General features: G+C 44.7%; 1 protein-coding gene and 1 long non-coding RNA gene across 2 annotated transcripts; both read left to right on the top strand.

Annotated features, from left to right (window-relative positions):
* The first annotated feature begins 19,827 nt into the window (after positions 1-19,827).
* Positions 19,828-42,252, top strand: XRCC2 (X-ray repair cross complementing 2). Its single transcript, XM_032767819.2, has 3 exons — positions 19,828-19,939; positions 25,459-25,540; positions 39,153-42,252. The coding sequence occupies exons 1-3, from the start codon at positions 19,901-19,903 to the stop codon at positions 39,866-39,868; spliced, it is 837 nt and encodes a 278-aa protein (XP_032623710.1). The 5' UTR covers positions 19,828-19,900; the 3' UTR covers positions 39,869-42,252.
* A 5,645-nt stretch (positions 42,253-47,897) lies between these two features.
* LOC142046301 (uncharacterized) lies at positions 47,898-54,423 on the top strand. Its single transcript, XR_012655176.1, has 3 exons — positions 47,898-47,962; positions 48,599-48,702; positions 49,299-54,423. It is a non-coding gene; the product is annotated as an uncharacterized LOC142046301 (long non-coding RNA).
* The last annotated feature ends 5,557 nt before the right edge of the window (positions 54,424-59,980 follow it).

The following is a 59,980-nucleotide window of genomic DNA, read 5'->3' as shown; positions in this document are numbered from 1 at the left end:
AGGAAGCGTTGTTCCAGGTCAGCCATAAAAATATTGGCGTATTGTGGGGCCATGCGGGTGCCCATAGCAGTGCCACTGATCTGGAGATATATATTGTCATCAAACTTGAAATAGTTGTGTGTGAGTATAAAGGCACAGAGCTCAGCAGCCAGTTGTGCTTTGGCATCATCAGGGATACTGTTCCTGACAGCTTGTATTCTTACTTGTATGGACCCCATTACCACAGTATCTGAGTGCCTCATGATCTTTAATGTATTTATCCTTACAGCACTCCTGTGTGCTAAAAAAGTAGCATTATCCCCATTTTACAGAGGGCAATTGAAGTACAGAGAGGGTAAGGCCTAAATCCACAAAATGGATTCAGCATCACAATGCCTAACTTTTAGGTGCATAGAAAATCATAGGAACAACACTACCATCCACAACACCCAAGTTAGGTACTAGAATCCCTATACAGTGAATGGGGAGAAATAGGCACCTTAGAATGGGATTCACATAGCCAGCATGCTAGGCGAGGAGCTGCCTAAACTAGCCCATTGAAGATGCCAACTCGCTCTGGACCCCTGGGGCCTCCACACCCAGAGGGAGCAATGCAATCCCGATCTGTAGACTGTAGTGACTCTGAGTCAGCGTAAAACAGAAGGGTTTACTGAACTTCTGAACGCAGCACAGGAGGTTCTCAAGACCCTCGAGCCTAGAAAGTCTCAGCACTGTCCATCTAGGTCTGTCCCAGTCCAGGTGGCTCAGGCGGCCCTTTGTCCACAGTCCAGCACCCCCCTCCTTTCAGTCGATCATCTTATATCACCTTCCTGAAAGACCCTCCCCCATCCTTTGTCTTCGGTCCCAGGCAAAAAGGTTACCTAGGCCCTCTCTCTTCCATCCTTTGTTCCCCCACTGGTTGGAACTGGCTGGTCAGGTCACTGGGGTCCTCTCTCCTCAGCCCTTTGTCCTCCCACTGCCCAGAACTGACTGACTTCCAAGATGGGTTGGGCCTCCAGGTCACCAGTTGCTACAGTACCCAATTTCCAGGCCATTGTCTGGGGTCCAGTGTGGTAAGCAAGGTCACACCTGGTCCTCTGCAACAACAAACACCCTGTCCCACCACCTCATTAAATACACAGCACACAGGGGAAACTGAGACACCAATAGTATTCACACAAAACACTAAGAAAATCCCCCACTTTGTCACAGTGGGTAACCTCCTGTAATGGTGAGCAAGCAATACACTAAACATTTTCCAGCAAGCTCATCTCCTGCTAACAGAATAGGGGTTTCAGGCAAACACTGCCAGCCTGCTACTAAAGTATATTTCCCTTTGGGTCTTTGTGTGTGTCTGATTTTGTCTCCGGGCATTAGACAGATTCTCACTTAAAGCAATATTGCAGTCAGGCATGTCATAGAATACAGATTTCACACAGCCTACAGCACAATCACAGAACCTGAGAACAACTCAGATATATTTAGAATCTACATTGTCATTACTTTCATCCTACAAAAAAAAAAGATTATAAACTCACAGCTGGAGAATATTAGCAGTCTTCTCAATGCAGGCTAGGCCTGATTCACCTGTTGTTTGTTTAACTGGAAGGGATTGGATAACCTATGCAGAAAAAATCAAAGAAATCTATTTTTTGTACTGTGGTCACCATGTGGTTGTTACTGTGAAGGCAGTTTTATAATAATCACCCAGCAAGGGCTTTCTGGGCCAAGCCACTGATGCCATCAAGAGTCCAACATGCCAGTGGGAAAGTGCATCCTACCACAGGAATGAAGTAAAATAATGCTTATGAAGAGGGGAGAATGTAGAAGCCACCTGCCTTGAAGAACACCCACATGCAGAGTGCAGCGTGCAAACCTCAGTATACAAAGAAGAGAGGCATGTCATCAAATAATGGAGGGGTTGTCAGAGCAAGAGGCACATCAATCTTTGCAAAGGCCAAGGCACACACACCCAAGAGTGAATTCTTGAAATCAATGGCTTAGATCAAATTGTTGGCTGAATGACTTAGATTGTGCAATATGAAATCCCACGGTTCATCTTCAGTACTACATGCTGCCAAGAGAGAGTGAGAGAAGAAAATACTGAAGATTCAGATGAATAATCAACAAAAATTTACCTTGAAGGAACACTGTCAATGTTTACTGATTCAAAATTGTTACCATTTCATCCAGTTTTACAGCCTTTTTAAAGACATATGCAGCACTACTTACAATGAAATCAAGCTACCCTGTTTGTGTTCCTCTGTCCCCTTGTCTGTTTGTCCTTAGAGTATGAGCTCCTCCGAGCAGGGACCAATCCTTCTGGAAAGTCTGGAAAGCATTTTAGCACTTTGTAGCCACTCCTGTAAATAAATAAGAAGAAGAAAAATCCTCCAGATTATAAAGCTTGAGCTTTGTGCTATATTTAAAACTTAAAACTCCTTTGTGGATAATTTTTTTTTAAATGGCTCCTATTTTTGAAGGAGCTAAATAACTCAGAGCTAAATTCTGTAGTCCTTAATTAAGCAAAACTTCCACTAACTTCAGTTGTATGCAGTGTTGTTGTTGCCATGTTGATCCAAGGATATTAGAGAGACAAGGTGGGTGAGGTAATTAATATATTTTACTGAACCAACTGCTATTGGTGAAAGAGACAAGTCCTCAAGCTTAAACAGAGCTCTTCTTCAGGTACACAGTGTGCCACAGCTAAATGCGATGTGGAACAGATTCTTTTAGCATAAGGAGTTAACATGTTGTAAGAGACAATTCAAGGTGAAGTGGGCAGTTAACACCTCTGCAGTTGTAGGGACAAAGGAGGGTTGTTGGGTTATATATTTAAGGCTATGTCTACACTACACAGCTTATAGTGACATGGCTGTGTCGCTACAGCTGTGCCACTAAAAGTCACGCAGTGTAGCCACTGTGTGTCGGCCCTCCTACCTACAAAAAACTTCCACCCCCAATGAGCTGGGTTAGCTTTGTCAGCAGGAAAACTCTTCTAAAGTGCTGCTCACACCGGCACTTGTTCTGGGTAAAACTTGTCTTTCAGGAGGGTGTTTTTTTAACACCTCTGAAAGACAAAAGTTTTATCATTCAACTACCAGTGTAGACAATGCCATGGTAATGAGCCATAAATCCAGTGTTTTTACTGAATCAATTATTTTAATGCCTAACAAAGTTATGAATTTGAGGTTCCAGGCTCAGCTTTTGAAGGTGGTTTGCTGGTTTCTTGTGAGGACAAGGACTGGGTGATCAGATATGAAATTATTGTTTTGTAAAAAATGTTCACACACAGATGATATGGTTTTTTTTGTCTTTTATCATTTTTCTATGTGAGTTCATCTAAGAGCATAGTGATTGTCTCTTTTCACACACATAGTTGTTATTAGGGCATTTAGGACACTGGATGAGCTGGACCACATGTTGTAATAGGCATATGTAGGACCCATGGATCTTGAAAGATGTGTTGTGGAGGATGTTGATCATCATAGCAGTAGAGGTATGTCTGCAGCATTTGCATCTTTTGTTATGGCAAGGTCTGGTGCTGCTTTGAGGCGCTGGGTCCTGGTCTGCAGGGAGCTTGCTTCTGATGATGAGCATTGCAAGGTTGGGAGGTTGTTTAAAGGGCAGAAGAGGAAGTTCAGGAAAGATTTATTTCATAATGTGGTCCCCTTCGAGTATGGATTGGAATTGTTTAATGCTACTCCATATGAATTCCAATGCAAGGTGGGTAGGTGACAACAAGGAGTGTGACATCAGAGGGGTTTTTGTGCGTTTGTGTATTGAAGCAGGTTCTCTCAGGGGTATTATGGCCCATTCCATGATGCTATCTACTCTGGTGGAGGATCCTTGTTTGACATATCTGAGATACTGCTCATAGCCAAGACTTTGTTAAGGCATGTATCAAATGCTTCAGTACAGGCTGATGTATTCTGCCAATCTCATTTCTGGTGCAACTCCATTGACTTCAATGGACTTACATCAAGGATGAGTTTGCCCACATACCTCCTGCATTTCCTTCATACTTTATGGGGCTGAAACTGCCCCCAGTGAAATAATGGTAAAATTCTCAACAATGATCAGAGTAGGAGCAGGCTCAGGCTACGGATTGTAACTATTGAATGGGCATGTCAGATTTATTAATACCTTTCTTCCATAGAACTAACCTCTTTTTTAGCACAAATAACTATTTATTATTGTTAGGTGAACTTTAAAAGATTAACCAGGCTAAATTGACTTTTGTTTCACTACAGGATATGCAAACATAGAGTCAGATCATAAAGCTTGGTCTACACTAAAAAGTTAAGTTGACTCAGCTACATCTCTCAAGGGTGATGTCGTTAAGCCGACCTAAGCCCCAGCATAGACAGTGCTAGTTCAAGAATAGAATTCTTCCATTGAGCTGGCTATCACCTCTCAGTAGGTGATTACCTAGACTGACAAGAGAACCTCTTCCATTGGTGTAGGTAGGGTCTACATAGAAGCACTGCAGTAGAGCTGCTGTAGCTTTTCAAGCATAGACAATCCCTAAAAAGGCTGTTTTGTGCTGCTCTACCTTAATAGAATTCTTGGAGAGCTACACCATCTCTTTGCTAAAGTAGGGCAGGAAACAATCTTCCCATCAGTAATGGAGCCCTTGGAGGGCCAGGTGGTCTAGTGGAAAATGCACTCAGTAATGTCTCTCAGCAGGAGGCCCTTTCAGTCCAGTTCCTCAGCCAAGGATGGGCTTAGCTTCACCCCAGCAGGCTCTGAGTCGGGGCTCTGTGAGGGTTAACAGTGTCTGGTACCTTCGGGTGCCCTCCGAGTTACGTTCCCTGGGTCACTTCCTACCATCTCTCTCTCCCCATGGCTTCAAGTCCAATAAAAGGTAACAAAAGAAAAAGAAAACACAACTAAACCTTCAGCCCCAACTAGGATCAGCATGTAGTCTGTTCCTCACACACGAAGACTTCTTTGGCACCTGTGTTCAGGAACCCTCAGGGTAGGTCTGCCTTCCTCCTGAGCCCCATCTTCTGAGCTAAGTTGCTCCCTTTTAAGTTTTCTTTCCAGTTGGAGCATGCACTGCAGGTCTGGAGGGGTGGGGCTATCAAGCCAATATTGTCCTTTAACCCCTTCGGTACCAGTGTGGGGTCTGTACTTTCTATCACACCATCCAAGCTTTACCAGCCTAAAGCAGAGGAAAAGTCAAAATCTCAACAAATTTTTGCAGACTGACAGCACAAATAAGAATTGGTTTGCATGTTAGAAACCATTAAAAAAGTGATAGAGAATAAGATGGAGAATATTTTATTGCCCTTATATACATCCATGGTACGCCCACATCTTGAACACTGCGTACAGATGTGGTCTCTTCATCTCAAAAAAGATATACTGTACTGGCATTAGAAAAGGTTCAGAGAAGAGCAACTAAAATGATTAAGGGTTTGGAACGGGTCCCATATGAGGAGAGATTAAAGAGGCTGGGATTTTTCAGCTTGGAAAAGAGGAGACTATGCAGAGATATGATAGAGGTATATAAAATCATGAATGGTTTGGGGAAAGTGAATAAGGAGAAGTTATTTACTTGCTCCCATAAGAACTAGGGGCCACCAAATGAAATTAATGGGAAGCAGGTTTAAAACAAATAAAAGGAAGTTCTTCACACAGTGCACAATCAACCTGTGGAACTCCTTGTCTGAGGAGATTGTGAAGGCTAGGACTATAACAGGGTTTAAAAGAGAACTAGATAAATTAATGCAATCCAGAGTGCTATCACTGGGTTGAAAGTGTGGTTTAGCTTGAATAAAAGTTAATATCCCTCTATAGATTCCTATTTTTACTGGTAGTAGATCTGACAGCTATTATCCTTCTATTATATTTCATGCCTCCTAATTCTAACATATGGTGACACTTCACTTCCCAATATCCAACTGACATTCTTTTGATGTATCTTTTGGGCTGCTGCCTAAGTACATTTGTAAATAGTTTAGTACTCAATTTAAGCTGAATATATTCCCAGAATTCCTTCGGCAATCAATTATTTATTACTTACAAATGTTAAGATAAAAAAGAAAAGAAATAGATGTATATTTTATTCTGACAGGAGGTCTATGGGGATTACAATAAACAGAAACTTTAAGGCTAAATTTGTGTAAAAAAGGGAAAAATGGGGATTCCCTAGTCAGTTTTTTTCTCTTTAAGGGAGCAAATGGCCTGGATTAATCAGTTATTCTTCTTGTTTTTATTCAGTGGTTAGACATGAACATTGGACATTATTTCTCAGTATTATTTGACTGTATTTCTCAGTATTTTCAAAGGACAATCAGGGGCAAATTCTGTTCTGCTACATCTATGTAACACCATTAGGCCCAAATCTCACCCTCAGCTACATGGATGCATCGCTGATTACCCTCCTTGTGGAACAATTAAATGTAAATCTGCAGGAGAGCTTGTGCCAATTGCTTGGGAAGATCATACTGGATGAATAGCTCTGTTACATTTATAAAAGTTGCTTTTTATAAGGGGCCTGGGCTGTGACTATGTAGCATACATTCCAGTAGGGTGGTGGGGGGCACAACAGGTGGACTTTAGGAAGATCATTTCTACTTCACTCAATAGCTGGGCAGCCATAGCAGAGGACTGAGGAACACTTTCAGAAGTGCGTTTAATTAAGGCATGATCCTGTGCCATTGACTTTAATGGGTGCAGGATCAGGCCCTTCATGAGTATCCAAACAGCTATGGAGGGATACAGGCCTGCCCAGTGGATTCAAAGGGATTTGGATCAGGCCCAAAATGTCCGAAATGAAATTTGACAGAGACCCATCACTGGCTATTGAGCGTTTTTGATAAAGCATTCACTCACTCTTGACCACTGAGAATCTTAAGGATTCTAAACTAAATCCATGAAACCAGATTATATCCCAAATAAAGGCAACTTCTCTAGAAGTAACAAAAACCATTCTCCCAACATAACCTCATGTAATGTACACAAAACCAGTATTGACTCATACTAGTTAATCACTGTGGCAAGGAGCACCTATCTGTTCCACCATGAGCTGGGACAGAGCTGCTCTAGAGGAAAGAAGAGGAGTATAGGATACAGCCTGGCATGAACAACAAAAGGATCATTCCAATCAATAATGCAAAATGGTGAAAAGTGTCCTTTAGGAACAGGAAATATTTTCAAGGTATGAATTGGCACATAGGCCTGATTCACCCTGAGGTAACTCCATGATCTGCAATATTAAGAATACTATTAGCAAAGAAATAGAAAAGTGTCAAGTGTCCAACTATGAATCTTTCACATAGTAAATGACAGAACTCAGTCAAGGCCACAGATCCATTTCACTAGAAGTGGCATGTATCAATGCACTAAATTTTCTTCTCAGTTGATGTTTTCCATTTTATACAGCGAACTCATCATACTATTGCTAAAATCCATGAGGTTGCACCAATGTAATTCAGTCTGTCATGAATGGAAAAATGTCAGTCTCCTCACAGGTGAAAAGTGTCAGGAAAGATCCTGCTCAGGAAAGATCTAATGAAACCTATTGACAGATCATGTCAGTGATCAACATAATTTTTGGAACACTGAGGCAGAGAATTACCATGAGATTGGAAACAGAAGAGTTGCACCAAAAAATGAGTAGTAGTTCCCTGTTTGTTCTGCTACAGGTGGATTCAGTGTATGCCTGAAGGCATCCTTTTTTATTCATTCCTATTGCATCTTACTTACAGCTCTGAGATAGGCTTTACTTAGAAAGCCTGGTATTTTCTGATAGATGGGTAGATTACACACACACAGAAAATTAAACTTTTTTATTGTCTCTCTCGGGGTAGTTCTGCTGCCTAATGAATTTGGGGCTTTCAATTTGTCATGTTTGGAGTAAATGTATTTAATAATCTAGAGGTTAATTAGAAAAATAGCAACTGACTTTATTAAAAGAGTTTAATTCAACAATATAAATGGAGAAAGAATCCTCTCCAAGCAGGAGAATTCAAGCCCAAACCAGTGCCAAATGAATGTCACCCATACAGTTCCATCAAATGAACATTAAGTGACAATACACATAACAAAACTCCTGTTGGAAGAAACTCGGCAGAATGAACACTGAAGACAGGAAGCTCTTACTTAGCTCACTTTAATTCCAGTTTCTAACTCAGCTGTTACCTAACTTCTGAGGGTTGATGTCTTTTATAGACTGAGCCTTTCACAGATGTCTTTATGACATATTATTAGATTCTTAGTGTGTTTTTGCTTCCTTAATGCTTTTGTTTCTTTCTTTTAAATGCTTAGACTATATCTTTGTTCAAGGAATTTATAGGCAAATGTAAAATTTGGAACAGAACGGTAATAATTCTTCAATGACGAATTGTTGATATAAAATTCATAGATTCATAGATTCATAGACTCTAGGACTGGAAGGGACCTCGAGAGGTCATCGAGTCCAGTCCCCTGCCCTCATGGCAGTACCAAATACTGTAAAGACCATCCCTGATAGACATTTATCTAATCTACTCTTAAATATCTCCAGAGATGGAGATTCCACAACCTCCCTAGGCAATTTATTCCAATGTTTAACTACCCTGACAGTTAGGAACTTTTTCCTAATGTCCAACCTAAATCCCCCTGTTCTGCTAGTTTAAGCCCATATTGCTTCTTGTGTTCTATCATAGAAGCTCAGGTGAACAAGGTTTCTCCCCTTCCTGATGACCACCTCTTTAGATACTGAAACCTGCTAATCATGTCCCCGCTTCTCAGTCTCCTTTTCCAAACTAAATAAACCCAATTGTCAGGCTCCTTCATCAGGTCATGTCTCAAAGACCTTTAATCATTTCTTGTTGCTCTTTACTCTGGACCCCTCCAATTTCTCCACATCTTCTTGAAATGCGGCGCCGAACTTGGAACACCAATACCCAGTTGAGCGCTATACCAGCGCACAGTAGAGCGGAAGAATGACTCTTGTGTCTTGTTTACAAGACACCTGTAATGCATACCAGAATCACGTTGCTTTTTTTTGCAACAGTATACACTGTGACTCATATTTAGCATTGGTGGTCCACTAGGAACCACCATAATCCCTTTCTGCCATACTCCTTCCTAGACAGGCCTTCCCATTTCTGTATGTGTGAAACTGATTGTTCCTCCTGTGAGCACTTTGCATTCTTTATTGAACTTCATCCGGTTTACCGCGACCATTTCCACGAGTTGTCTCTAGACATTTATGTCAATCATTTGATTACCCTGTCTCCCAAAGCATGCATCCTCCAGTTTGGTATTGTCTGCAAACTTAATAAGCGTACTTTCTATGCCACACATTTAAGGCCTGAGCTCAGAAGGAATTTGGAAAGCTGAAGCGCTTGTAATTGGCTGGCCTTAACCATGGGCGGGCGCATTTGCACCTCAGGCTGGGCTTTAACTAGCTTCACAGATAGACGAGGAGCTTGGGAACAGAGGCGTATACAGGGAGTTCTGAAAGGAGTTCTCAGGTGAAGGAGAGCAAATACAGCATCGGTGGCGGTAAGTGGACTGTCGTGCAGTGTGTGTGTTTTGGGGTTACTGGCTGGTGTGTGAGCTTGTGTTTTCAGTCCTGTTTGTTAAATGTTTTGGCTTGTTTGAAGGGACCGTATGCTGTAAGCGGGCAGTTGAGCTGAGCGACAAGAAGGGTTTTGGAGCTAAGAAGCCTCTGGTATTGGACTGAGCGTTAACAGTGGGGGGCATTCTCCAGGCCCGGGCTTTATTAAAGCCCCGACAAAACTGACCAGAGGCTTTTGGATATAGGGGCTGCTACAGGCAGTTTTGCAAGGGAGTTGGAAGGGGAGCAAGGAAGGAAGCGGGGGCCCATTGTCGGTCCATCCGTGACCCGTTAGTCCCTTATATCTATAAACCAAACTACAGCCAAAACCTCTCTCTTTAAAGCAGAGCAGAGCAGACAGGGAGCTGCAGACAGGGGAGTTTGAGAGGGAGTTTGACAGAGGGAGGCTTACGATGGTTAGGAAGACCCACAACACCAGCACTGCTTCTGTCTCCTCCACCTGAGCCTGTAGCCAGACAGAGCACCAGAGCATGGATGCTTCTACCCAGATTCTGGTGTGGTTTTGCAAAGACTGTAACTTGCAATTTCCACTTACTGATATCCAGGCTGGGGGGGGCATCCAATGTGAAAGGTACCTACAGGTGGAATCTCTCGGGCAGCAGGTGGGAGAGCTACAGGAAGAGGTGGCTAGGTTGAGGAGCATCCGTGTCTACGCGCAATTCCTGGACAGTGTCCATGTGAAGACAGCTGAGGTAGCTGTCCCAGTTCACAGGACTGCTGACACAACACTGGTGGAGGAGGAGATGGCTCAGGGTGGACACTGGCAGCTGGTTCCTTCTGGCAGCGGGAAGTGCTCCACCCCTGCTGCAGACCCTCCCACTGTGGTAATAGGTAACCGTTATGCTCTTCTTCATACAGGAAAGAAGGAATCACACCCTACAGTAAAGGAGGAGAAGCCTCGTACCCCTAAGGCTGGGAGGTCTGCTGCCACCACTGAAAATAGGAAACGTAGGGTAGTGGTGGTCGGAGACTCTCTGCTGAGGGGGCGCCCATCTGTCGCCCTGACATTTCATCTCGGGAGGTATGCTGCCTGCCAGGGGCCCATATCCGAAATGTTACAGAGGCATTGTTAAGCTTTCTATTAAGAAAAGAACTTTTGCTGTACTGAAGATTAAATTCTGATGGTTCAAGAGCACTCAGAGAGCTGTGCTGGCCTTTTCCTCCCCAGGATCCATGCTAACCACATGACCCACACTAACTAGCCTCCTTCTGTTGGATTAAACTAGTTGTGACTGACATATAATCTTCAGTAGGAAAAGAGCAGAAACCAACAAACTCATTTTGCCTAGGGCTGCAATTCAACTTTAAACTCTTTCTTCTCAAGCACTGATCTAGCACAGTGAGTATCTTAAACATGTGCAACGGGAAACACAGAAACTCACACTGCAGGATGCTCACTCTGTTTTCCAAACCTGTAAAATCCACATAGAGTGGAAGGGAGATACTCCAGTAGACAAGTTCAGAAAGAAAGGCCTGGTCTACACTACGCTTTTAAACCAATTTTAGCAGCGTTAAACCAATTTAACGCTTTACCCATCCACACAACGAGGCCCTTTATATAGATATAAAGGGCTCTTTAAATTGGTTTCTGTACTCCTCCCCAACGAGAGGAGTAGTGCTAAAATCGGTATTACCATATCGGATTAGGGTTAGTGTGGCCGCAAATCAACAGTATTGGCCTCCGTGCGGTATCCCACAGTGCACTACTGTGACCGCTCTGGACAGCAATCTGAACTCGGATGAACTGGCCAGGTATACAGGAAAAGCCCCACGAACTTTTGAATTTCATTTCCTGTTTGGCCAGCGTGGAGCTCTGATCAGCACAGCTGACCACACAGAGCTCAGCAGCACAGGTAACAATGCAGTCTCCTGAGAATCGAAAAGGCGTCTGCCATGACACCATCGGAGGTACTGGATCTATCGCTATATGGGAGAGAGGTTTGTGGTACGAACTCGTGCAGAGAATTGAAAAATTTTGAAAAAAATTTCAAGCTCAAAGATATGAGGAGAAGGGCACAGGGACTAGTGCGTTGCGATTGAAATTAGGTGCAGCACGCCTACCCATAAAACGATAAGAGCAACGGAGGTCCAGGAGGCGCCGAAACATCCTGCTTTCCGTGGTGCATGCATTCTAGGGGGTCTCCACATACCCCTACTTCATGTCAGTGGATTCAAGGTGGGGGTGTAATCTCGCCTGCTTGAGGTTTCTGTGGACAGGGAAGGTTGTGAGGCAGGACGAGGATTACGAGTGAGAGATCCGGTTAGCCAGCCAGGAGTTTTTCTCACACGGACGGAGTTAACTCAGCCTCCCAGAGAGCCGCAATGAGCCATAGAAGGGACCTCTGGTGAGTGTACTGTTTTTGTTGAATATAAACTTAATGTCAGTTTAAAAGCAGGTGGTTTTAATGATTGATTCCTGGGACTTGAGTTGCATTCCGGCCAGTTACAGTTATTGAGAGTTGTACATGTTGGGATGGAGCGGATCTCCAGGAGACCTCCATGATTAGCCTTGGAGGTTACTCCAGCCGTTGCAGAGGTTTCTGGAGAGCAGCTTATTTCCTCCTCCCATGGGGGGATCTTGACCACGCCCCATTGCACTGTAGAAGTATTGGTATCATTGCATGACAGCTAGCTGTGGTATGGTCCAGGATTGCTGAATGTCAAGCACTCGTTCTTTATTTCGCCTGTTTATTCCTTACAGGGAAGGATCTTGTTCATGGGTACTGGTGAAATTCCAGAATTTAAGTAGGGCGATGATGGCCTTCTATGGGCTGTTTGCTGTTGCTTTAAATAGAACTCCTTCCTTGCGGGTAGTCACGTGGGGGGATGGGGGGGGGGGGGGGGGGGGGTAGCCTGGGTGAGGAGGACTAGCGCTGAAGCTTTTGCGTTTGGCTAGCATGGTCTCCCTTGGCTACAGCACGCGCGTGGGGAGGGGGATGGGGTGCTTTAGGGTGATTCTTCATGGTACACCATGCGTGGCGGGAGGGTTAAGCATCATCCAGGATTGGATGGTGGGGGATGTTTTGCTGCTGGCATCTGTAACGGACGCAGCTGCGCTCTGGAATGGGGATTTTGCCTTGTATTGGGGAAAGGGAGAGCACTGGTTTTTGACAGGCTGGCAGAAAGCGAAAGACAATTGGTTACATGGGCCGATGCAGTGAATGCTGTATGTGCCGTCCTGCGTGTGAGATCTGTAACCCAGAGGCCGAAGGCACTCATATTAGATGCCAAATGCGACCTTGTAGTGGAATCCATGTGCTATGTAAGGTGAATGTGTTCACTGTGAAGGAGTATAACCATTGTTTTCTGTTAAATGTATCTTTTAATATTTTTCCTTTTTACTCTCATGCAGGCTTGCAAATGTTTTCCGCTCCCTACTCAATCGAAGACACTCTCAGAATAAGGCGGAGAAAAGAGAAGCAGAGAGCACTTTCTCGGAAAACATGAAAGTAACCCAATGAAAGAGCTCATCTGAATTGGAGTGGAAGGCGTGAGTATCAAATTACGAAAATGCCACGTGAAATGAGGACAGGAGGGACCAAACGTGATGGTATAGAAGACGCGTCGGAGAAATGAGGTGCAAGCAGGAAGATCAGAGGTTGGTGTAGGCAGGAAGGTATCACGCGGTGGTGTGGATGCACGGCTGGGCTGACTGCGGTGATCAAAACTGATATCCTCGAACATCTGGTGTGTGATTCAGGAAGGCACCGGGTAGAATTGCGCTCACCAAGCCTGTGTACCCCCTCACACTCACCATGTTCCATATCTTCCTCACCAGGCATGACCGAACGCTAATGGAGGAAAGCTTTGCACTGCCCCACCCCGCTGGATAGCACCAACCAAAATGCTGTCTTTTACATTGAAATGTTTTTAGTGGCCTTTTCCTTCCCTACTATCCTCCTCCCAACCACACCCAGGATACCTTGTCAGTTCTCTCCCTCTTTTTATAATGACTTTTTATAAGCAAATACATGATGTTTTACGATAGTGACTTTTCTTTCCTTAACGCAACTGTAATGAAGGGGGGGATGGTTGTGTACAAGGGATAGTACAAAGGCGAGGGGTCTCATCAGGGAAACAAAAACAGTTCATGTATCCTAGCCCGTGATGAACTTCATTGTTTCCAAAACTTCTTTCATTGCACCGCTTCATGGTGCGCTCTTCTAATCGCCCTGGTGTCTTGGTCTGCGCGTAATCGCGCCTAGCTGATTTGCTCGCTTTCCCACCACCATAAAGTTCCCCTTACTCTCCAAGGATTGGAGCTACAGCAAGCAGAAAACAATGGGGACGTGATTGTGGGCGAAGGGTCTGAGCGGTCGGCAGTATGTTGTGCCAGCGGCTTGCTTTAAACTGCAAATGCACATTCTACCACCATTCGACGTTGCAGACGCTTGTAGTTGAACAGGCTTTCTGCGAGGGGGGGGGACTTAACTTTTTGGTTTTTCCAGGCTGCGCTGGGGTATGGCTTCATGAGCCATTGGCCATCAAGGGTAGGCTGGGTCACCCACGATAACTACTAGGATTCAGACATCCCCACTGTTAATTTCTTGGCCGTGGAAGAGTATCCCTTGCTGCGCCATTTAAAATAGGAGTAGCGTTCTGAGGACCACGAGCGTCATGAGCCTTCTCCGCACATCCATGGCGATGTGGGTGAACATCCTTGTAGATCCAGATCCGTTTGCTTGCAGACCATTGAAAGTACCCCTTGCGGCCTTTATGGAGTGGTGTGCCCTTGGTGCTCCGGTGCCAGATAGTGGATAGGGTCTCTATCCCCCCCCCCCCCCCCAGTTGGGATTTCCCATGCAGCCTTAAGGCCATCCTCACTTGACCTGCACGTTTCCCAGAGTCCAACTTTCGTTAGGCCAGCGCTCTAATGATTGCTCGTGCTTACTTGTAGTTCTTCATGCAAGGTCCCCGACACGATTTCGATCTATAATAATGCATTCTCCCTGACTGGTGAAGTTTAGCTCGTCTGGCGTTGCACTTCCAGGGCTGATTGCCAAATCGGTTTCTCATGTGGAGGGGCTGCTCTCAATTTGGGATATCTGGCTGTTTCAGGCGGAGAGCAGTCACAGTAGTTTCATGAAGTCCATTTACAGAGTCGCGAAAAGTTTTGCAGCACTTGAGTGAATTCGTCCCCACCTGCAATCACTATGCACGGTCACAGTTGTGCTTGTTTCCCAGGCCCAAAATCGGTGTTCAATGGCTAGAACCTGCCCCATTACCAGCAGGATCTCCAAAGCGCAGGGCCCTGTGGTTTGAGAGAATTCTGTGTCCATGTCCTCATCACTCTCGTAGCCGCGCTGCCATAGCCACCTCCTCCTCCTCGCCTGGCTTTGCAGGTCCCGGTTCAGCATAGACTGCACGAGAATGCGCAAGGTGTTTACAACGTCCACGACTGCGGTATTGATCTGAGCAGGGTCCATCCTTGCCATGCTATTGCGTCTGCACAGTTCAGCAGGAAAAAAGGTGCGAAACGGTTGTCTGTTGCTTTCACAGAGGGAGGGGTGAGGCTGTACCCAGAACCACCTGCGACAATGATTTTTGCTCCATCAGGCACTGGGATCTCAACCCAGAATTCCAAGGGGCGGGGGAGATTGCAGGAACTATGGGATAGCTACGGGATAGCTACCCACAGTGCAACGCTCCAGAAATCAACGCTAGCCTCGAACCATGGACGCACATTGCCAAATTAACGTGCCTAGTGTGGCTGCGTGCACTCAACTTTATGCAATCTGTTATACAAAACCGGTTTATTTAAAATCGGAATAATCCCATAGTGTAGCCGTACCCAAAGAGATGCATGCCCATAGCATCTGCTCTCCCTGCAGAAAAGCTATTGCTCTGGCATCTTTTGCAGCTGTAACTGCTATGCAAGCAGTGCTGATGCCGTTACATAGACAGCGCTGAAGGCTCAAGGGGCACCCTCAGGCTGCTCACATGCCAAGCAGAAGAAGCCTAATTTCCTACCTCTATTAATGGAACTGCTGGTGCGCAAGGTCCCTGGACACTATATTCTACTGTCTGGCCCTGCTTCACTAAAGGAAGATTCTATTTTGTAAAAAAGAGAGAGCAATGGAAGTGTGAATTGCCTCCTGCACTCATGCAATATATTATCTCTCTGGGCTAGTACTTGAGAAATGTGGAGGAATGCAAATAAAACTAAAGAAAAGAGGCAAAGCTTGAGGGTGAAACCTTGGCTCCATTGAAGTCAATGTGAGTTTTGCCATTTATTTTGCAGGGCCCAAGATTTCAGCTTGAGGGAGCAAAGAGAGTTGGCAGAGATGTACTGTACAAGCAGATTTAAGATCAAAGAGGTGAGTCAGTAGATGAAGTCAGTGGAATGCTTTGAAAAACAGCAGAGTGTTGAATTGGATAAGGTTTGATATTTGCATGATTGTCACATCTACACCCAAAGAAAAGATGATATTGATAATTAAATGAAAAAAGCATGAATGAGGGTAGAAGCAATGTCAAGGTAACAATGAATTTTGCTAACTGTATAGTACCAAGCACATTGTCTTCCCTACAGAATAAAAAATAACAGCATGCTACGGATGATGAAAGACAGACTGACTTTAAAAAAAAATTGTGTGTGTGAGAGAGTGATGGAGTTTACCAATCCCACACTATTCCAGACCAAGGCACGGAGCAATACTGGGTTAGGGAAGCTCTGGACCTCAGCAGGTGTGATACAGGCTCCAGGTGGAGGGACAATTTAAAATGGCACTGGCAGCCCAAGGGAGATACGGGCTGCCCTAGGAAGTGAAGCTGAGGCCTGGAGCTGTGGGCAGAGTGATCAGGGCCCTGGTAAGACCGCTCCAGAAATGGCGATTTGCATTCCCTTCCCCCTTCGATGGTGGGAATCCACAAGAGGCCCTGAAGAGCAGGAAGTTGCATCCCCAGGCAGACTAAACTGCTACTACTAAGACTGTGACCATGCCCCAAAAGGAGGAGCTCCAGCCTGGTAGGAAGAGACCCAGGGGCAGTATAACTTGGGGTAGACCAGTGGGTGCTCTGGACACTATAGTACCCCTTTAGGGCCCTGAGTTGAGCATTCCCCCCACCCTGTTGTGACAGAGCCCCAAGAGGAAAATAGGAAACACACAGGAGGGGCTGAAGCTTGCTGTATATAACCCGGCAATGCTCCCCGATCCCCTGAACGTCCAGACCAGAGAGACTGAACAGAACTGTGGAGCTACGGCCTGACTACTAGGCCAGCTGGCTTTCAGACTGACCCGCTACAAAAATTCATGGAGAATGCAGGCAACAACTTTGTAACCAAAGGAAGCCTGTGTAAGAACCCACGGGCCTAGAACCAGGGCATGAGGGGGGCACTGCTTCCTCATCACCCCTAGGGGTCCAGGTAGGGTTGCCACCAAAGACATACTGAGTGGCTGAGGCCTGCAGGAAGTCTCACTCTAAAGGGCATAAGCAATAGCCATCCACAATTCCCTGGTTGGCTGGCACTCCCAATATAAACCATGAAGACATTTCTAGGAACTTGCTGAGGAATAAAGACTTCTAGTGGGCTTTTGCCTTGGATCCTGACTCACTGCAACTTGTCCTCTTCCCAGACTGCTGACCCTGATCCTGGTTTACTGTCTTCGGCTTAAAACCATTGCTGCCTTGGTGAAAGATCCTGCTCTGGAGCAATCCCAATTCTTGTTGTTTGTTCTCAATTTGGTAATGGACTCTGACTTTGTTATTTTGACCTGGCCTGGCCCTGATTGATCTCTGACTGTTGATCCTGCTACTGAGCAGCTCGCTCTGTACCCATGAGTCGCCCATGACATGGCTTTGATGGCCGGAGGTGTATTTTTTTTAAAAGAGGGGGGAGGGGAGCCCTGGAGATGGATCTTGACAAATTGCTAAAATGCATTTTGGAGAATCAACAACAGACTCAGTTGCTGTAGCAATTGGCAAAAGAACAACTGCAACCGGCTCTGCAGCAGCAGCATCTAGTAGGCCATTCAACACAGGGAGCAACAGTAACAGCTGGTGCAACAGGTGGTGCCACTAGTACAGCCCCAAAATATGCCATCTAACTCATTGGTGGGAGCAGTTAACCCCAACTTAGCTTCAAGCCTCCCCTTGAAACTGACAAAAAAAGGACCCAGGTGATGAGCTTGAAGCATTCCTAGTCACATTTGAGAGGGTTGCCATGGCAGCCTTTTGGCCAGTTGAGAGTTGGGCCATCCTGGTCACCCCATACCTGACAGGGATGGCCCAGGCCATATACCGAAGCCTCCACATGACAGCTGTGCAGGACTATTCCCTACTCAAAGTAGTTATCTGAGACACTTTGGGCATTTAAAACAAAACCCTCCACCAGAGGGTCAGCAAGGGAGATTTTCAGCTGCAGTTTGGTCCTTTAGAGTCTGGGCCAGTAGCCCAGACTCTAAAAGACCACTGCTAACAGTGGCTCCAACCCCAGGAAAGAACAAGAGTATGGGTGGTGGAAAATACTGTGTTGGAGCAGTTCCTCCAAATTCTCCCATTCAGAGTATGGGAGAGGATGGTATAACATCAACTAGGGATGTAAAAGGTTAACCAGTTAGCATTAGGCTTACCAGTTAACCAACCATAATCGTTAACCCCAGCGGCCCTGTGCCAGCGGGATGGACCTCAGCCTCAGCCATGCCGTGCCAGTGGGGGGGACCCCGACTGCATAGAGCAACTCGCGCCACGTCAGGCCGGCCAGCCAGAGGGACCCTAGCCCCAGCTGCAGCAGCTGGACCCCAAACCCAGCCAGGCCAGAGTGGGCCCCAGTCCCAGCCAGCCAGAGCGGGCCCTAGCTCCAGCTACACTGCGCTGGCCATCCAGAGCAACCTCATCCCCAGCCATGCCAGGCCTGCCTGAGCTACCTTGGTTAATGGTTAACTGGTTAAACAATATAATTTTAATTGTTTAACCAGTTAACTTTTTTAACCAATATTTACATCCCTAACACCGACTGGAGACTGTCAGAAATGGTGACGCTGACCGAGAACTACATGCTGTCCAAAAAACACAAAGGCAAGACCCAGTCCAGTCCTGACCAACTGAGACAAGCAGAGGATGGGCGAGGAGGGGAGGTGCGAGAGGGACCTTGCTACCCAATCCAGAGGTGAGGTTGTCAGCCAAGCGGACACCGCCATCCGGAATTGGTCCTCATGTAGAGATGGGACAACAGGGCCACTTCTGGTGGGACTGCCCATCCATGGTCTGTAATTATGAATGTGTCTGATGATGGAATCCAGAGCCTGCAAGAAGGCACCAGAAAAACTGGTGGTCCCAGTGCAGGTTAATAATGTCAGAGTCTAAGGCTTAATAGACTAAGGTTGTAGTCAGACAATTGTCAGAAAATGTTTGGCAAGGGCCAAGGGAGAGCCCTCAAGTACCATATTTCTACAATGCATCCTGAGGGTGTTCACCCCAACCCCATGAGATGATTGCAGTTAACTAGAAAGTACTATGTGGACACAGCCTGCATGGGGTTAGCCACAAACCTGGCCTATCCCATGTTTATGCCCTAAGGCGTGAGTATACCCTATTTTAGCCTACATAATTCCAATAAAAATATTATGGCTTGTAAAAATCTCCAGACTCTTTTCAAAATCAGCTGTAGAAACTGAATCTGACTTGTTGCAGGAGTGAATTCCACAGGCGAAAGCTATATGCTGCATGGAGAACTATTTCCTTTGTCATTCAACGTATGCCATTAATTTTATTAGACAATGCCCTTGTTTCTCAGAATTCACCTGTAAGGATAGTCATACTTTTCCAACATGTTGTCAGGATTAAGACAGTAATGTTTGCAAAGTGCTTTGAGACCTTCAGATGGAACATGCCAGATAAGTATGGTGTTAGAGTCCCACATTTTAAAATGTTATCCTAAATTCCTGCCTGATGTAGTTACCTTCAGTGAGAGTTGCATGCACTTTGTCAGGGCTGATTTTGGCCCAGTGTTTCTATTTCACTCTGGCCACCAAATTATAAATTAAAATCTCACCCCTTAACATTACTGGTCTCTGACGACCACAGAACATAATTTAAACAGAGCGATGACCATGCAAAGTGCGTAATTAACACGTCCCCATAACAACCTTAACCCCACCCTGGAGCTCGCGCATGCTGAGCTGCCCAGGGAACCAACTCAATCACGTAACGCGCAACCGCAAAAGAACAAAATACTGCGACGCTGCGCATGTGCAGCATCAGCTCCCCAAGAAGGGCTGGTCGTGCCTGTCTAGGGTGGCGAAGTGCGCACGCGCCCTAGGGACGTGGTACACTGCGCATGTGCGACAAGTGGGTGGTTAGGCGGGAGGCGCTGCTGCTGGGCCCGGTCGCCTCCTCAGCGCTATGAGTGACGGGTTCCGGAAGGCGGAGTCGGGCACTCAGGTGAGGCAGCGCCCCGGGTCTGGCCGCTCCTTCAGGGCCGCGCGGCCCCCGCAGGGCCCGGCCGCCCGGACTGGAGCGGCTCCCCCGCACCGCCCCGAGGCGGGGCTCGGAGTAGCGCAGCACGGGCCGGGCCGGGCCGGGTGGGGTGGTGTCGCGCCGCCCCTCGCAGCACCCAGGCAGGGAGGACGCGGACACGTTGAAAGCGCCGCCTAGGATGTGGGTGCTGCCCGCGCTAGGGAGGGACCCCAGCAGCTGCCGGCCGCGGTCTCTGCCCGCTGGCACGTCCGTTTCTCCTCGCTGCGGACGGCATCCTGCCCGGACACGGCGGGGCTGCGTCCTAAGGGGCCGTCCAGGAGATGTGCGCCCCTGGCCCGCCCCAGCCACGTGTTGACGTACAGGATGTGCTTGATTCCCCTGGAAGAAAATGGGACTTAAGCATGTGCCTAGACTTAAGCAGCTGTTTAAATATTTTGCTGAAAGGGTGAACTGCTGAATCAGGGTCTGTATCCACACACTGCAGGTGCACACTGATACTGACCATGCATGGAACTTGTCTACACTTGTAGGAGTTCAGTATAGGCAACACTACTTATCCTGCCGAGAGAGGTTCTCCCCTCAGTGTGGGAATCCATCTCCCCTAAAGGTGGTATGTTGGCAGAAGAATTCTTCCATCAACCTAGCACTGTCTACAGGGGGGGAGGGGGTTGGCTGTCTTAACTGCATTGCTCAGGGTGTTGGATCTTTCACACCTCTCTGAGTGAGGTAGTTAAACAGACCCATTTTTATAGGGTAGACAAGGCCTCACAATAAACCTTGAGAGACTGTTGTTCACCTTAATGGACCTGAAGGTAGAGATGAATTGTAGTCACTGAAGCACTTTTTTAAAAACTTGGAAGATTTTAAAATTGCTCTGTGAAGGTTTGCTCATAGCAATAAGGCTCATGTTTCTTTAACTCTTCATTCAGTTTTTCTCTGCCCTCCCAACACCCACCCTTTTTCTCTGACCTTTTGATCCTGACCGATGCTCTGAAAGTCTTTAAATCTTGCAGCAACACTTCCTTGTAGAATGTTGTGTAACTCATAAGTAAAAAAATTGTGCCAAATAAATAATTCTTCAAAAACCTCATAAAATGAGCTTTGTAAAAACAGTGACAATGGAAGTTGTAAGAGGTGACGGTAGTAAAAGAGAGTAAGTGAATTTTGATTAAGCAAATAGCTTGCAGAAGGTAAAAATGTCTCGCTCTCATTTTTTGACCAGTGGGTCTCTTAACACTTTTAATATATTGCTTAGAAATATTGCATATTATTGAATGGCACCCAAAAATGTGCTGAGTACCTCCCAAAAGACATAGGAAAAACTCTTTAAATTCCATTGAAGCACCATTAATTTTCAATTGGACTGAGGCTCCTAAGTGATTTTGACATTTTTTTGAAAATTTTTCCCACTGTCCCTTCCTCAGCAAACTTACCATTTAAGGGCCCTGTCTTGAAACTTATTCCACATGGGCAGATGTCTTTTGTCCACAGGAACCCCTATTTTCTACACACTAATAATCACATAAAAAATCCACTGGAATACAATGTAAAGTGCAATTATTCAGAAATGTGTTGAAAACACATCTAGGCTTCTCTCTTACTAAGGTAGATACAGAGAAGCACTGGAAGGTAATCATTTTGTGGAAAAAAGATAAGTTATGTGAAGGAAGAAGTAAGCACCCATAATTCAATTATGGCATGCTGATCTCAATAGTGACCAGATGTTGCTGTATCTTTTTCAATTTTTCTTTTCAGTTACTTTCTTTAGCAGTGCTATGTTAACTGGTTATTTAAGCCATTCACAACAGCAGGTAGAAGCAAGTGATTTCTGTTGTTGCAGACTGATCCTTTGATCACTACAAATATTTTACCCTATACCAGGGGTCTCAAATACGCGGCTCCCACAGGGCTATTTCCTGCAGCCCACCAAGCGGCCTTCACCCACCCCGTGGCCTACCTCCAGGGGTAGGCAAACTACAGCCGCAGGATTGCCCCCTTCGAGCGCTGCGCCGCTCCCTGAAGCGGCTCAGGTCCCTGCAGTCAGGGGTGGGAACTGCGGCCAATAGGAGCTTCCGGGGAGGTACCTGGAGGCGCGGCAAGCAGCGTGAGGGCCCTGCATCCCCCTCTCCCCAGGGGCCGCAGGACATGGTTCCAGCTACTTCCCGGAGTGGGGCCAGGACCAGCAGCCTGCCCTGGCCCTGGTGTGCACTGCTGCCACCCAAGAGCCCGAAGCCTTCCTGCTCCCTGCCCCCCCAGCTCCCTGCCCTGAGCCCTGTGCTTGCACCCCAACCCTGTGCCCTGAGCCCCCTTCTGCATCCCATGCCCCTTCTGCACCCCAATCCCCTGCCCTGACACCCTGCCTGCATCCCAGCCCCCTGGCTGCACCCCAATCCCCTGCCTTGAGCCCCCTGGCTGCACCCCAACTCTCTGCCCTGAGTGCCCTGCCTGCACTCCAACCCCCTGCTGCACCCCAACTCCCTGCCCTGAGTCCCCTGCTTGAACCTCAACCCCCTGCTGCACCCCAACTCCCTGCCCTGAGCCCCCAGCTGCATCCCACACCCCTTCTGCATCCTGAGCCCCCTGCCTGCACCTCATCCCCCTGCTGCACTTCAGCTCACTGCCCTGAGCCCCCACCACACCCCTCATGCACCCTCTGGGGTAGGGAGGGGGTGGAGTTGGGGTGGGGACTTCAGGAAAGGGGTTGGAATGGGGGCTGAGAAGAGGCAGGGCCTCATGGAACGGGTGGAGTGAGGCAGCGCCGGGGGCAGCAAGGGGGGCTGTCAGTGATGCTTCTTGCATCATCTCAAGACAGGCTCCAGACACAGCCAAAATCCTGTCATTCACAAAAAAAAAAAATCATGAGAGTTGGCAACACTGTAATGTAATGCAATAATTAATTATATTGTTGTTGTGCTGCGGATGCTGTGGGAGCCCTAAACACACTTTATGTTTGTGAATATAAATGAGTCTTTAACTTTTTAAATAATGTTTTAATAAACATTAATACAGAAACACATCTATTTGCTGCTCCTCCTTTATGCCTTTTTTTAGATTGAAGGAGAGTAACACAATTGGAACTTCGCCTTCGAAAACCATAATTAGCTGAAATCTAATAATTTATCATCCTAGAGGAAAGGCTGTTTGTTCAGAAGTCTTAAATATATTCTTAGTGTCTCAGCTTGACAGCCTGTGTCTCTTGATGGCTGAAGACTTCTTAAGCATCAAAGTAAAGCATTCCATGATCTTGCGAGGCTTGGATTTCTAAAACAGATATTCATATAATATTACTGTTCCCAGCCACACTGTTATGTAAGATTTTTAGTAAACTTTATTTGACTTGCAGAACAAAGTAGACTGAGTGTTTTGTCTAGTGAGTAGCAGCAAAATAATGTAAGAAGAAAGAGACTAGATAGTAGGATAACTATCTAACCTTTTCAATGATAAATGGACATGTGCTATCTTCTGGACATATATAAAATGAATGATGTTTGTAAATATGAACCATTTGCTATTAAAATGTCTCACAGCTAAGTAAAATGTGTTAAAACACTCTTTAGAGTTCTTGCATATCATGTTATTCTGGTAAATTTCACTTGGCTGCCATCATATTAAACACAGTGGAGCAGTAAAAGTCATGGTTCAGAGAAGGCAGGTAAGCAAAGACAGAAGGGGACAGGAGACTCACAAAGGGGAAAGATGCAGTGCAGGATGATGAGAATGGAGAGAACGTAAACATAGGAGAGAGAGTATCAGAGGTGCAGCCGTGTTAGTCTGGATCTGTAAAAGCAGCAGAGAGTCCTGTGGTACCTTATAGACTAACAGACGTTTTGGAGCATGAGCTTTCATGGGTGAATACCTACTTCATCGGATGCATCCGATGAAGTGAGTATTCACCCATGAAAGCTTATGCTCCAAAATGTCTGTTAGTCTATAAGGTGCCACAGGACTCTTTGCTGCTTTTATAGAAGGGATAGACTCCATAAGCACGAGGGAACAGCAGCGGCACAATATAACAGAGCAAGTTGTATTCAGTCTCTTCCCTGATCCTGTTTATACAGAATACTGTATTGCTTTTCAGTGAACATTGGTAACAGTTGCAGTGTCAAAACTGTATCCATGGATCTAACATGTATTATACAAGTATTTCGTCATTGAACAAATGCATGAATCATGGATCCAGTATAATGTCTATTTAAGTGTTTTTATTCTACTTTTAATGAGCATCTCACGAGACTCTTATCAACACACCTGAACAGAACAGTTACAAAGGCAAACACACTGACATTTTATTAATGGAAATGAATGGTACAGTGTCTGGAAGTGTCTTACTTGGACTCACATCATAACCTCTTGAAGCAAATTTAGCGTCATTTAGAGTTTTTATACTACCATTAAAAGAAAACACAGAAAATTGTTTTTTAAATAATTTAAATTGACAGTAGCAAGGAGATTCAGAAGAAAAGTTGTCCATCAAATATAGTTTGGAGGAGGGGGAAATATGTGCTGGGAAGTTATGTTTAGAGTTGTGTGCTGAGTGCCCAAAGGATATGGCTAGGAGGGAGATTTGATACACTTGTACAGAATTTATTTTATTCTAAAAATCGTTAATTTAGAGCTTATGGATGGTTCATGGAAACTGAAGTGCTCTGTCTCCAGGACATATACTCTGGCAGCAGTGCAAGCTTTTTTGCCTTTGTGCTTTAATCCATGTATGGAAGGACGTTTCTAGGAGTGGGTGACATATTCATTTCTTGAATTGTTGGCCTCTTTGTTGAAACCGCCAACTATAGTACATTTGTTATGTGGACACCTGTCCATTTAAGAACTGGCCCAAGAACACCCACTTGCCTTACAAAGGCTGTTAAACAGCCATCGTATAATGACTTTTGATAACTACCAGCCTGTGCTGTATTTGAACAAGTGACGGTGAGGTGATAGGATCCGTAGCACATCGGAGTCCCACATCTAATGTAAGTTGAAATATGTAAGATGCTTTTACTTATAAATGAGCTGAGGGACTGGATGACTCAGGAGACTTATAATGGGGAATACAGCTTTTCACCTCCAGACCATTACTTTGAAGTCACTATCTGATGGCTGTTACAAAAGGACCTTCTTTCCTTTCATCCTATAAAATGGCAACATTTCTGTATTTCAAAGACATCCATTCTTGCAGCAGTTTTATCTGCCAGTAGCTCATTCTTGTGGTTTTGTAAATACAGGTTCTTACATGGCACTTATCGCCATGGAATCCTGGTGCTTGTTGCTAGGAGAGATAGAAAGTCAACGTCTGTTAGTGTACTGTCCAATCTCTGAGCTTGCCACCTGTCTGCAGAAAGGCATTTTAAAATCAAATTATCTGTTGACAGAGCTATCATTGAAAACACACTAAGTTCTCTGGTTCTGTTGTATCTTATAAACTTGATTTCCATGACCCATTTTTTTTAGTTGACACAACATCTTTTTATCTTTTGTTTTTAAAGCTACTTGCACGACTTGAGGGCAGAAGTTCTCTGAAAAATCTTGAACCTTGTCTGTTTGCAGATGAAGGATTTCCCATTCATGGTAAAAAAAAAAAAAATATATATATATATATATATATATTATATAGGGGTGTGTGTGTGTGTGTGAGATCTTACAAAACTGTACAGTATCAAAGTAAGTTTATGTCTGTCAGGTTACCTCGAGCATGCAAATAGGTATAAAATTCTGAATTCAGGGAGAGACTAAATGTTGACATAATAGACTTCTGTAAGGCATTTAACTTGTTATCGGTACTGTAAAACATTTTGATTATGAGTCTGGAATAGTATATCAACATGACACACATTTAATGGATTGAAAACTAGCTAAGTGATAGGTCTGAAAATATAATTGTAAAAGGGGAATCATCTTTGACTGGCTGTGTTACTAGTCGGTCGTGCGAGGATCAGTCCTTGGCCTTGTGCAATTTAGCATTTTTATCAGTGACGTGAAGGAAAATATAAAATTATAGATGACACAAAGAATGGGGGAATGGCTAATAATGAAGAGGACAGGTCACTGATACGGAGCAATCTAGATCGCTTAGTAAACCGGGTGAAAGTGTAACCCACCCACCTCCTGGGGGTGGTGTTCTATCACATCTAGTGGCACCAAGACCGCTCAGAGAGAGAGAGAGAGTAATGAGTCTGCTCTACAGCCTTAGCTAACAGCCAGTTGGCTTTTATCTTATGCACTAGAGGCTCATGCGCTGAGCTTCAGAGGTCCCCGTTTCAATCCCACCCGCTGATGACCGGGGTCTGTCGGTGTTACACAAGTAAATAATGTACTTTTTGATATGGCTAAATGTAAAGTTATTCATGTAGGATCAAAGGCTATGCTATCCTGGGAAGCAGTGACTCTGAAAAAGACTTAGGGGTAACAATGAATAAGCAACTGAACGTGAGTTCCAAGGGCGGTATCAAGTTTCCTTCCCCACTCTGAACTTTAGGGTACAGTTGTAGGGACCTGCATGGACACTTCTAAGCTTAATTACCAGCCTAGATCTGGTATCGCTGCCAGCATTCACAAGCACTCCTTTCCTTGGGTAGCCTTGAGAAACTTCCCCAATTCCCTGGTGAACACAGATCCAAACCCCTTGGAACTTAAAACAAAGAGAAATTAACCATCCCCCTTCCTTTCTCTCACCAACTCCTAGTGGATGCAGATCCAACCCCCTTGGATCTAAAAACAAGGAAAAAATCAATCAGGTATTTAAAAAGAAGGCTTTTAATTAAAGAAAAGAAAGATACAAGAAAACCCTCTGGGAGAGATTAGCATACCAGCTACTCTCACAAACAACAGATTCAAAACACACAGGATGTTCCCCTGGGCAAAAATCTTAATACACACAAGAATCCCCAAATTTGATAATTCCCTTAATGGTACCAAGACAAGTTACAAAGAAAATAAACATAAACCTATTTATCCCTTTCTAAAACTTACTACTCTGATAAGAGCCTGGTTCCTTGATCTTTTTCACTCCGGCTGAAACTGAAACTCTAAACAAAGGAAAACTTCCCTCCTTCCTTTTGAAACATCTTGTTCTCCCATTGGTTCCTCTGGTCAGGTGTTAGCTAGGCTAGGTGAACTTCTTAACCCTTTACAGGTAAAAGAGGCATTAACCCTTAACTATCTGTTTATGACAGGTGGTATTGTGGCCAAAAGGGCTAATGCAATCCTGAGTGCAGGACCAAGGGAATCTCTAGTAAGAATAGGGAAGTTATATTACCTCCATATTTGGCACTGGTGTAACTGCTGCTGAACTGTTGTGTTCTGTTTCAGTGTCCAATTCAGGAATGATGATAAACTGGAGAGCCACAAGAACAGTTAAAGGATTGAAAGATATGCCTTATAGTGAAAGACTCAAAGAGCTCAATCTGTTTAGCTTTACAAAAAAGGATTAAGGGGTGACTTGGTCACAGTCTGTAAGTATGGGATACAGAAATTTGATAATACAAGGCTATTCAATCTAGCAGACAAAAATATAACAAGATCAAATGGCCGGAAGTTGGCGCTAGACAAACTGAGTCTCAAAATAAGGCACAAACTTTTAACAGTGGGGGTAATTAACCAGTGGAACTGCTTACCTAGGGCTGTAGTACAAATCTCTTATCACTGGTGATTTTTAAATCCAGACTGGAAATTCTTCTAAAAGATATGCTTTAGTTCAAACAGGAATTAATTCAGGATCTTATGGCCTGAGTTGTATAGAAGGTCAGACTAGATGATCACAATGGTCCCTTCTGATCTTAGAATCTATTAAATCTATGAAAATAAACAGCATACATATCTATTTGGGGACCACCATCTGGAAAGCAGCAACTATGATAAACTAAAAGGACCTTGCAGTGAGATGTCAATGCTGTTATGTTTGTCTGAGGGAATTTAATGTAAAATTAGAGAGGCGGTAGTGCCACTCTACGTGACCCTGGTGCAACTGCCTCTGACTCATTGTGTATACGTCTGATTCCTCCAAATCACTATGAGTATAGGAAGAATTAGAACAAATAACAGAATGGCAATAAAAAGGATCATGATGACTGAGAAAAAGGAAGCGTGTACAGTCTAAAAAAAGATTAATTGTGGAGCATTTGTGTATTTATAGCATTTAGACTACATGTCTATCAATAAATGATCCATGCCCCAAGGTACTTTCAAACTCGATGGAATAAAGATGGTGGCTAGTTGGGAGAACAAGGCAACATCAGTGAGACTATATGAAGGGTAGAGCACAATATGATGACGTGAGAAGATTTTTGTTGTTGGTTTTTAAAGATGAAAAAATAACTAGATGATTTAGATGACTAATTTATTTTAGTCTGTGCAGAAGAACTGGGAGATCAACAGGAGGGATTTGAATGAGGAAGAGGGTAATGGCCTGGAGTATCAGCTCAGGAAGACTGTTCCATGATAGTGGGTAGCATGAAAGAAAGCATAAACCCAGCTGTAGGAAAAACAGGCCAGTATGATCTTACAGCAGTTGTTGCGGCCATATTGCATGTGTATTTTACGGCTATCAGACATATGGAGTGGCTGGATCATAATTGGGGAGATATGGCAGCTTAAAATTGAATGAGAGAATTCATGGAAAGCTTTTGAACCAACTGTATTTCAAAAGGTCCTTCTTTGCCGGTAGTGAGGGCACAGATTCTCTCTGTGTGTCCATGGCTCCCCCTCACCTAGATCAGTATTCAGTGTATGAATTCATAACCTAAATTAAAATTTATCTAATGGCTTTTGCAACTCCTATTTGTACTCTATCAGTGTATGGACTTTTACTGAGATAGTCATCTTCTCAACATTTACTTTGTTGAAAGATAGATGCAATTTAATATTTGTTTCAAGAATTTCATTTTGTAGTTGTCATTTTCCAGTGGGAAAGCATTAAACAGATTCACTGTAACAGCTGCTTTTTTGGGTGCCTGTTCCAGCTTCCTGCACCAGGAAACTGTCATACAGGTGATACCTTTGGGTTTAAAGAAGTTTGAACACTTTCACAATAAGGCTAATTCACATTAGTGAAGTTTTCTCAGCTCAGGACTGCTTTCCCACTCCATAATAGTAATAAAAACCAATTAATGAAATCCGTAAGTACTCTAAATAACGCTCTGTAGGATTTGCAGAAAGGATAACTTCTCTCTTTTTAAAATAAACACAAAAAAACCCAAAGACTTTTCAGTCTGTTCTTTACTTCTAGGGCACAAAGTCCCAAATAGAAATTTAGCTGGGACTGTTTCTTGATGCCCTTCTCTTTTCTCTGGATGCAAACCAAAATAATACCCATCTTAAATTTGTAGGTAGGGCCAAATACGGCCTTCACAGAAGTGGAGTTGTACAGGATGTAAACTAGTACAGATTTTGACCTGTATTATTAATTTTGTTATACAGACCCTTAATATTACAAGTTAAATTAAGAGCCTTGCAAGTCATTTTTACTTACCTGAGCCCATATACTTTCAGCTTTAATATGACACTCAAAATTAATTTGAAGTAAACATTTCCTTCCCCTACCTTCACTTGCAAAAAGTAGAGAATAGTGACAGCCTCTGCCCAGTTTCCTAAATGACTGACCTATCTTTGTCACAAAGCATCTGATAGTGTGAAAGCTGCAACAGCCTGTAGTTAAGACTGCGATTTACTCACAAGTATTTTAATAAGTCATGGACAGGTCACAGGCAAGAAACAAAAAATCACAGCCCCTGACCGCTCCATGGCTTGTACTATAAATACTCCTAACTAAATCTTAGGTGCTGAAGTGGGGGGCGAGAGCGCTCCAGCGGGAGCTGATGCTGCTCTGGGAGGGGACGGCCCGGGGCCCTGCCACTGCTGCTCCAGGCAGGGGACAGTCCAGGGCCTCGTTGCTGCTGCTCTGGGTGGGGGGTGTCCCGGGGCAGCACCCGGGACCAGCTAGTGGCCCCAGGCTACCTAAGCAGCCGATGCAGCTGGCCCTCTGGTCAGCTGCATTGACTGCTGCAGAAGTCACAGAGATCCCAGAAAGTCATGGAATCCGTGACCTCCGTGAAAGATTTGTAGCCCTACCTATAGAATAATACACATCACCACCACTACCACTAAGTGTGATAATAACCTGACTTGAATTGTCTACTGGGCTGCAATGCAATAAAATAGTTCTACAAGCATTTGCTTCTGCTATGTGCTTTCTGAGATAGGATGGCTAGAACTAAGCTCAGTATTCTAGGTGAGGACATACCATCTATTTATATAATAGCATTTGAGGGTATGTCTATACAGTAACGTAAGCCCGGGCTTGAGCCTGGGCTCAGCCTAACTTCCTTTGCATGCACACACAAATTGTGCTACCCTAGGACTTAGACCTAGGGTCCCAGGACCCTGCAGGTCCCAGAAGTACTTTGGATGTATCCCAGAGTTCCCAGCAGCAGAGGAGCAGTGCTGCAGGCAGCCAGTGCAGTGGCCAGAAGCACTATTACTGCCTTCCTGTTCCAGCTCCTCCTTGCTGCTGCGTGGAGCTTGCATGGAGCAGGGAGCAAAGCTGACAGGCAGGAGGTAACTTCTGGCCACGAAGATGTTGGGAGTCATCCCTCGCCCAGTTCTAAAGCTCCCCTTCCCTGCAGGGCACCTCTTGGTCCCACTCCGGTCTCTGGCCCTTGCTCCTGGGCCAGTGACATCCAGATCTTTTCCCTTGTATGATTACAGCTAAATAGAACTATTTTGTATTGGGAATAGTCCAGGGTATTCTTTACAGTGTGCATCAACTTGAGTTCAACAGTACTGAATTTCATCTGACACCAGGCTGCTCATTCACCTAGCTCTGATAGGGCCTCAATTTCTAGTCTTGATTAATTTAATTAGCTTTGTGTCATCTGTAAACTTTGCCATGCCATCAGCACATTTTTTCATGTTGCTGTTCATCTACTTTGCAACTATTAGTAAATATTAGGCATCACTAGTCCTAATATGGAAACCGTCTGTTAACCTCCTTCCATATTAAACTGGCGATTTATTCCTGCTCTGTATCTTAGTCTATGACAGTACAGTACTTCTTATCCCATAGTTATTTCCCCTCTTATAGAGCACTTTGAGATCTACTGACAAAAATATAACAGGTGGTATTAGGTAGTATTAATATTTATTACTTTGTTTCCTTAACAGCCTCTTGTGAGAGACTTTGTCAAAGAGTTTTTGGAAGTCCAGTTGTCAGCCAGTTCTCCTTCCTCTGTTGTGTCATGGTTTGCTTGCTCTGATCTGCAAGGGTGAACTTCCTCCTCTTATCTTACTGTAGCAGCCCAGTCACTAACTTGGTGAAAATCTAAATTTATAAATTATGCTATAAAGGGCTCTCATTACATAGTAGTTCTTATTGCGGGCAGCCTCTTTTATAATCACAAAGGCACAGAAGTTCCCTGCTCCTTCAAGTTTTTTTTTTACATCCAAAGCGCACGTCTTTTGAGAGAATGAGTGTTAACTTCAGAGTCCAATTCAGACATAAGTCGCACCTAACTGTATTCAACAGACTTCAGAGGGAGTTTAAATAAGGTGTCTTGTCCTTAGATTAAAACTAGTAAACCCTTGGAGAAACTTTTAGAATAGATTTTCATGTCATTTACCATTTTTTACGTAATTAAACTTTCTGGAAGTGTATATCAGATCATAATGATCCCCAATGCTTGCTGAGAACTCTTCTCCCAGAGCAGGGCTTTACAGATGGTAACTTTGTATGAATACACACACAAACTCTCAAAGGAAAACATCTTTTAAACTGACAAAACCAAATATTTACTTCAGAGAATAACTTACAATTTTCTTAAACTCACCACTGAACAGTGAAACAGTGCTATCCCCTACTTCACCTAAGCCATTGTGTAGCATTGTTGTGTGCTTTTTGAACAAGCTGTATTTCATTTCAGAGATGGATGAAACAGCTCTTAACGTTTAATTGACAAATCCAGTAACTGAGCGACATTCAAAATTGCCATTGAAGGCGATGGAAGTCTTGTGCAGAAGCCAATGGCAGGACCGAGCCTATATTTTGTAAAGCACTTTTCAGGAAAAGACAAATTTAGTTCTAAAATATTTCAAAGGCTGAGAAGGAGCTGGAGGAAATGACACCACCCAGCATATTTAAGAGGACTGCTTCATGCCAGATTCATATTGTAACAGGGTTCTGTGATTTTTGTCATGTCCTCAGCACAGTATGTGACACAACAGAATAACAGATGCCTGAAACTGGCAGTGTTAAATATTGCAAACTCTGAATAGGAGAGGAAAGTGAGGATTTATTTAATTATACAGAATAGTCCTTGCCCTTAGTCTAGCAAGGGGTATTCAGCACAAACAAACAAACACCCTGATTGCCTTCCATGTAATTTTGGAAACATCAAAAATTGAGAAAAATAGAACTCCAGTTTGAAAAGACACTGCTGAATTTCACATACTCTGTATTATGGAGAGAGAGTTTACAGGTACGGCTGAAGTGGATAGAACTGTCACATCATGTGTAAATTACCTCTAACACTTCCAGTGTGTGACGCAAGAGTCTCAATTCACTGCTTCTTCCCTTGTCTCAACTTCTCCATGATAGTCTGTGTACTTGTGAACAATAATAGCCTATGGAAGTTGAGTAATGACTTGAAAAACCCTGTTAACTCAGACAGGCACAAACATATTGGAGCAAAGCTGCAATTAATTCTCTGCTCTTGCGTTCCTCTGGAAAGCTCTTACCCCATTTACACTTGCCTTGGTCATGGAAATGCAAAGCTTGCTGCAGTTACAGTTGTGCAATTCTCATTCTGCCAGAATAGAGCAGTTAAATGTCCACTTTACTGCACATGCTTTTACCATAATGTGTGAAGCCCCACATCGAATTAGCGTACACCATAAAAAGAGAATAGTAGCTTTCTAAAACGAAAAAGAGAGCAATTAATAAATAGTTAACTTTTATCTTCTTCTGATGTGAGCCTGACTTTTTAGGTGTCCTGCATGTGTATCTGACAAAAGAACCACCTCCCTACTAATGGGTTCTGCTTTCTAGTTTGTCTTTTTAACACTTCCTTGCGTTTGGTAGTGTGTTTTTAATTATTATTTCAACTGTGGATGAAGCAGAATTTCCACGTAGGTTGCATCCGCCTGCAAAGAGAAAAATCGCCACCTCAGATGGCAGAAGTGTAGCTTCCTAGCTCCCATGCAATCTGTAATTCCCTCTTCCCAAAAGATGCAGTATCATATTGTAAGCACTGTCTGAGAAAATATGTAATAAATCACAGAATCATAGACCATGTAGGATTGGAAGGGACCTTGTTAACTTATCTAGTCCAGTCCCCTGCACTGAGGCAAGGTAATCTGCTGACTTTCCCGTTGTCAGTCACAGGTACACATCACTAGCTAGTGAAGGGGAACAAGCACATTCCATATCTGAAACACTACAGACCTGTCAATGCTACAAAAATAGACATCTAAACATGACAAGGACATCTAACATGTTTTTTCTTCCCTGTGTTATCTCCATTTTTATTTTTTCTTTGTATATTTATCAGAAATAAAAGTACAGTCTTAGTCTATTATGTAGCAGCCTCGTCTTCAAGCCCTATCCACCTGTAATGACAGAGGTGCTGCCAGTCAGTGTTGTCCAGTTGCCAATCTTTCATCAATAGTAATTTCTTTAACACTAAGTCCTTGTCTACATGGGGGGGGCGCGGTTTAATTTGCACACCAACTAGTACGCCATACTAATAGCATGCACTCAGGATAGCTGTGTCTTTTTTCAGTTTGCATCATTGTATATACGTGACTGGGGTTTGGTGCATAGAATATCAGGGTTGGAAGGGATCTCAAGAGGTCATCTAGTCCAACCCCCCCATACTAAGCATATGGCAGTCTAGAATGGTATCCCATGGTCCTTTGCTTTGTTACTGACCTATGTGCATTCTGGATTTTTCTCGTTGCACATTGTGGGATGAATAGAGGATGCCAGTGGAATATTAGGACTTGGGGTGAAATTCAAAGTGTCCCATGATTCTGCTGTCGCCACCTCGTGTTTCCTCTTTATCTGGGCAAGCTAGCACCATTTTAAATTGCTGTTTGTTGGTCAGCATAGACCAACAATGCATCTTGCAGGTTTGGTGGCAACCCCAAATATGTGGTGGCAACCCCAAATATGCAGAGGCTGTTTGGGCTTTTTTTGAGCTGTTGAAGCTGCGGAGCTTTGGCTTTGGACTTCACCCACTGCACCGCTGAGCAGATGATGTGGCGGCAGTAGCAGTGTTGGCAGAAGATGACGGATGAGGAAGATGACAGCTATCAACTACAAGTACATGAGCTCTTTCTCGAGCAGCTTCACATGGTGCAGCATCATTTCTAGACTCAGAAATCCAGTGTTGATTGGTAGGAAAGGATAATTGGTGGGAAAGGATTCATTTTTGACTGGGAATCAGGCTCACTTTCTACACAGCTGCTCTCATGGTCTGGAGTACCAAAGAAATCTTGGCTTCTGTGGACAGCTCTTCGCTGCGCTCCTCATTGTTACCTGGGGTTCTTTCAACCCAAAGCTCTTGGTAACTTTTACTCTGTGCGAGGAGGTGTCAGGAAATAAATCAGGGGAGATGCGGCCATCCGACCAGTAGATGGCTGGCACAAACAGGACAACACAAGAGTGCTTTCACTTAAAGCTGAACTTTACTAGTCTCAAGCACTTACACACGTCCACAACAAAATTAGTAAAACACCCCCAACCCTTGATAATTACCAAAGCTGAGTGTGGCTCTTGAGTGACACAGCGGCAGGCTTCCAGTGGCCAAATCTTCCGTCGGCCGGTGGGGACCACAAGATGTATCCAGAGGGAGAGTCCAAGAGAGTTCAAAAGAGTCTCCAAATAAGTCCAACTATCTCCAGGTTTTTCCCCTTATTTATACATTAGTAATAGAATGATGTGTCCCTTAAAGAAACCTTGTTAAGTATGCATCGCGAGGTGGGTATTCACCACGGAAAGCTCATGCTCCAATACGTCTGTTAGCCTGGTCTACACTACGCTTTAAATCGATTTAAGAGCGTTAAATCGATTTAACGCTGTACCGTCCCACTACAAAGCTCTTATATCGATATAAAGGGCTCTTTAAATCGATTTCTGTACTCTTCCCGACGAGGGGAGTAGCGCCAAATTCGATATTAACATATGCGGATTATGGTTAGTGTGGATGGAAATCGATGTTATTGGCTCGGGCGGTATCCCACAGTGCACCACTGACTGCTCTGGACAGCAAACTGAACTCGATGCAGCGGCAGGTAAACAGAAAGCCCGCGAACTTTTGAATTCATTTCCTGTTTGCCCAGCGTGGAGCTCTTGATCAGCACGGGTGCGATGCAGTCTCAAATCCAAAAGAGCTCCAGCATGGACCGTACGGAGATACTAGATCTGATCGCTGTATGGGGAGACAATCTGTTGTATCAGAGCTCCGTTACAGAACACGAAATGCCAAAGCATTTGAAAAAAAATCTCCAGGATACACAGCGCTGCGTGACAAGCGTAAACGGAAGCCAGGACTCAAATGGACGCTCATGGATGGAGGGGGTACTGAGGACTCCAGCTATCCCACAGTCCACAGCAGTCTCTGAAAAGTATTTGCATTCTTGGCTGAGCTCCATGTCTGTTGGTTCAAACACAGTGTCTGGTGGTTCAGGGAATAGCTCCTCAGTTTCTCCCCCCCCCCCACCACGTGAAAGAAAAGGGAAAGAATATTTCTTGACTACTTTCAATGTCACCTAGTGGTGTACTGAATGCTGCTGGTGACGCGATGCTGCAGCAGTGAAGAGCGGTATCCGCTCCTCTCCTCTCCCCTCCGCGGTGGTAGACTGTGCAATAGGACTAGTAACCGTCCTCAGAATATCTAACATGTTGACATCGAGGCCAACATTGCTGGTTACTCCCAGTAGATAGGACAGAACGGCTAATAACAGCTTCATCATAGCAACTGGGGGCTTCAGCCCCTCCCTTCCTGTGTAAAGAAAAGATTCTGTACTGCCTGGACTGTCATAGCAGCAGCATGCTGGCTCTCTCCCCACACCGCTTAATGTCCTGCCTGGACTATCATCGCGCCGGGAGGCTGCCTCCCCTCATTTTATGTCACTAAACCTCAGTGTCTTATTCCTGCATTCTTTATTACTTCCTGACACAAATGGGCAGGACACTGCCACGGTATCCCAGGAAGGTTGGGAGAGGAGGGAAGCAACGGTGGGGTTGTTGCAGGGCACCCCTGTGAATACTGACCCGGAGCAGCTGTGCTCTTACACTGGTCCTCAATACACTTGCCCTTATTCTAGGCAGACTGACTCTATTTTTAGAACCATAAGGAGGGATTGACTCAGTCCCAAGTGAGTCAATCCCAATTTTGCTTTGGGTTGCGCCCCCGGCCGATTTCAGCCAGGGCACTCATGTAGCAGCGGACAGTACAGAGGGGGAGAGATAACCGTCATCTCATTGCCAGTTTTCTCCGGCAGTAGACGGTACCAGAACAAGCGGTAACCACCTCTATCATTGCAAAAGCAAGTGAATGCTGCTGTGTAGCGCTGGAGTATCGCTCTCTCTCCACGCATCCAGTACACATACGGTGCCGGAAAAAAAAAAGCTGAACGGGCTCCATGGTTGCCGTGCTTGGCGTCTGCCAGGGCATCCAGGGGAAAACAGCGCGAAGGATTGTCAGCTGATGTTTCCGGAGGAAGGAATGACTGACGACATTTACCAGAACCACCTGCGACAATAATGATCAACCCAGATTCCAAGGGCGGGGGAGACTGCAGGAACTATGGGATAGCTACGGAAGAGCTACCCACAATGCAACGCTTCAGAAATCGACGTTAGCCTCGGACCATGGACGCACAAAGCCGAATTACTGTGCCTAGTGTGGCCGCATAAAATCGAATTTGTAATATCAGTTTTATAAAACCGATTTTAGCTAATTCGATATTATCCCGTAGTGTAGACGTGGCCTTTGTCTATAAAGTGCCACAGGACTCTCTGCTGCTTGTTAAGTAAGCATTTCAATGATCAACAAGCAGTTCCTTCTGATTATTGATTAACCAGGTGTGGGTTTTTCCAGAGTCTGCAGCCTTGAGACCCCGATATACATTCCTGGGGCACATCCTGCTCTTCTAAAAGGTATCAGCAACTTCAACAAAATTCTTATCAGGAAGGACGCGGGGTCAAGCTGCCCTTGCTGTGGCACCCAAAACCCCCTTCCGTCCTGCCTTTGTCAAGCTGAGATTGCTGAATGGCCAGTTTACAGCTTGCTGACTAGGCCACCTTTAACAATAAGCCATAGTGGTTTTAGGCACTTTACTGGTTTGCCAATGTCTCTCCATACACTCGTGTCCCTCATCCAATGACTCTTGCTGCTTGTCCTTGGGAGAGAGGTGCAGGGTCCATAGCCTCCTTGGGTTCAGTAGTGGTGTAATCACATAATATCTTGTCCAACTTCTTAAAAAATAGATTATATTTCCATGGCTGGACCGCTTCTTGGCATCCTGCTTTTAAAGTAAGCTTTCTTGAGCTGTTTGATCTTTATCTGGCACTGCTCAGTGTCCCAGTTGTGACCTGTGGATATCTGACTAGCAGTGTCCACAAACATATCTTTATTGCAGAGGCTGGCTTCAAGAGCTTATTGCCCCAGTTCTGCTCCCCAGATGGCAGTGAGCCTCAGCACAGTTCGAAGCAAATGCTTGAGGCATGTTGTAAAGGCTGTGGGAGTAATATTGCTATAATCCCAATAATATTGGAATCCAGGAGCAAATGGGGCAATCCTGGCACTGTGCCAGCTTTTAAACTGGAGTGGGGACATCTGGTCAGCTTCACCCTATAGCAGTGGAAAGCACACAGGGGTACAGACAGGTCAGTAATGGGCACTGCAGAACAATGTGGGATAGCGGTTGGATGACTGCCAAAGTAACGTGCAGCATCATGTGGATGCAATGAACAATAGGTCACACTAATTTGCATCAAACTTAATACACTTTGAAAGAGGACTCCAGAGTTTGTGATAAACACAGAGTTAGTGCACTCTAAGGAATTGCATCATGTACGAAGGCATTTTTGGGCCACACCAACTTGAGTTAGTGTAGACTAAACTCTTTTGTATAGACAAGCTTTAATTAACAGCAAGTGAAACTTAATTGTGTGTTTGCGATGGGAGGGGGAATAGAAAAAGGAAATTACTTGTTCATGTGCAGTCATCAGTAGCATATAGTTGTTAAACTATTAGCCACAAAATGGATTTTTCATGTGAAATGTGATTTTAGTTTCTATTTTATCACTTATTTCATTAACCATTGCAGTAATCATTGTAGTACATACTGATAAAGCAGTATGAAGAATTGTATTTTGCAGGATTTAATTAGACACCAAAGTTAGGCAAAATAATGCAAATGTACTGTTGGGGATTTGGGGGTAAAAAGTCAAAACTCAGTTCTTTTTAATTTCTTTTAGGAGCTCTCTTTATTTTATGTTTTAGTACTGAATACCATTGACATACATCATCAGTTGCATCTGTGATGTATGTTCCCTGCTTTTTTCAGGGGCCTGACTGGGACAGGAATGGGAGAAAGGAGTGTTCTACATTTGTTCTACTTGTCAAAACAACAAGAAGCCACAGAACTCCCTGGGCCAAAAGGAAGAATTGGCTTCTTTTCAGGAGTTCTGATAAGGATGTAGCAATCCGGTTTAACAGTAACAAGTACAGTGATTCTCAAACTTATTTTTTACTTCACATAGCAAGCCTCTGAGTGCGACACCTCCCACCCACCTTATAAATTAAAAATACATTTTTATATATTTAACGCCATTATAAATGCTTGAGGCAAAGTGGGGTTTGGGATGGAGGCTGACTGCTCACAACCCCTCCCATGTAATAGCCTTATTACCCCTTCAGGGGTCCCAACCCCCAGTTTGAGAACCCCTGAACTAGTAGATGTGGATCAAGGGGGCCCAAAATACACTTCTGGCCTGATTTTTCTGAAGCAATGAGCATTTGCAGCTGTCAATGCATACTGGTAGCTCCGAATGAAGTAAATGAATTGTGGGTGCTTGATGACTTTGAAAAATCAGGTCAGTAAACCTTGAAAATGGAGCACATATTGCTTATAAACTGTCTCGTGCTTGGTTTTTTAATTTTGTTTTCTTTTTTATTCTCAGGAGATGTCGTTGAATTCCATGGTCCAGAAGGAACAGGAAAAACAGAAATGCTTTATCACCTGATAGCCCGCTGTGTCCTTCCAAAATCGGGAGGAGGACTGGAAGTAGAAGTCATGTTCATTGATACTGACTACCATTTTGACATGCTTCGCCTAGTTACCATTCTTGAACACAGACTGTCCCAAAGCACAGAAGAAATGATCAAACAGTGCCTTGGAAGGCTTTTCCTGGTTAATTGCAATAGCAGCACCCAGTTGCTTCTCACTCTTTACTCTCTAGAAAACAAGTTTTTTGCTCACCCTTCTCTCTGCATTGTGATTTTAGATAGTATATCAGCTTTTTATTGGATAGATAGAAGCAATGGAGGCGAGAGCTTTAACATTCAGGAGATGAATCTGAAGCGATGTGCTGAATTTCTTGAGAAGCTAGTAAGAGAGCATCATTTGGCCCTGTTTGCAACAACACAAATGATAATGCAGAAATCTTCAAACTCCACTGAAAGCTCCATTCCTTTAAAACTTCTCTGTGAAGCTGATGTAGAATATAGGCCTTATCTTTGTAAATCATGGCAACAAATGGTAACACACAGAATATTTTTCTCTAAGCAATGTAATTTTAGCAGTAGCAAAACTTTTTCAATTGTTTCTTGTCACACCAAAAAAAACCATATCATAAAATGTTCATTCAGTGTTGCAGAATGTGGAGTTCAGTTTTAACTTCAGTCTGTCTCTAAAACTGTAGTAAATCTTGGCACATCACAGTCTAACTTTAAGTAGTTTTAAAAAAAAAACTTTTAACCTATTTTATTATCTCAGATTGTTAATTAATTTTTTCACCCACATTTAAACATCTTAAACTCAGTAAAGGGCAGAGGAGTTTAAAGCTTTGAATTTCTGCAGAAGGTCAACTTAAAATAGAGGAGAATATTGAAACTGCTTGTGTGTGGTTGATGCATAAAGAGATTAAATCAAGAAGACTAAAAGTTTAGGGCATCTTTAACTCCCAGTATAGTTGTGTAATGTAACATAGAGGATATACAGCCAAATGCACTGACTTCAGCTCTGTCATAACCATCTTCCAGCAAATTATGTTAGTGATTGTGTTTAGGCAAATGTTAGCTCTTTGTAAATATTGGTCTTAATTCACTCCCATTAGTGTGGGGCTATACACTGTGCATACATCCTGTGTCAGCAGGCACAGTTACACCCAAGGGGAGGGATTCATCTCCTCTAGGGAAAGGTATGTAGTGTTGGTTATGGTGGTCTTAGCCAGCACTGCCCATTTGTGGAATGTCACATGCTTGGGGGAATAGAGATTATGGCTGTCACTGTTCTGCCAGCAGTCTTCAAGCATCTGCAGCCCTCCCAAAGCTGAGGGACACAGGTCCATAGCTGACTGATCCTAGGAGGTAGCCCGACCCTGTAAGTTAGTGACACCTAGCAAGTAGTTAACATTTGAAAGGAAAGGAGCTGGAAACTTAATTTTTTTTAAATAAAATTTGTAGTTCTCCTCCTCCCCCAAATCTGCAATGCCATGTCTCTGGGTTTTATGGGCCAAAAGGCTGTGATTGCTCACAACCACAAGCAACGTGGTTTATGTTACAAGTTTTAGATCCTCATTTATTATTATCCTAGCCACAGTTTGGAAAATCAGTCTAGCCACAGAAATGCTCATCCAGTTGTGTAAATACCTAACTTAGGGATCTCTTGCTTTCAAATGTTCATCAGTCCACTACCCTATGTCTCCCTTTAGATGTATCTGCTCTACAAAGCCAAGGATTGCATGGACCATCATAATGCTAAAGTGTATTCTCAAAAAGCTCCTCTACATTTTTTTCTTTGATCTAGGTTTTATATCATGTCTTCCAGTATTTGAGCATTCTTTGTACCGTGCTATCTCCTGCACCCCGTATTTAATAAATAAAGACATACAAGTCTAAATCATATGATTTGAAAAAGGCAGAGGAGAAGACTCCTGGCTAAACAGCATATATTTCTTGGTGCACTTTATGTTCAAAGCCATGTGCATCAGTTAGTTTAGCAATCATACAGTAAGTTCCTTATTGCATAATCTTTTAGAGGTATTGTTAAATGTTACTACCCTTTTACAACTGTTTTGCCTCTGCGAAATGAATTTTCATCCAAATATAGTTCGTAGCACTAAGGTGTTACAATTACTAGTCTCAGAAGCCCAGAATTCTAAATAAAAAGAGACTGACTCATCTTCACTCCTAGAGAGGAAGATTGATGATACGGAAAGCTTGCACACCTGCCCCTAATGGTGGATAGAGAATGCTTTAGTTTCAATGGCTGTTAATTTTGCTTCCTTTCACAGACACTAAAGACTGATTTACAGTGGTGAATGTAATATACTACCACCACCATCATATGTTTGTATCTGTTTAAGGGAGAAGGGAGGCACCGTAACACAACTTAAATGTATTATAAAATTGTGATTTGAAAGGCAGATCAAAGTAAACAATGAGGAGTGGATGAACAAAAAGATGTATATGCACTGCTACCATGGTAAAAACAAGGAGTATATGGAGAGGATAAGGAATCCAGAAACACTTCCTAGTAAAATGAACATCATGTATACAGGAAAAACAAGCAACATAGTATATACACCTCTACCCCGATATAACGCTGTCCTCGGGAGCCAAAAAATCTTACCATATTATAGGTGAAACCGCATTATATTGAACTTGCTTTGATTTCTACCTCCCCCCAGAGCACTGCTTTACCACGTTATATCCGAATTTGTGTTATATCGGGGTAGAGGTGTATATGAAAACTCAAATGTCCTATAAAATTATCAAAATAACTGAAGAAACAGACTTGAGCTTGCTTCTTCTATGTTTAGTCAGAAACACTAAATATGCAATCCAGTAAATTTACTGCCTCTTTATGATTGTATTTGAGGAGATCGTAACCACTTCTGTATGCATTGGCCTGACATGCTAGAGCTCTACTCCTTCCAAGAAGCTGTGCCTCTGAATTCAGGTTCCTTTGGAACAGTCCTATCAGAACCCTTCTCACCTGGAAAGCAAATAGCTTTTCTACTGTGCCTGATCTCCTTATCCATTTAACCCTCCCCCCCCCCCCCCCCCCAAAATAACCTCTGAATAATGATAGGTTTCTGTGTCAACTCTGAAATGTGTGTTTCTATGATAGGTCTATGAAATTCATTCTGATCATATCTTGCTCAAAAAGTCTAAACTGAAGCTGTTTGGTGGGCTAATACAGATGAATTGGCCATCCCAGGAATCACCCTTCCTTTACACTGGACAGTCTAGAATTCCACCCTTCCTTATCTGAAGCTTGCAAAGCAATGTGATTTCTCACACATGCTGTCTTTCCATTTCTCCAGTGAGTTGGAGCATACCCTCTTGGCTGAATGCCAAATCCCAGCCTGATTGGGATGCCCTCCTGACTCCAGGCCAAATTTCCATCTGAACCTTTATCCAAGCTAGGGGAAAAATGCCTCCAATAGTGGCACTGCTGGTTTCCAGGGTGATGTTACCTGCTCTGAGTTCCCCAACACATGGCTAGCAGTAAGAATTCTCCATCACCTAATCTATTTGCTTTCCTCTATGTTTACCCTTTTATTTGGCAGTGTCTTGGTGTAGTCTGGATTTACACATTTTAGCCTTTGGCTTGAGCTGAGATTTCAAATGCTGCAAGATCCTACATGTAACTGCAGAACAATTAAAGCAGCTAGAGGAAGCTGTTCCTGAATGAAGCTCAAGTAGCACACGTGTGTGCAGGATTTGGCGTGTTGCAGCTCTGGCAAACAAGCTCCAGACCATATGGGAAATTCAGTGCAGTTCTGGCAAGGAACACCGTAATATTTATTAATCTAGAGTGCCATTTGAAAGGAGCTTTATAGGAAAAATACTATACATTATTTAATGCAAAAAACATAGTTACAAATTGAACCCACTCAAATCAAGATGACAGAATATGGTTCTTGCAGCAATGTTAGTTCAGCCATGTTGCACAACATATGTGTTCACAGTTCAGCACACATCAGTATAATAAACTGCATATTTAAAAAGAAACACCTTATATAATTTGTGCACGATAAGTGAGAAAATATTGCAGTGAGCATCTTAACATTTTCATCTGACTTCTGAGAACAAAGTTTTCAAATTGGGGTGTATAAAATTAGGCACCTAAATAATTGGCTGTATTTTTTTTACAGGTGTTGAGTACCCATGTCTCACTCACACCTGTTCTCCATGTACTGCCCTATCACCCCTGTTGTTACTTAAACCAGCCATAAAATCATGCCTGGAAACAAATATGTGGACAACATTGGTATATCCCAAAACCCTATAAACCTACATTTTCTAACTTGAGTGGCTCAAAGCCATCAAGAATTATGTCTGAGTATTAGAGCTAAACAGAAAAAAACTTCAGTTGAACCATTGTCTGTCAGCGAACACAGTTCTAGCCAAAGCAAAATGCTTTGCAAATTCATGTCAGTTTTGCAGAAATCTTGTTTTAGAGAAAAACCTTGGGAAAAAGCTCAGTGTTGAAACATACCGTTTTGACATTTTTGGAATGAAACGTTTTTATTTTTAAAATATCTTTTAATTGTGTATACTTTATTATAAGAAATCATAGTCTACATGAAATATTTGGATTTTTCAAAACAAAATATTTCAATTGATCTGAAACAAATTTTTTTTTAGAATTTTAACATTTGGGGAGTTTGTGACTAACAAACAAAGACAAATTTCAAAATCTCTCAATCCTCCATGAAATGGAATTTCTATCTTCTGTATAGCTCTACTAGGTACCGAACAAAGTGGCCTGGGTTTCAGAGATGCTGAGCACCTGGAACTCCCTTTGATGTCTATGGGTGCTGCAGCCAATAAGTGATCTGGAAATGTATTAACCTCTGTCAGGAAGATCTCAGCTGGAAGGATGAACCTAAAGCATCCATGAAAGAAATGCAGTGGTACTGAGACTGAGAGAAACCAATTTGCTTCGTACTCTAAATAAATTGTGGGGAGACATTCTCACCTGCAGGCTATTTTGGCAGCTAAGTGAATTGCACTAATGAACTGACAGAGCAACTCTGTCCCTCATAGATTCATGGACCTCTGTGCTCCTTCATGTGATTAAATAAGATTTTCCAACATACTAACCAAATGGGTATTTATGATTATGACAGGGAGTCATTTCTAGAATATATTACAAGTCAATATGGGAGGTAAGCCCATGACTGCTACATAAACCTACTTGGATGATACAGAGTTGGAATTGGGTAACAAGCTAACGTAAGGGTGAGGGAGTTCTCTTATTTCTCTGTGTCCTCTTAAGATTTGTTTCTGTGATAAGTAGTCTGAAGTACCAGTCATAGATGATCACACATACTCTTTATTTAGTGCTAATGGTTCTAATGTACGATAGAAGTCATGAACAGTTTTCTTGGCTATTGTATTTTCTTATGTTCTGTGACTCTTGTATATCTACTACTGTTTACTGTCTGAGTATACAGCATCTACTCCTCTTTATTCCAAGCATGAAACTTTTAATTGAAAAAAATACATCAAGGCCAAAATCGTGACTGAGGCATTGTCTACACTACAGAGTTTTGTCGACAAAAGTCAGCGTTCATCTACAAAACAGTAGATGACAAAACTCTCCTGTTTTGCCAAGAAAATAAAACCACCTCAACAAGAGGCATAGAGCTTTTTGCGGCAAGTTAGATTGACAAAGTGTCAGCGTAGACACTACACTTGATTATGTCACCGTGAATGACTTCCACGAGGTGTCCGACAATGCCCATCCTGGCTGCCCTGATTAGCAGTTCAAACACTGCTGCCCTGCACCTAGGTACGGAGGCATCCACCCCTCCCCCTGTAAAGACCTGGGAATTTTTGAAGTTCCACTTCTTGTTTGCTTAGCACAGAGAGCACACGTTGCATCTTCCCACCTGACCATGGCAGCTCCACACAGCAGACAGTGTCCCGCTTGGAGCACACCAGCGTTGTTGGATCTGTGGGAGAGGAGTTGTGCAGTCTCCGCTGCAGCTGTAGGAACTTCGATACCTACAGTCAGATTTCTCATGGCATGTTGGATAAGGCTTACAAACGGGATGTGCATCTAGGCCGTGCATTGATAAAGAAGCTGAGGGAGGCATACCAGAAGGCAAGGGAATCAAACCATCACTCTGGTGCTGTGCCAAAGATCTGCTGCTTCTATAAGGAGCTGGACACGATCCTTGGCAGCAACCCCACCTCCACCACCAAGAGCCCCTTGGATACTTTGTGGGGGCTGGAGACAGTGGCCAGCAGACTCAACCCCAAGGTCAGAGTGGTAGACAAGGAAGTGGAATTGGAGGAGGGCCCTGGACTTTGACAAACCATTCCTAGTAACCACCGATGCATCTCAGCATGGTATAGGAGCAGTTCTCATGCAGAAAGGACCGGATCACAACTTCCATCCTGTCCTGTTTCTCAGCAAGAAACTGTCTGAGAGGAAAAGTCACTGGTCAGTCAGTGAAAAGGACTGCTATGCCATTGTGTACGCCCTGGAAAAGCTACGCCCATAATTGTTTTGGCGTATGATGGTTCCAGCTACTAACCTGCCATGCTGCGCTAACAGTTTGGCTTCATCCCTGCCAGGGGAACACAAGAAACTGCTTCGATGGCAGTCACGCTCTCCAAGATTTTATTTTCGAAATTCAACACAATTTCAGGAGCTTCTAACAAAAGTAGCTGATGGCACTCTCTCCGTGAGCAATTTCCCAGGACACACACTGGTTAAAACTTGTCCTTAAGAATGTACAAATCTTGATAGTTTAACCTACTATAGTAAGTAATATGTAAAGGTAGCACATGTGTTTTATTAATCTGTTAGTCTTAAGTCTAGACAGAAAATCACTGCCAGTGAAAGTATTCCCACTAGTCTGTGATTTGGGTGGGCCGTGTCATAAACAGATAAGCTAAAGGGTAATGTTTCTTTGCAACCATGAAAGGGTTAACAAGGGAACCAATACAACCAGCTGACCAGAGAGGACCAATAAGGAAAACCAGGATTATTAAAGCAGGGAGGGAATGTTTTTTGTCTGTGTCTTGTCTGTCTCTCAGCTATGAAGAGGGTCTTCCCTATCTTCCAAGCTTCTAAAAGCTCAGTTATCCCAGTGTAAGTACAAAGGTAGAAAAGACAAGTAAAGCCTTTTAATTGGTTTTTTGTATTTAACATGTGTGTAAGGTTTGCTGGAATGTTTTAAATTGGAATATCTTTTTTGAATAAGGCTGTTATATTACATATTTTTCTTTAATAATTGACCACTACGTATATGTACAACTTTGCCTAATACAGAGAATATTTTTTATCTTTTCTTTCCTTTTATATAAAGTTTTTCTTTTAAAAACCTGTTTGAGTTTTCTCTGGTTAAGGCTAAGGAAGAAGGGAGGGGGAAATCTCTTTGTGTTAAGCTGACTAAGGTTTGAATCTGCAATAGGCCTCAAGGGAAGAAAGGAGTGGGAAGGTAAATTGCTTCCTCTCTGTTTTGCATTCAAGGAGTTTAAGTACTCAGTATATCGCCCAGGGATAACCCAGGTGAGGGGAGCGGGGATAATGAATAAAGCAGGAGACAATGGGCTGCAGGAAGGGTTTTGTTTTTTCCTTGATGTGAGACCTCAGGGCTTCTGAGCCGGTCTTGGGTCCCCCGAGAAGGTTTTTGGAAGACCAGAGAGGCGGTGGCCCTGGGAAATTCCTGGCAATGGATGGCAGCGATATCAGATCTAAGCTGGTAATTAAGCTTAGAGGGTTCATGCTAGCTTCTCAGTTTATGAACGCTAAGGTTCAAATCTGAGTAGGAAGCTATGACAGGGCTGGAGACAGTGGCCAGCAGATTCAACCCCGAGGTCAAAGTGGTAGACAAGGAAGTGGAATTGGAGGATGACATGGGACAGGTGACAGGGTAGTCCAGTACTGTTGCAAGCCAGGACCTCTTCTCAGCTCTGGAGGTTTGAGCTAGTCCCAGCACTTCATCTCTGGCATGCATGATGCAGGAGAGGGGAGCTCTGGTAAGGGATCATTTTGAGTTGATACTGCTCGGTTACATGAGGTAGAGCTGTCTTTTGCTTTATGCTATAAGTGGGTTAAGGAATAGAAATGTACAAGACTAGTTGTGTTTGCATCTGCTTCACATTCCCCTGTGCAGCTACTCAGTGGGATGGAACAGTGTGTTAATGTACACCGAGATATCACATGAATCTTCCAGAGAAATCTCTAGGAAACTCCTGAGGATACTCGCCAACCTCTGCCAAATGTTCCTTGACAGAGCAGCTTTGTTGTACGAAACTTTCTCACACCAATTGGCAATCATTTGTGCAGGGACCAAAGCAGCACACAGGTGAGAAGCATAGGGACCCGATCTGAAGCCACATACATGCAGGAGATGCACCTTTGCATCCTGACTAACCCTCAGGAGTAAGATATTGGCTTCAATGACCCCCACCTATGGAAAATGGTGGCAAAATTTACAATATTGTCTCTAATTGCTTGCAGTGATCCCCTAAAAAAAACACCCTTTGCCCCATCTTGAAGGCGTGTCATCGTCCTCCTGGCCAAACACCATTTTTAGGGCATTTGCCGAGCTTGTGTGTTTGCCAAGGGCCAGTGAGAAAGAGGTGTATTTTACTATTATGATTAGATTGTGTGAGTTCACTAACAAACATGCTTCTGTTTACCGTTTCTTGCGCTTTTGCAGATGTGGCCTTCAGGGGAACCCCCTACATATCGGCAGAGCGTATCCACTAGATAAGGAAGCAACTGAGGAGGAGCAAGGTATAACAGAAAGAGAGAGCCTGAGACATGAGGCCTGATATGATGCCTGAGGCTGAACTAAAGTAGTAGTCAGGCCCTGCTGATATAAAACAAAGTGAGCAAAAGGCAGACTGTGAGCAGAACATGCCTGCTTCCAAGTTCACAGGTCCTGGCAAGGACAGGGCTGGTATTGCAAGAACACATACATGCCTGAGAAGTACTAGGCACAGGACCCTCATTCCAGAAGGGTGGTACCAGAACACCCCAATACCAAGTATGGTACAAACACATTCCCCAAAGATAACAGGAACATGTTAACCCCCCCTAAAGATAAGGTCAGGATGATAGTATAATGGCTAGAGATGTTTTGATCAAACCAGCATGTAAAGTAAAGGATGCTTATGAACCATGTCAGAGGAGCAATACGTAACTTGTTTGTATCAGTGTATAAGAGGGGTCTCGGAAAGAGTGTCTTTGGCTAGCTGAGGAGGGAATGGAAAGTCCCACCATTCACTGAGCTGAGTTTATTGTTATGAACATACATGTGCCAATGTAACTGTAGACATTGATCCAGAGAGCTAGGACTGTGCTTTGTTGACTGTGAACGTGGCCAGGTGCCTTTGCTACTAAATCAAGACTTGTGGTCTCATTGGGCAGTTCGATTGGAGCCTGCTATGTGGACTATCTGGCCAGATTCAATGCTGCAAGCAGAGAGAACACACATGCATCCAATGACTAACTACACAAGGAAGGCATGTTTTGTGAGTAGAGTGACCAGATGTCCCGATTTTATAGGGACAGTCCTGATTTTTGGGTCTTTTTCTTATGTAGGATCCTATCACCCCGTCCTGATTTTTCACATTTGCTGTCTGGTCACCCTATTTGGGAGGTCTCCAGTGCTCTGATGCCACAGAACAAGAATGCAGGGCATGGAGGGAGACCGTTAATGAAAATTTAAAAATAAGCAGAGCCAGGAGCAAATGTTTGTTGGCCAGGAATGGGCGATAAAAGTGATGGAGGAGCAAACGGAAATGCTGAACTCCTTAATTTCACTGCAAGCAGAACATATACGTGCATGACACTCTCTGCGGCCCAAACAGAACTGCTTGCCATGCAGTCCCCACACTCATTGCATACATTTCTTGCATCTTTCAGCCCACTGCAGTACCCTGTTCATGCCACCCCTTCGGTCAGCTTCCAAAATGATAGCTGGAGTTGCACACAGGTTTAAGAGCCTCCATTGGGAGAGTGCCCTTCAGTGTTAGCTCCCTTTCAACCAAGCATTTTCTGTCGTGTTTAGTGCTATTTAATGAAAAAAATACTCTGAAAGATAATCTTTATTTCTCTCCTACACAAGGTGGTTGCTTCTGGAATTAATACACAGTAGCAACTGGCACATTTGCACACTACAAATCATGGTCAGGAAGCAATCATCAAAATTTTCATGCAAGGCGGCAAGTGAAAGAATGGCAGAATGCTTTATGGAAAGACGTGTTACTAGTGCTCATTGTCAAAATAGTGCTTCAAAGCCTCCCTGGTTTGAATAGTTCCCCATTATGCCCTTAAAATAGCCCCGATATCTGGCTGCTCAAAATCAGCTGGCAGGCAATCCATCTTCACTCTCCACCCCTGGGGAAACTTTTTAACTTTAGCTTCACAAAAATTATGCAGCACACAGCAGGCTGCTATGACCTTGGGAATATTTTGCTCATTTAGATCTAAACTGCCATAAAGGCAGCACCAGTGAACTTTCAAGCTGCCAAACACACATTCAGTGGTAATTTTGCACCTGCTCAGCCTGTTGTTGAAATACTCCTTGCTGCCGTCCAGCTTTCCCATGTAAGGCTTCCTGAGCCCTGGGAGTATGCTGGGTTGCTTAGGATCTGTATGTGCATTTCTATATGCCCTACTGGACTCTTCTGGTCTGGAAAGAAAGCCCATGGTTGCAGTTTCTGTACAGGCCAGTGTCCCTGAATATGTGTGCATCATGTACCTTCCCTGACCACCCAGCATTATCAGTGAAATGACCCCAGTGATCCACAAGTGCCTGCAATACCATAGAGAAGTACCCCTTTCTATTGATGTACACTATTGCAAGATAGTCTTGGGCCAAAATTGGGATATTTGTGCCATCTCTCGCCCCACCACAGTTAGAGAATCCCATTGCTGCAAAGCCAGCCACTATTTCACACACATTTCCAAGAGTCACAGTCCTTTATAACAGGATACGATTAATGGCCCTGCACACACGCGTGCATGCAACCCCAGTGGTGGACTTCCCAATTTCAGATTGATTTGCTACTAACCAGTAGCAGTCTGGCGTTGCAGCTTTCACACAGTGATCACCACACGCTTCTCCACTAAGAAAGCAGCTCCAATTGTGGTGTCCTTGCACTGCAGTGCTGGGGTAAACTCTGCACACCGTTCCAGGAACATGGCATTGCACATACAGAAGTTCTGCAGCCACTGCTCATCATCCCAGACCTGCATAACAATGCCATCCCACCACTTAGTGCTTGTTTCCTGAACACAATAGTGACATGATGTGCAACTGCTCCATGAATGCCAAAAGCAATCTGGTGTTGCTTCTTTCTATGGCACACAGCATGTCAGGCACCATGGATTCCTATTCAGATTCAGAGCTCATGATATACTGCATGATTAGTTGCGTTGTCTTCATAACACTGACCACAACAGTAGAGCACAGAGCAGGATCCATCCTTTCAGGCAGAGATGGTGGGCACACAATAAACAGGCCATTGAAAAAAAATGGCACAAAACATACAAGCCCATGAAATGATGGGCCAGAACAAAATTGCATTGGGCGTTGAGCCCGCACCCATGATGCACTGTGATCCACTCCACCTTTACACCACTCCTAGCTGCAGAAGGTGGTGAGTTGCAGAGTGGGATAGCAACCCACACTGTGCTGATCTCACTGTCAATGCTAGAGCACCAACTGTGGCCACACTCCACTGACAGAAGAAACATTGTGTGAATATGCACAAGCGATGTAATTACAGTGGTTTATGATTGTCAGCATAACTTGCGGTGACTTAAATATGTAGTGGTGACAGCCTGAGTGTATTAGCATGTGATTGCCTTTTCTCCCTGTGATGGGTTGGGTCACAGAAATTCCCTCAGGACTGTCACTAGATGTGCTGGGATACCACTGAGAACAAACCCTCCCTGCCAGAGAAGGCTTCCCTCCACTCCCCTCTTGCTGAGCTGGACACACCAGTCGTCTGCAGCACAGACTGAGAGATTGGGCCACGCCTCCCTGCAGTTCACAGAATCTCAGATTCACTTAGCCCAGGGGCTTCTCAATTAACACAGATTTTCCCAGCACCCAGTCTTTCTGGGAGCCTAAACCCCAAATTAATCCATTTTACTCTGTATAAACCTTATACAGGATAAACTTATAAATTGTCTGCCCTCTATAACACTGATAGAAAGATATGCACAGCTGTTTGCTCTCCCAGGTATTAATTACTTACTCTTGGTTAATTAATAAGCAAAAGTGATTTTATTAAGTATAAAAAGTAGGATTTAAGTGGTTCCAAGTAAGACAGAACCAAGTAAGTTACCAAGCAAAATAAAACAAAACACTCAAGTCTAAGCATAATACAGTAGGAAACTGAATACTGGTAAATCTCACCCTCAGAGATGTCCCAATAAGCTTCTTTCACAGACTAGACTTCTTCCTAGTCTGGGCTCAATCCTTTTCAGACCAACATTGTGGCTTATGGCTTGGGTCAAGCAATCACTCACACTCCCATAGTTACAGACCTTTATTCCAGTTTCTTTCAGGCATTTCTTTGGGGTGGAGAGGCCATCTCTTGAGCCAGCTGAAGACCAAAATGGAGTGGCCTTTTATATTCTCTCTCTTGTGGGCGGAAACCCCTTTGTTCCTCTGTGCAAAATCATAGCAACAAGATGGCATTTGTAGGCACCTGGGCAAATCACATGTCCATGAATGATTCAGCTTTTTGCAGGCCAATGCCATTGTTTATATGTTAGTTCGAACATTCCCAGGAAAGCTCAGATGTGGATTGGCGTCTCCCAAAGTTCATTGTCAGTTAAGTGTTTCTTAATTAGGCACTTACTCAGAATAGTCCTTTCTCAAGAAGCTGACCAAATGGTTTACTGATGCTACTTAGAATCAAATGCATTGTGATACAAATACATAGCCAATATTCATAACTTCAAATAAAAAATGATATACACATACAGATAGTATAATCATAATAAGCAAATTACAACCTTTCCATAGACACCTTACTTGACCTCCTTTGAACAAGATTTGGTGCAACTATAGGACCTTGATTGCAACAATGATCTATAAGGTCACTATTCATGTCAATAACGTTGCACTCCCATCTACATTCTCCAAACTTTTAGCTATTTTGTTCACATAGGTTCCCTCAGTCCTTCCCTCCTCCAGGATTGTGGGAACCTGGCTTTCAAATATGAGTGTAATTATTACACACATTTGTAAGGCTTAAATTAGGTCCTTAGCATTCCTTCTGAGAAGTCTGAGTCAAACTCAGTGTAATAAATGTGTGTAATAATTTCTCGAAGCTAGTTCAAAGGATTTTTTTCCTGACTAGGAATTTTCTCTTGCCACTGCTTCCTCCATGCTACTTCTATGTTTAATTCACTGCTCCTAGATTCTCAGAACGCATTCTAGTCCAGAACTGCATTCTTTCATTTATAGCTTGAAAGATGCTTCCTTGCAGAAATGCCTCTCACCATAGTCTTCAGTACCTGGTTTGATCCTTGCAAAGGGCTTTCTGTGGGACTAATTGTGAAAGCTATCTGGAAGGCACAGAAAATCCAGAACGCAGCTCCTCACTTTGGGCCAATGCAAGCATATTACACTTGGGTTCTGCATTCTGGCCTAGGATTTTGGCCTCTACGCCTAGACCCAAATCACCATACAGATCTTCTGTGCAGCTCCAACTTGCTGTGCAACCTATGCTATGCTGGATGAAGCTGGAAGCAGGACATTCTATGTTAGCAGACCTATGTTGCTGGAATTCAACTCTGCCAGAAATACACAAACAGGGCCATGTTTAACCAGAGGTGGGCTCTCAGAGGACAAGCCAAATTCCTTTCCATTTTCTGTCCAAAAGCTTCAGGCAGAAAAGGTGCTGTGAGGGGTTTGTGTCTCTAGGGATGATCCAGTTCCCACTGAAGTCAATGGGAATTGCACTCAAGCTCTAATTAGGAATATTAATGTCCTAATTTAAGCCACAAGCTGCACCAGACACTACTGTGATGGATGCCTTTTAAACGTGTGTAATAATAAATACAGATGTGATCAGTCCAAAGACCCCCCAATTACATATTAATCCCAGAAAAGCAGAAATTTTATAAAAAACCCAGAATTTTAGGAGGTCCAAAAGCAACCTTCAATCTCAGTAACTATTCTTTTCCCATTCTATATTTTAATTTATTTAACTGGCTTAAGCAGTGCACTAGTGCTCATTGAAAAACATAAAAAAGAGCATTAGAAAGTGTTTCTTAATTGCATCTTTATCAAAGCATTTATTTGAATTTAATGCTTTAATTTCTCTATGATTTTGCTTTAGTATTTTAATGCTTGTTGAATCAGACGGAGGGGCTGCAGACAGGGGAGATTGAGAGGGAGAGCAAGAGATCCCACTAGGCTTGGCTAGGACCAGGTTGAGGTTCCACATACGGGCCAGATGCCGAATTTGTAGGTACAAACATTCCAATCCCTTGAGGAACCTGCTGACCATGGGATTGGAGAAAATCGAGCGCCCGTTTTCACCCGGATGGAAGGCCGAAATTGCTGCTAAGTGTACTCTGATGGATGAAACTGCTAGGCCTTGCTGTTTCAAGGACAAGAGATAATCTAGGATGGTAGGTACTGGCACCACCAGAGAGGCAGTATTGCTCAGGGCACACCATCAGGAGAAAGGCTTCTACTTGGCCAGATACGTGGACCTAGTAGAGGGCTTTCTGCTACCCAAGAGAACATATTGCACTGAGCAGGTGCAATGTAGCTCAGATTGAGTTAGCCATGCAGCATCCATGCTGTGAGATGGAGGGATTGCAGGTCCAGATGACACAGTCGGCTGTGCTCCTGAGTGATCAAGTCCAGCCACAACGGGAGTGGAATCAGTGTGGTCACCAACAGATTGAGGAGAGTGGTGTACCAATGTTGCCTGGGCCATGCTGGGGCGACCAAGATTAAGTGGGCTTTGTCTCTTTGCAATTTGAGAAGGACCTTGTGGACCAACAGGAATGGAGGAAAGGCATAAAGCAGATGGTCTTTCCATGGCATCAGGAAGGCGTCCGACAGGGAGCCCAGGGAGCACTCCTGGAGAGAGCAGAATACCTGCCACTTCTGATTCTCGCGAGAGGCGAAAAGGTCTATGTGGGGAAACCCCCACTTCCAGAAAAACAGAATGTATAACATCCAGGCGAATCGACCACTCGTGAGCCAGAAAGGATCTGCTGAGGCGATCTGCCAAGATATTTTGGACTCCCGAGAGAAACAATGCCACCAGGTCAATCAAGTGGGCTCTGCAGAATTCCCTCAGGCGAATGGCTTCCTGACAGAGGGGGGATGATTGCGCTCCCCCTTGCTTGTTGATGTAAAACATAGCCGTTGTGTTGTCTGTGCAGACTGCAACGCAATGGCCCTGAAGCTGTTCACGGAAGACCTGACACACAAGGCATACTGCTCTCAGTTCCCATACGTTGATGTGTAGGGTTATCTCTTGTGTGGACCAAACGCCCTGTGTGCGAAGGTCCACAAGGTGAGCATCCCAGCCCAGAGATGATGCATCTGTGGTTATGAGTAGGGAGGGCTGTGGGGCATAGAATGGCATCCTCGCACATACGAAGTTGGGGTTCAGCCACCAAGCCAGGGAGATTAAGACTTCCATCAGTACCTTGAGCACTGTGTCTAGATTGTCTTGACCTGGATGATAGACTGATGAGAGCCAGGCCTAAAGTGGACAGAGGCGTAGTCTGGCATGTCTGGTCAGGAAGGTGCAAGACCGAGGCACATGTGTGCTGTCGAGGTTGGGAAGCTTCGGAGGCCATGGATAATGCTTGCCATGGACTGGAAGCAGGCATGCAGTAGGCATGCCCAGGCGAGATTTGAATCCAGGACTGCTCCGATGAAGTCTATTTTCTGGGTCAGCTGCAAAGTGGACTTTTCGACATTGAGCAGCAGGCCCAGCTGTCTGAACAAATTCATGGTGAACCAAACATAGGATTGCACCTGGAGTTCGGATCGACCCAGAAGAAGACACTTGTCAAGGTATGGAAACACTTGGATCCGATGTCGACGGAGTGAGGCAGCTATGACGGCTATACACTTTGTAAATACCCTGGGTGCCTTGGATAGGCCAAAGGGGAGGACTGTAAACTGGAAGTTTCGTTGACTGACCACAAAGCAAAGGAAGCGCCTGTGTGGTGGGTAGATCACTATGTGGAAGTACGCATCCTTCATGTCGAGGGCGGTGTACCAGTTTCCAGGATCCAGGGAAGGGATAATGGTCCCCAGGGAAACCATGCGGAACTTCAACCTTACCATGAATTTGCTGAGTCCGTGCAGGTCCAGGATGGGCTGTAGCCACCCCCTCTTTGCCTTGGGGATTAAGAAGTAGCAGGAGTAAAACCCCCTGCCCCTGAGATCCCCTGGAACCTCCTCCATAGCTTTGATAGCCAGGAGCGCCTGCACCTCCTGTAGGAGGAGTTGCTCGTGAGAGGGGTCCCTGAAGAGAGATGGGGAGGGAGGGTGGGAAGGTGGGGACAAAACAAATTGAAGTCGGTATCCATTTTCCATCATGTGTAGGACCCAGCAGTCTAATGTTATGCGAGATCATGCAGGGAGGAAATAGGAAAGGCAGTTGGTGAAAGGTGGGGAAGGATCCTGTAAGGAGACTGGTGCTCTGCCCTCAGGCACGCCTTCAAAAAAGTTTTGTTTAGGCCCCACTGATGGTTTTCGGGGAGCTGGTTCTGGCCTATCTGAGGACCAGATTGCCTCCTCCTACCACCGCAGCCACGCCTTCTAGAAAAGTCCTGTCTCGGTCAGGGGTTAGAGTAGGTGCGCTGCGGTTGGGGTCGGAAGGGCCTACGTTGTGTCACCAGGGTATGCATGCCCAATAAGCACATGATGACCCAGTTATCCCGCAGACTCTGGAGTCTGAGTCAGTTTTGTCTGAAATGTCCACCACCGGATCCTCGACCTCCTCCACCTGGAGGTTCATGTTTTGTGCCACCCTGCGAAGCAAGTCTTGGTGCACACGGAGGTCTATAGGTGGTGGGCCAGAGGATGTTATGCCCGCTACTGCCTCGTCAGGGGAGGATGAGGAGGATACTCCTGGGCCTAAGCCCTAGGTCCTCCATGCTAGGGGCATGGGCCTGAGCTGAGGGTAGGGCTGTCGCCTCCGAGCCCCCTGATGGGGGACGACTGACAGTGGCCTCAAGGACCCAATGTTCTGAGTGGGCAGAACAAGAAGCTCCCCATGGGACACCTTGGGCTTGATGGTATGCCCAAGGGGTCCAAAAGGACCATTGTGGGGGTTCCTGAGCAGGATCCTGCCCCTCATTGTGCCGTGGGCTAGCATCGTCTTTGTCTTGGTCATGGACCCGGTAGCCATTCTCTGCTTCAGACAACCTCGAGCTGGGGCGGAAAGGCCAAGGTGGAGCCGATTGCTCATGCTGGGTTGCGCTGTCATGCATTGTTGGCCAGCGCCATGGGAATGGAGATCGGCGCTGTGGTCTTGAGCAGTACCATGATCTGGACCGGGACCAATAGTCGTATTGGTGCCAGGAGATAATCTGGACCTGGATGAAGATCTACGGGTGGAGCAGCACTGGGAAGGACTCCGAGGAGACTGGTGCCAGGATCGGTGCCGGGAGCTGGACTGGTACCAATTGTATCAGGAAGGAGATCTTCTTGAGGCAGAGCAGTGCCGTGACTGGCCCTGAAATGGTGATCGGTGCTGGGACTGCGAGCAGTGCCCTGGAAGAGACCAGAAGCTGGATTGGGACCTGGACTGGGACCGAGATCGGTGTCGACCCTTCTCGCTTTGCGATGGGGGGCACATCATAGAGGGCTTCCCAATTGATGGAACAGCCTGAACCAGCGGTACTGAAGTTTGTGACTGTCTCGGCTTGGTGAGCGCAATCAGGTCTCGAGCAGTGGAGAAAGTCTCCGGGATGGAAGGCAGACTGAGCTCAATCACAGTGCGCACTGGGGAGCTTATGTGCACCAGACTCAACAACGCTTGTGGCACCGGAATCGACAGTGCCGGAGTTGGAGCCTTCACGGGGCGGTCCGGCACGGGACACTGCTCCAAAGGGGGCACAGGCGGTGCCAGCAACTGTACAGGAGCAGCAGGTTGCTTGTGCTGCTTCCTGGCTCCCAGAGACAGCGAGCGGTGCCGCGCCAGTAATGGTGTCGGAGACATCCAGTTCCAGAAGTCTTTGCTGTGCCGGGTCGATCTGGTGCCAGAGGTGCGCTTCAGACCGATGGTGCCGGGTCTCGGCGCAGGGCCAGGCTAAGTGCCGCCTCCATGAGGAGCTGCTTCAAACAGAAGTCCTGCTCCTGTTTTGTCCAAAGCTTGAATGCCTTACAAATGCGGTACTTATCTGACTGATGGGGTTCCCCCAGGCACTTCAGACAGGAGTCATGGGGGTCTCCCATAGGCATCGGCTTGAAGCAAGCTGAGCAGGGTTTGAAGCCCAGAGACCTAGGCATGGGCCTAGTACCAGGAAGGAGGGAAGGGGAGAAGCCCCTTACCTCCAATCACTATATACACTAATTACAAAAACTACTATTAACTACAACTAGAAACTAACAACTACACTATAACAACTATCTACAGGTATAAACAAGCAAAGAGCTAGGGAAGTGGAGATCAGCTATGCCACGCTCCACAGTTCCAACAACTGTCACGGGCGGTAAGAAGGAGCTGAGGGGGTGCTGGGTCAGCAGGAGCATATATCTGGCGCCATAAGGGCGCCACTCCAGGGGGTGCCTCAGCCGACACACTGAGTGTTGCTTGGGTAAAAATCTTCCAATGATCTTGCATGCAGCGTGTGCACACCTAATTGGAATCGATATGAGCAAGCACTTGAAGAAGAACTGTGACCTTTTTAATTTTACATCTGTTTCCATTTTGATTTAAATAGATAGGCTCCTCCTTTCCCAAACAGCTTCCGAGTTCCTAATAAACCTGAAGCCCATCTACCTACCAGGGCCACCCAGAGGATTCAGGGGGCCTGAGGCAAAGCAATTTTGGGGGCTCCTTCCATAAAGAAATTGCAATACTATATTCTTGTGGGGGCCTCTGCGGGGCCCGGCGCAAATTGCCCCACTTGTCCCCCGCCCCCCCCGACCTCGGCAGCCCTGGGAAAAATAAACCTTTTGCATCTCGGCACAAACCCAGTTTTGAGAAAACTTCTTTACAAGGTATCACTGGTTCTCAGCATCAGCTAGTGCTAAAAGGCACTAAAGCTCATTAAAAGGGGTGGTGGCGCGGTTGGGGTCTCTGGGGGACGGTGAGGGGACAAGGGGGCCTGGTGTTGGGGATTCTGAGGGGGCGGCGGGCAGGTCGGGGTCAGGAGTGTGGGGGTCGATAGCGGTGGCAGGGCCAGGCTTTTGGGAGGGCAAGCTTTTCTCTCCTAAATTTTGAGGGCTCTGATGAGCTTTTTCATTAGGGCTCCCACCCTTTCACTTCTCAAATGGCAAATTATAGTCTACTATTTAATTTCAGTGCCATAGAGAGATTCATGTCGGGGAGGGTAGCTTCATTTTAAAAATTAGCCACTGTGGAGTAGGATCACAAGAGAAAGGCAATATCTTCCTAACCTACAAGGGAGACACACACCCCTTACATTCGCTGAGGCTCCAAAGGAGTTAATTCAAAAAGTTGGTTCTCAAACTTTTATACTGGTGACCCCCTTTTCACATTTAGCAAACCTTGAGTGGTGACCCCCCGGCCTTATAAACTACAAAACACTTTTTTTTATTATTTACACTATTATAAATGCTGGATGCAAAGTGTGGGTTTGAGGTGGGAGGGCTGACACTCGCGTATCCCCAGTAATAACCTCGTGCCCCCCCTGAGAGTGTCCTGATCCCAGTCTAGACACCTGGTTAATTTAATTTTAGCACCCTGTTTCCATTCACATGCATGTGCATTTTGAGCATTCTTTTCCACAACACATAGGCTCATCCAGATTCTGGAACAAGCCAATATGCTCGGTTCGTGGAGTATGTACATTAGGGTGGTGGCGCGGTTGGGGTCTCTGGGGGACGGTGAGGGGACAAGGGGGCCTGGTGTTGGGGATTCTGAGGGGGCGGCGGGCAGGTCGGGGTCAGGAGTGTGGGGGTCGATAGCGGTGGCAGGGCCAGGCTTTTGGGAGGGCAAGCTTTTCTCTCCTAAATTTTGAGGGCTCTGATGAGCTTTTTCATTAGGGCTCCCACCCTTTCACTTCTCAAATGGCAAATTATAGTCTACTATTTAATTTCAGTGCCATAGAGAGATTCATGTCGGGGAGGGTAGCTTCATTTTAAAAATTAGCCACTGTGGAGTAGGATCACAAGAGAAAGGCAATATCTTCCTAACCTACAAGGGAGACACACACCCCTTACATTCGCTGAGGCTCCAAAGGAGTTAATTCAAAAAGTTGGTTCTCAAACTTTTATACTGGTGACCCCCTTTTCACATTTAGCAAACCTTGAGTGGTGACCCCCCGGCCTTATAAACTACAAAACACTTTTTTTTATTATTTACACTATTATAAATGCTGGATGCAAAGTGTGGGTTTGAGGTGGGAGGGCTGACACTCGCGTATCCCCAGTAATAACCTCGTGCCCCCCCTGAGAGTGTCCTGATCCCAGTCTAGACACCTGGTTAATTTAATTTTAGCACCCTGTTTCCATTCACATGCATGTGCATTTTGAGCATTCTTTTCCACAACACATAGGCTCATCCAGATTCTGGAACAAGCCAATATGCTCGGTTCGTGGAGTATGTACATTAG

The sequence above is a fragment of the Chelonoidis abingdonii genome, chromosome 2 (assembly GCF_003597395.2).
Source record: "Chelonoidis abingdonii isolate Lonesome George chromosome 2, CheloAbing_2.0, whole genome shotgun sequence".
NCBI lineage: Eukaryota > Metazoa > Chordata > Testudines > Testudinidae > Chelonoidis > Chelonoidis abingdonii.
Note: the sequence above shows the minus strand (reverse complement) of the source record. Positions and strands in the feature narration are given on the sequence as shown.

Coding starts and splice junctions, on each gene's coding strand:
- XRCC2 (XM_032767819.2), top strand. CDS start 19,901: ATGAGTGACGGGTTCCGGAAGGCGGAGTCGGGCACTCAG. Junction 19,940..25,458: donor AGGCGGAGTCGGGCACTCAG/GTGAGGCAGCGC, acceptor TTGTTTTTAAAG/CTACTTGCACGACTTGAGGG. Junction 25,541..39,152: donor TGAAGGATTTCCCATTCATG/GTAAAAAAAAAA, acceptor TTTTATTCTCAG/GAGATGTCGTTGAATTCCAT.